Source organism: Mobula birostris, chromosome 2 (assembly GCF_030028105.1).
Source record: "Mobula birostris isolate sMobBir1 chromosome 2, sMobBir1.hap1, whole genome shotgun sequence".
Lineage (NCBI taxonomy): Eukaryota > Metazoa > Chordata > Chondrichthyes > Myliobatiformes > Myliobatidae > Mobula > Mobula birostris.
In genome coordinates, this window is record NC_092371.1 from 225,196,595 (window position 1) to 225,250,522 (window position 53,928).

The window sequence follows — 53,928 nt, forward strand, 5'->3', positions numbered from 1 at the left end:
TTCAGGACCATGGTGCTACATGAAACAATACAAAAACTACACTGAACTACATAAAACAATGCAAAAACTACACTAGATTACAGACCTACCCAGGACTGCATAAAGTGCACAAAACAGTGCAGGCATTACAATAAATAATAAACAAGACAATAGGCACAGTAGAAGGCAGTAGGTTGGTGTCAAGCCAGGCTCTGGGTATTGAGGAGTCTGATGGCTTGGGGGAAGAAACTGTTACATAGTCTGGTCGTGAGAGCCCGAATGCTTCGGTGCCTTTTGCCAGATGGCAGGGGGGAGAAGAGTTTGTATGAGGGGTGCGTAGGGTCCTTCATAATGCTGTTTGCTTTACGGATGCAGCATGTGGTGTAAATGTCTGTAATGGCGGGAAGAGAGACCCTGAAGATCTTCTCAGCTGACCTCACTATCCGCTACAGGGTCTTGTGATCCAAGATGGTGCAATTTCCGAACCAGGTAGTGATGCAGCTGCTCAGGATGCTCTCAGTACAACCTCTGCAGAATGTGGTGAGGATGGGGGTGGGAGATGGACTTTTCTCAGCCTTCGCTGAAAGTAGAGACGCTACTGGGCTTTCTTTGCTATGGAGCTGGTGTTGAGGGGCCAGGTGAGATTCTCCGCTAGGTGAACACCAAGAAATTTAGTGCTCTTAACGATCTCTACGGAGGAGTTGTCGATGTTCAGCGGAGGGTGGTCGCTCCGTGTCCTCCTGAATTCAACAACCATCTCTTTTGTTTAGTTCACATTCAGAGACAGGTTGTTAGCTCTGCCCCAGTCCGTTAGCCATTTGGTGTTACTAGAAAGTTTGCTAAAAATGAAACTTACATTTGAGTCCAAATTGTAAATACATGCCATGAAAAGTCAGGGAAATAGCACAGAGCCATTTTTAAGCCCTGCTCCACACACCTTCCCAATCACAAATTCACTAGTCCATATATTTTCCACCTTCTAAGATGTAATGTTGAGGTTTTATAATGCATTGGTGAGTCCATACTCAGAGTATTGTGAGCAGTTTTGGGCCTCTTATCTAAAAAGAGATGTGCTGACATTGGAGAAGATTCGGAGGAGGAGTTTCAGAAAAATGATTCCAGGAATTAAAGGTTTATTATATGAAGTGCGTTTGATGGCTCTAGGCCTGTACTCACTGGAATTTAGAAGAATGAGGGAGGATCTCATTGAAATCTATTGAAAGGCCTAGATAGAATGAATATAGTGAGGATGTTCCCTATAGTGAGGCAGTCTAGGACTAGAGGGCACGGCCTTAGAATAGAGAGATGTCCACTTAGAACCCAATGAGGAGGAATTTCTTTGGTCAGAGGGAGGTGAATCTGTGGAATTCATTGCCACAGGCAGCAGTGGAAGCCAGGTTATTAGGTGTATTTAAGTCAAAGGTTGATAGATTCTTGATAAGTCATAGCATGAAAGGTTATGGGGAGAAGGGTTGAGAGGGAAAATGGATCAGCCATGCTGAAATGGTGGCACAGACTTGATGAGCTGAATGGCCTAATTCTGCTCCTATGTTTTATGGCTTATAAATTTTAATCCAATTTCTAGTTAATTAAAATGGGATCAGCTGCAATCCAATTTTAAATTGTAATTTCTTGATTAATATGCTTTGTGGATTTTTGTCAAGTGCCTTGTTAAAATCCATGCCAGGCTACCTCAGACGTAACACCCTCATTTGCCCTTATTGTTATGCCACATTTCATGAAAGCTACAAAATAATTACTTGTAATTTGATCACATTTTAACTATGAGTTTATCTGATTGTACAATAGTGATTTAGTCATCAGTGTCAGACAAATTCCACCGGGTTTGTTTGCTATTCCATCAGTGGCGTATCTAAGGTATGGCAGGTATGGCATGTGCCCTGGGTGCCACTTGAAGGGGGGAGGGTGCCACTGAGCAGTTTCTATTAAAGTCAGACAAGCCATCCTCAGATAGTGAGAAAAGAATTTTCTTCAGATGTATGATCTGTCTTTGACTATCATGAGTGAGAAGCACTAGGATGGCCTTATTTCAGAGCATTGTGTAAGAAGACCATGAAACATTTCTTCACAAAGAAGAAAGAAAGTGGAACTGAAGTATGGAAGAGACGATAGTTGGAGGCGGAGGAAGCCAAGAAGTCGAACAAGTTCTTCATGCCCTTCTTTGAAAATCCTGGAACAAGTAGTTTGACACGTTCCATGGAGCCGCCTGCACCTGCTACAAGTTTGTTATAATGTAAAGGTGGATCAAGTACAAATGCGTCGCAAGCCAAGGAGGAAGTCAAGTCAGATAAATCGGAGTACGACGAGATTAAGAGTGAGGCTGAGAAGTTACATCATTTTAGATTGCTCATACCCTATTTACTTTATTGTCTCCTACCAGTTTTTTTAAACCTTATTATAATACTTTAATACTGCGCTACTATGGCTGGGAGAAAAAGCAAAAGCTTCTGCAAAAGAAAGGGAAACAGAAGATGAATTCCCAGTCACTTTGGATTCAGTCAGTGACTTCCTTAAACGGCAAAAATCAGAATTTTCTGAGGAGTTTCAACGACTTAATGGCAAATTGGATATAATCCAACAAACTTTAACTGAGCATGAGAACAGAATTCAGGAAAATACTGCAAAGCTGTTGACACTTGAAGAGGATGTTGAAGATACAAATAAACTCTGCAAAGAGTTATCTTTATCCAATGAGAAATTGATGAAAAAGATTATCAATCTAGAAAATAGTAACAGGTGAAACAATTTGTGAATTCTGGGTCTTAAGAATCAATTGAAGGCACTGACCCTATGAAGTTCTTTGCAAACTTTCTGAAGCAGCTATTCCCTGTTTTATTCACTTCTGAGCCGAAGTTTGATCGAGCATATCGCTCGCTGAATTTGAAGCCACTGCAGTCGGCAGCGAGACCTAGGTCGGTCATTCTAAGTTTTCATGGATTTTGTATTAAGGACCTTTTAATTCGCCATACCCGTCGACAGGGAATGATCGATTTCCATGGTTACAAGGTCAGATCTGTGGAGGACTATTTGCCTGAAGTTATGGCTGATCGTATGAAATATAAAGAAGTTATGTCGGAATTTCACAATAAAGGATTTAAATCCCTTGACTGCCATGTTCGGTATTGTTGAGGATAGTGCTACAATACTGAAGCCATCTAATTTGTGAGTATTGGCCTTTATGTCTCTTATGGCCAGGATGGCGATCTTGCTCAAGTGAAAGGGGGCCGCCCCGCCCACTCATGTTCAATGGCTATCTGATGTTATGTTGCGCCTTGATCTAGAGAAGATTCGTTATTCGATTTCTGATTCTAAACATGATTTTCTAATGTTATGGGGACCCTTTCTGAGTTATTTTCATAATCTTTGAACTGTTATTAAAGTATGGATCGGAGCCATTATTACTATAATATTATATGGTAAGGTTTTTTTTCTTCTTTTTCTTTTTTTTACCAACCAGCTCATTTTGGTAGTGGGGTAGATTTTTTTTAATAAAATAAAATTATTTTATTTTATTTCATTTCATAATTCAATTTTTTTCTACATGATTGATTTGGAATATGGGATACTGTGATCATATTACTGTGATTTAAATGTAATGTAATTTTTATGACTTGTATCCTTATGAATTTTGTATTTGTACTCATGCAATTTATATTAATATTAATAAAAAATATTGAAAGAGAGTGGGGCTGCCACAGAGAACGTGGACATGACAGGAGGGGAAGACAATGGTGGTGGTGGTGATGTTGAGTTTATTAATGAGATTTTACCTGACGAGATTGAACCTGACGACACTGAGCCTAGTGAACTGGGTGGTGTCAAAGACCCTCGAGCTATCATACTAGAAGTGATTGAACAGCATGACATTGGACTTTTGAAGTTTGACAAGGATACTGGAAAAGCAATTCTGCCTGACGTGTTGAGAACAGAAATAATAAAGCTGGGTTCGAAGTATTTCCAGAACAGTGAGGGGCCTTTCCTACCAACAAATAACCGCTCAATGAACAAAACTTGGTTCAAGAGGAAATTGGGAAATGGTCGTGGTGAGGAAGTGACTTGCTCATGGCTGGTCTATTCCCCTTCTAAAAAGTCTGCATTTTGTATCTGTTGTCTTCTCTATTTCCAGTCAGACCATCAATCCTCATTGGAGCAGGAAAGTGGATTCAACCAGTGGAAAGCACCTGAAAGGATCAGTGTTCATGAAAATGCCAAGAATCATTGGGAATGCTTCACACAGTGGAAAGCAATGGAAAGAAATTTAGCTGGAAACAGAGGCGTTATTGACGCCATATTTCAGTCCAGATTGAGAAGGAAAAGCAGAAGTGGCGTGATATCTTGATGAGAAACTTTCACTGCATAAAATTCCTTGCGACTCAGAACCTGGATTTGCGAGGACACAGGGAGTCACTTCAGCTAGACGATGATTCCAATACGGGAAATTTCCTTGGCTTACTGAAACTACTGACCATCTTTGACCCTGTCATAAAAGAACACCTCACTCATTTGGAAAGTCATCCTGGATCCACATCTTATCTTTCACCAGGTGTCTAGAATGAATTCATCCACATGATGGCATCCACTGTTCGCCAGAGTTTACTGAGAAGCATTCATAAAGCCAAGTACTATGGTCTCATGTTCGACTCAACTCCTGATCAGGCACAACATGAACAGATGTCAGAAGTAGTGAGGTATGTGGAAGTTGATCTTGAGAGGAAAGCAGTCCGTGTTAGAGAGTCCTTCCTTGGTTTTATCCAGATAAGCCAGAAGGATGCTGAGAGCTTGGTTGAAGACATCTTGAAACAGCTAGAGAAGGACGAAATGGAGCTACAAGATTGTTGGTCACAGTGCTATGACAATGCTGCTGTGATGGCTGGACACAGAAGTGGTGTTCATCAAAGAATAATTGAGAAAAACAACCTGGCGGTGTTTGTGAATTGCGACAATCACTCACTCAACTTGGTGGGTGTACATGCAGCCAAGCAGGATACAGTGATGGTCACATTTTTTGGAACCATCAAAGCTCTTTACGTGTTTTTCTCTCATTCAACACAGCGCTGGGAAAAACTCAAAAACGCCTTGCCTGTGGTTGTTAAGTCGGAGTCCAAAACCAGGTGGAGTGCAAGGACAGAAGCAGTGAAGTCCATCAACAAGTACCTTGAGGAGATACTTCAAGTTCTCCAGGACATGAAAATGAGACCAGTGAAACAAGAAATGACGCAAGGCAGCTGTACAACCGCATTTTGAGTTACGATTTTCTGATTTTGCTAGGATTTTGGAACAAAGCACTCATTCGCATTGACTGTGTTCAAAAGAGGCTGCAGGATCCTAACATGAACTTCCACGATGCTGCCCTGCATTAGAATGCCCTCTGAGATTTTTATGATGAAAGAGAAGTGTTGGTCAGTGAGACACTCTAAGAAGGAGTGGGTCTCTGCCAAGAATGGAATATTGAAGTTGAAAGACGTCAGAGACGATAGAAATGAATGGCTGATGAGAACTCGAGGGATGCTGGGTTAACAGCTAAGGAGGAAATGGAAAGAGTCATGAAGGGAGCACTCGACTGTCTTCACAGAGAAATGGACGAAAGGTTAGCTCGTTTGCACGACACTGATGCCAAGTTTGGGTTCCTTCTCGATGTCAAGGGCCAGTGTTATTGCGCCGACAGTAATGACCTAAAGAAGAAATGCAAAAATTTGGGCAAATTTTACAGCCCTGATGTTGATGGACAGCAGATATATGAAGAAATCTTGGATTGAAGAATGTTGCTATCAAGGCGGGTCAACATGAAAATATCAAGACCTGAAGAGCTCCTTGAATTTATTGTTCAGTGTGGAGATGAGAGTCCTCCCCAATCTTCACACTGCTTTTCAGATAATGTTAACCATCGCAGTTTCCATCGCCAGCTGTGAGAGATCATTCAGCAAGTTAAAACCAATACTTTCGTATTTGAGAGCCTCCATGGGTCAAGGCAGACTCTGTGATCTTGCTCTGCTGAGTGTAGAAAGAGAAGAAACTGAAAAAACTGACTTTGATCACATCATAGACCAATTTGCTCAGTGAAAGCAAGGAAGGTGCAGTTATAATTTTCATGTAGTGCCATAATTTGTTAATTAAAAGATTGACGAGCTTGAATTGTATTTTTGAGCTGATATTATGGTAAAGTTGTCGAAAAGATGGGTGTCAGATGTTTGGACAGGGGTGCAATTTCAGTGCTTGCCATAGGTGCTATTTTCCGTAGATACACCCCTGTGTTCCATTGGCAGCGATGAATCAAATTCCAAGCATGTCCACAAGGACGTGTGCATTCCATGTGAAATGAGCTTTATCAATCTCGGCCCAGTACAAAATCAAGCACAATTTAGCACCTAATCATTCTAGAGAACAGAGTAGTGGTGTTGCAGAAATAAATTTGTACCAATATTCTAACATGATCAAATTGCAGTTAAAGCATACCATCTCTGAGAGTGCTGAAAAATATTTTTAAGTGTTAATGATAATTCAGCCATGGCCTTTAATACGGCTGCTGAAATAGACCATGAGACATGGGAGCAGAATACAGCCATTTGGCCTATGGAGCCTGCTCTACCATTCAGTCATGGCTACAGTAAATATCTGTATCTCTGGTAAATATTCTGGCCCTTTGAGCCACGCCACCTAGCAACACACGATTTAATCCTAGCCTCATCAAGTTACAATGACCAATTAACCTGCCAACTGGTACATTTTTGGACCGTGGGAGCTCCCAGAAGAAACTCTTGCAGTCACGCGGAGAAGAACATACAAACTCCTTACAGACTGTGGCCAGATTTATGTTCCCTCTCAATGCCATTTTCCTGCCTTCTCCCCGTAAATGTTGACAAACTTACTAATCAAGGATGTTTCAACTTCCACTTTAACTTTACCCAGCTTCCATAGCCATCTGAGTCAAAGAAAATTTATTTTACCAAGCAAACATTAACAGTCAAAGTAAATATTTATTTAAGGACAAGGTTGGCAACTGTACGAGGAAAAGGGAATAGAGGACAATGGGGATAGGATAAACAGGAAAACGCATGATTGGAGCATGATGTGGACATGGATCAACTGAATAATCTGTCTCTGTGTTGTGTGTATTGATGTAATAGTGCATGCATTTGTCTGCAGACTGGAGCTGTTCACTGCAATCCTTATGTGAGAAGCACATGATTTTGTTCTTGCACCCTCTACAGGAGATCATGGAGCTTTGTAACTGTGGCTGAATCTGTTTTTCTTTCACCTACCGGGGCAGTAAATGTTGAAGCAGGGAGTCGGCGGAAGGACTTGGACAGGCTAGGAGAAAAGGGCAAATGAAGTAGCAGATGGAATATAGTGTAGGAAAGTCTATTGTCATGCACTTTGGTAGAAGGAATAAAAGTGTAGAGTATTTTCTAGATGGGGAGAAAATTCAAAAAATAGGAGTGCAAAAGGACTTGGGAGTCCTCGTGCAGGATTTCCCTAAAGGTTAATTTGCAGGTTCAGTCAGTGGTAAGGCAATGTTACCATTCATTTCAAGAGGAGTAGACCATAAAAGCAAGGATGTAATGCTGAGCTTTTATAAAGCATTGGTCAGACTGCACTTGGAGTATTGTGAAAAAGGTTGGATCCCTTATCTACGAAAAGATGTGCTGACATTGGAGAGGGTGCAGGAAAGGTTTAAAAGAATGATTCTGGGAGTGTACAGGTTTACGTATGAGGAGTGTTTGGTGCCTCTGGGCCTGTCTTCACTGGAGATTAGAATAACAAGGGGGGAATCTCATTGAAACCTATCAAATATTGAAAGGCTTAGATAGCGGGGATGTGGAGAGGATGTTCCTTATAGTGGGGGAGTCTAAGACCAGAGGATGTTGTCTTAGAACAGCGAAGAGGAGGAATTTCTTTAGCAAGGAATGCTAAAGAATTTCTTCAAAGAAGAAATTTTGAGAGTGCAGAGCTTGTAGCTTCCTGTCAGGAATAAAGGCAAAATGCATAGGAATAAGGAACCTTGGTTCTCAAGGGATATTGCAATTCTGATAAAGAAGAAGAGAGAGTTGTATGACATGTATAGGAAACAGGGAGTAAATAAGGTGCTTGAGGAGTGTAAAAGGTGCAAGAAAATACTTAAGAAGGAAATCAGGAGGGCTAAAAGAAGACATGAGGTTGCCTTGGCAGTCAAAGTGAAGGATAATCCAAAGAGCTTTTACAGGTATGTTAAGAGTAAAAGGATTGTAAGGGATAAAATTGGTCCTCTTGAAGATCAGAGTGGTTGGCTACGTGCGGAACCAAAAGAAATGGGGGAGATCTTAAATGGGTTTTTTTTGTCTGTATTTACTAAGGAAACTGGCATGAAGTCTATGGAATTAAGGGAAATAAGTAGTGAGATCATGGAAACAGCACAGATTGAAAAGGAGGAGGTGCTTGCTATCTTGAGGCAAATTAAAGTGGATAAATCCCCAGGACCTGACAGGCTGTTCCCTCGGACCTTGAAGGATACTAGTGTTGAAATTGCAGGGGCCCTGGCAGATATATTTAAAATGTCGGTGTCTATGGGTGAGGTGCCAGAGGATTGGAGAATGGCTCATGTTGTTCCATTGTTTAAAAAAGGATTGAAAAGTAATCCGGGAAATTATAGGCCAGTAAGTTTGACGTCGGTAGTGGGTAAGCTATTGGAGGGAGTACTAAGAGACAGAATCTACAAGCCTTTGGATAGACTGGGACTTATTAGGGAGAGTCAACATGGCTTTGTGCGTGGTAGGTCATGTTTGACCAATCTATTGGAGTTTTTCGAGGAGGTTACCAGGAAAGTGGATGAAGGGAAGGCAGTGGATGTTGTCTACATGGACTTCAGTAAGGCCTTTGACAAGGTCCTGCATGGGAGGTTAGTTAGGAAAATTCAGTCACTAGGTATACATGGAGAGGTAGTAAATTGAGTTAGACATTGGCTCAATGGAAGAAGCCAAAGAATGGTAGTAGAGGATTGCTTCTCTAAGTGGAGGCCTGTGACTAGTGGTGTGCCACAGGGATCAGTGCTGGGTCCATTGTTATTTGTCATCTATATCAATGATCTGGATGATAACGTGGTAAATTGGATCAGCAAATTTGCTGATGATACAAAGTTTGGAGGTATAGTGGACAGTGAGGAAGGTTTTCAAAGCTTGCAGGGGGATGTGGACCAGCTGGAAAAATGGCAGATGGCGTTTAATACAGACAAGTGTGAGGTATTGCACCTTGGAAGGACATTCCAAGGTAGAACATACAGGGTAAATGGTAAGGCACTGAGGAGTGCAGTAGAACAGAGGGATCTGGGAATACAGATACAAAATTCCCTAAAAATGGCGTCACAGGTAGATAGGGTCATAAAGAGAGCTTTTGGTACATTGGCCTTTATTAATCAAAGTATTGAGTATAAGAGCTGGAATGTTATGATGAGGTTGTATAAGGCATTGGTGAGGCCGATTCTGGAGTATTGTGTTCAGTTTTGGTCACCAAATTACAGGAAGGATATAAATAAGGTTGAAAGAGTGCAGAGAAGGTTTACAAGGATGTTGCCGGGACTTGAGAAACTCAGTTACAGAGAAAGGTTGAATAGGTTAGGACTTTATTCCCTGCAGCGTAGAAGAATGAGGGGAGATTTGATAGATAATATAAAATTATGATGGGTATAGATAGAGTGAATGCAAGCAGGCTTTTTCCACTGAGGCAAGGGGAGAAAAAACCCAGAGGACATGGGTTAGGGGTGAGGGGAGAAAGGTTTAAAGGGAACATTAGGGGGGGCTTCTTCGCGCAGAGAGTGGTGGGAGTATGGAATGAGCTGCCAGATGAGGTGGTAAATGCAGGTTCTTTTTTAACATTTAAGAATAAATTGGACAGATACATGGATGAGAGGTGTCTGGAGGGATATGGTCCGTGTGCAGGTCAATGGGACTAGGCAGAAAATGGTTCAGCACAGACGAGAAGGGCCAAAAGGCCTGTTTCTGCGTTGTAGTTTTTCTATGGTTTCTAAGTGTCACGTACCCCATGGTGGGTTAAAGAACCAGCAGAAATGGAAAACACTTTGGAGTCCAGTATTGCTATTAACTAATAATATTTATTAGTAACTACACCATAGAGTAATATAAGTGCAGATATATCAAACAGGTTAGCAATGATTATATATAAGTGTGGAAATATATGAAAACCAAGCCTCTTCAAGTCTGGGGGTAAACAAATAGTCTTACAAAGATGAGTAAAGTTCAGTTCAGTTCATGGTGTTGAGTTGAGTAGTGACAGAGAGAGAGAGAGGGAGAGATTTGAGTCTTCAGGTGAGCTGACGCCGTCGATCTTCCCGTTGTCCTCCGAAATCCTTTAGAAGTCACCGACTGTGACAACAACAAAGGGGACCATTCTTCTGTGGTGAAATTATCAACCCAGGCGTGGGTTGGACACACAAATAATCCCTACCAGTCACACCCTTTTCACACTGCGGGAGCCACTGAGCGATCCACCTGATCGATCCTCCAAAACCCACTTTATCTGTGGGCACAGCAAAGCTCATTCAGTGTCCAAAACCATGTGTCTGTAGGTCTAACAGCTGACCTTCCATTTATCTCACTGTGCTGAACACCAGCCGTCCATCAAGCAGCTCCTTCCTTTTCTCTCTGTAAGAACTTGGAGGCTGTTAGCGTCCTTGCAAAAGTGAAAACACACTGCCAAAAGACCATAACACTATCTCAAAGCAGCCTTTGCCCCTCTCTCTCTCTCTCTCTCTCTCTCTCTCTCTCTCTCTCTCTCTCTCTCTCTCTGTCTCTTTCCAGAAGCACAGTTCATAGGGGTAATTCAGGACCCCGTCACACCAGGGGGTTGTGAATCTGTGGAAGAAACAGCTGTGGAGGCCATATCATTGGGTATATTTAAGGTGGAGGTTGATAAGATCATGATTAGTAAAGGCATCAAAGAATATGGGGTAAAGGGAGGAGAATGGTGTTGAGAGCGAACTTAAATCAGGCATGATGGAATGACAGAGTGAGTTTGATGGACCGAACGGCCCAATCTGCTCCTACGTCTTACGGTTTAAATGCAGCAACTGAAAGTTGGGGAGAATTTACTCCAAGTGTTGTTACGGCAGCTTCCCAGATTACTATTTCAATGCTATCTACCTTTCAGGCTTTAATCGCACTGGCTTGTGCTGAGCTTTTATTTTGCTTCATTGTTTCCTCATGACATGTGAGGGTAGAAACAGGATGACCTGGCAGACAAATGTGTGGCTGAGAAACTGGTGCAGGGGGCAGGGCTTCAGGTTCTTGGATCACTGGGATCTCTTCTGGGGGAGGTATGGCTTGTTCAAACGTGACAGGTTGCACCTGAACCCAAGGGGGCCCAATATTCTCGTGGGCAGGTTTGCTCGAGCTGTTGGGGACGGTTTAAACTAATTTGGCAGGGAGTTGGGAACTGGAGTGAAGAGCTCAGGATAGGACAGATGGTAAAAGAGTAAAGGTAGCATGTAGTCAGACTGTCAGGAGGAACAGGCAGGTGATGGGACTTAGTTGCAGCCAACAGGCTGAGTATCAAATCATTAGGGATGCCAGAATCAGAAAGGATAGCAAATACGGTACTCAAGGTGTTGTATCTAAATGCATGTAGGATAAGAAATAAGGTGGATGATCCTGTTGCAGTATTAAGAATTGCCAGGTATGATGTTGTGGCAATCACTGAATCATGGCTGAAGGATGATTGTAGTTGGGAGCTGAATGTCCAAGGCTACACGTTGTATCAGAGGGATAGGAAGGTAGGTAGAGGGGGTGGTGAGACTCTACTGGTAAAGAATGGCATCAAATCGGTAGAAAGATGTGACGTAGGATCAGAAGATGTTGAATCCTTGTGGATTCAGTTAAGAAACTGCAAGGGTAAAAGGACGTTGATGGCAGTTATATACAGGCTTCCAAACAATGGCTAGAGAGGAGGACCACAGGTTACAACAGGAAATAGAAAAGGTGAGTCAAAAGGGCGATGTTATGATAGTCATAGGAGATTTTAACATGCAGGTTGATTGGGAAAATCAGGTTGGCAATGGATCTCAAGAGAGTGAGTTTGTTGAATGCCTGAGAGATAGCTTTTTAGAGCAGTTTCTCATTGAGCCTACTAGGGGATCAGCTATACTGGATTGGGTGTTATGTAATGAACCGGAGGCGATTAGGGAGCTTAAGGTAAAAGATCCCTTAGGAACCAGTGATCACAATATGATTGAGTTCAACTTGAGATCTGACAGGGAAAAAGTACAGTCTGGTGTAGCAGTATTTCAGTGGAGTAAGGGAAATTACAGTGGTATGAGAGAGGAGTTGGCCAAAGTAAATTGGAAGGAGTTGCTGGCAGGGATGCCAGCAGAGCAGCAATAGTGCACGTTTCTGGTAAAAAATGAGGAAGGTGCAGGACACGTGCACAAAAATGAAGAAATACTCAAATGGTAAAATAGTACGACTATGGCTGACAAGGGAAATCAAAGCCACTGTAAAAGCAAAAGAAAGCGCTTACAACAAAGCAAAAATCTGAAGATAGAAGATTGGGAAATTTAAAAAAAAACAGAGAGCAATTTTTAAAAAATCATTAGAAGGGAAAAGATGAAATATGAAAGCAAGCTAGCAAATATTATCAAAGTGGATAGTAAGTTTTTTCAAGTATGTTAAAAATAAAAGAGAAATGAGACTGGATATAGGACCACTAGAAAATGAGGCAGGAGAAATAATAACGGGGGACAAGGAGATGGCTTGAGACTAAATGAGTACTTTGCATCAGTCATCGCTGTGGAGGACACCAGCAGTGTGCCAGATGTTGTAGTGTGTGAAGGAAGAGAAGTGGGTGCAGTTGCTATTACAAGAGAGAAGGTGCCCAAGAAGCTGAAAGACCTAAAGGTACATACATCACCCAGACCAGATGAACTGCACCCTAGGGTTCTGAAAGAAGTAGCGTTAGAGATTGTGGTGGCCTTAGAAATGATCTTTCAGAACTCATCAGACTCTGGCATGGTGCCAGAGGACTGGAAAATTGTAAATGTCACTCCGCTCTCTAAGGAAGGAGGAAGGCAGCAGAAAGGAAATTATAGACCAGTTAGCCTGACCTCAGCGGTTGGGAAGATGTTGGAGTCAATTGTTAAGGATGAGGTGATGGAGTATTTGGTGACACATGACAAGATAATACAAAGTCAGCATGGTTTTCTTCAGGGAAAATCCTGCCTGACGAACCTGTTAGAATTCTTTGAGGAGATTACAAGTAGGATGGATAAGGGGATGCAGTGGATGTTGTATATTTGGACTTTCAGAAGGCCTTTGACCAGGTGCCACACATGAGGCTGCTTACCAAGTTAAGAACCCATGGTATTACAGGAAAGTTACTAACATGGTTAGAGCATTGGCTGATTGGTAGGAGGCAGCGAGTGGGAACAAAAGGATCCTTTTCTGATTGGCTGCCAGTGACTAGTGGTGTTCCGCAGGGATCGATGTTGGGACCACTTCTTTTTATGCTGTATTCAAATGATTTAGATGATGAAATAGATGTCTTTGTTGCCAAGTTTGCAGATGATACAAAGATTGGTGGAGGGGCGGGTAGTGTTGAGGAAACAGGTAGGATGCAGAAGGACTTAGACAGATTAGGAGAATGGGCAAGAAAATGGCAAAGGAAATACAATGTTGGGAAATGCATGGTCACGCACTTTGATAGTAGAAATAAATGTGTGGACTATTTTCTAAATGGGGAGAAAATCCAGGAATCTGAGATGCAGAGGGACTTGGGAGTCCTTGTGCAGAACACCCTGAAGGTTAACTTGCAGATTGAGTCAGTGGTGAGGAAGGCAAATGCCATGTTGGCATTGATTTCAAGAGGTCTAGAATACAAGAGCAGGGATGTGATGCTGAGGCTTTAGAAGGCACTGGTGAGGCCTCACCTTGAATATTGTGAACAATTTTGAACTCCTCATCTTAGAAAAGATGAGCTGGCACTGGGGAGGGTCCAGAAGAGGTTCACAGTGATTCCAGGAATGAAAGGGTTATCATATGAGGAACGCTTGATGGCTCTGAGTCTGTTCTCGCTGGAATTCAGAAGGATGAGGGGGATCTCACTGAAACCTTTCAAATGTTGAAAGGCCAAGACAGAGTAGATGTAGAAAGGAAGTTTCCCATGGTGGGAGAGTCTAGGACAAGAGAGCAGAGCCTCAGGATAGAGGGGTGTCCATTCCAAACAGAGATGTGGAGAAATTTCTTTAGCCAAAGGGTGGTGAATTTGTGGAATTTGTTGCCACAGGCAGCTGTGGAGGCCAGGTCGTTGGGTGTATTTAAGGCAGAGATTGATAGGTTCTTGTTTGGACATGGCATCAAAGGTTACGGGGAGAAGGCCGGGAAGTGGGGTTGAGGAGGAGATAGAGAAAAGAGTCAGCCATGATTGAATGGCGAAGCAAACTCGATGGGCCAGATGGCCTAATTCTGCTCCTATGTCTTAAGGTCTTATGATATCATTTGGGAATTCTATTTTAATTAAATTAAGAAGCAAGTTTGAATTTCATGCTCGACCTCGCAGGTTTCTTGTGATATAACTTTAACAAAAATAATTTCACATATTAGAATGAAACTCAGTTTTATTGTCTGTGATATTTTCAACTTCACAGAAGAATGTTGCAAAATGCTGACTGTACTATTTTAGAAACATTTAAATCTTTATTACAAGCTGCAGGTTTGCAAAAAAATCAGGCAGCAGAAGAATTAGCTATTAATTATAGTACAGTTACGATTCTTAATGTATTCCAGAAGAAGACTGCGTATCCCAGAGGAAGTGCGGTCAGGATCTACAACAATATTTTCCAACAGGTTCTGACCCTGTGCTCTCCCTTCTTCTGAGCACATGGTCCTCCTCCATACTCTCAATAACCAGCCACCTAGGTGTAAAAAGAATATACTCCTAGTATGAAACTCAGTTTTATTTAAATGAAGTAATTAAATGCGATAAAACACTGTTTACATAAATTAAGTTTGTTTACAGAGTAGAACAATTTCCTCTAAGATATGAGTAATTTAACTGCTATCAAAACTATATTTGATGTTACGTTGTGTTTCGATGCTACCCTTCATTTCATGATTGTTATAAAAGATTAGCTTTATTTGTCACATTTGCATCGAAGCATACAGTGAAATGTGCCGTTTTCATGTAGATTTACAGTCCACAAGTGTTGCCACATTTCCGCCAGCTTAGCTTTCCCACAATGTGCTAGCCTTAACTTGTATACTTTTAGATTGTGGGAGTAACCCGGAGCATCCGGAAGAAACTGGGAAAAATGTACAAACTTCTTCCAGGCAGCAGGTGGAATTGAACCCTCAATCTGACGCTGTAAAATGCTACACTGACAGTTTGCCTTTCTGGTTTAGAACACTTAGCTAACTATCACCTCAGCTTCTGGTTAAGTGAGGCAGAAACACAAAAGCACTCACAATTTAAATTAATGTGACAACAATAATGACTACATAGGTGTGGGTATGGGGCTGTACACCAATTCATATAGGGAGATGCTACTCCTCTCAAAGTTCGAAGAATTTATTATCAAAGTACGTAGCTGTCACCATACACAACCATGAGATTCATTTTCTATGGGCGTACTCAATAAAATCTATAGAACAGATTTACTGAGTATGCATAAATATGACTACTACTCAGTTAAAGTTAAAACATATCCCTCATTAGATAACTTACACTGGAGATAACATGAATTCCTCATATCTGGATATTTTGAATGTACTCAAAGGATTTAGCAAGAAGACACTTAAAGAATTAGCTGATATCCTTCAACACTAACAATAAATAAACTTCTAAACAAAGCAACTTTTGACTCGAGTTCTCTGGATTTCCCAGGTTTATAAAAGAGAAATGACAAAAAGTAATGAAATGACAATCAATACAAAGAGTATTTGAAACAAGAGAAAATCTGTAGATGCTGGAAAGACACACAAAATGCTGGAGGAACTTGGCCCAAAACGTTCACAGTTTATTCTTTTACATAGATTCTGCCTGACCTGCTGAGTTCCAATACAGAGCATTGTTCTCTGCACTTCTTCAAATAACCACTAAGGGGCGTTGCAACATCAGAATAAGTGATTTAATGTTACAGTATTTGTTATTTGATCATTTCAGCTAGAAGTATAGCAAACTAATTGGGAATATCCAAATTTCTATTCTTGTTCGTCAAGAAAAGAAATTACTCACACAGACCTTCCATTTATTAACTTTTGGAAAATGCTTGGCATTTCACAAAGCAAAGCACTTATCAAATTTATGCAGCATGTTAATTGTTCGTACTATGAATTGCCCAAACAAGATGCTTTTTAATGAAATGCTTTCAGATTGTGAATTGTTTAATACATACATCAGAATTGTTGCAATAATCTAGCAATGCACAAGTATATCAGATATCTAAGCCTCAAATAACTGTATTACTTTTTGCTGTAGTTTTTAATGCATGTCACGAAGAAGGGTCTTGGCCTGAAATATTGACTGTTTATTCATTTTCATAGATGCTGCCTGATCATTGAGTTCCTGCAGTATTTTGTGCGTGTTGCCTTGGATTTCCAGCATCTGAAGAACTTCTCATGTTTATGACAATGCATGATCTAATTGTGCTTTTCTTATAAAAGTCTTTCTAAATAACAATGTATCAAAACTGCCATACCTTCATCTTAAACAAAGCAATTAAATTTTAAATTCTGAATGATCAAAGCATAATATGTTCTATTGGATCAAGAAGAGAAAGCCAAGGAACACCTTCATTAACCTGTCAACCAATGGATTCATGATGAGCTTCTCCTCATGGTTAGGGATTTCCCTAGTCATCCCTCACACCCTACCCGCAGCACCCTCCCCCTGTACTACTTAAGGATTTACTTGTCTTCTCTCATTTCTGATTAGATCGTTGACCGGAAATAATAACTTTCTTTCTCTTTCCACAGATGCTGCTTGATCTGTGAGGGGTTTCCAGCATCAGCAGAATCTCTTATGTCCAGCATTTTTTTTTAGTTCCAGCGAGTAGCTGGCCAGTCTTTAGACACTGTTAGAGTGTAAAACTTTTAATTTTCCTGGTAGTTTAACCTTTCTGATGCATGCTTGTATTTTTATATAATCATCGATTTATGTGTTTGGGTGGTGGGGTGGAGATATGTCTCTATCAGAGGTGCTCCCTCCCTCCACTAGCCTGCAGGTCACCCTTGGGCAAGGTGTAGCACCTGCTTAGCTCCCCCCCAACCCAATCAGGGTCATATGAAGCTGTGGGAACACGTGACGGACGGTCGTATGAGCAGCTGGTGCAGATCACAAGTCCTGGTTACGCACCCACTGACGTCAGGCCGACAATCTCTGAAGAGCATTGATAATGGCTGGGGTCACCCATCTTGTAAAGACACTGCCCAGAAGAAAGCAATGGCAAACTACTTCTGTGGGAAATTTTGCCGTGAGCAATCATGGTCACCATGATCGCCCACGTCATATGACACTGCACATACTGATGATGATGATGATATGCGTGTATGTATATCAGTGAATTTTTCAATAATCGAGGTATAGCTGATTCTGTATTTTCTAGAAGTTTCTATGCAGCAGGTGTCACGCCACTGAATCTGACAATTTCATAGGTTATTGTTATCTCTACAATGTATTATTGTATGTCGAGTCTGAGCTAATTTTTAGCATAAGACAGTCGCAATTTCTTTGTCCTTTGTTTTTTCCCCTTGTTTGTCCTTTGTTCTTGTGACACTCAATAAGCAGCTGTAACCATCAAGTTTTATGCCCCATTCTTGACTTCCAAAGAACCTTTGGATCACAAAATGAGCAGGGTCCAACACCACCCACCTGTCAGTTTGTTTCCTTTGTTTAGAATGTCAAGAGCAACCAAAGCTCTGTTCTGCTCTTTACTCAGGTCAGGAATAGACGGTGCCTTATCTCCAGCTGACAGCATCCGTGGAGGCAGAAATGCCTGGAAGGTGTTGGTTTGATTGAAGTTTGTGGGAAAATGAGTTGCAGCAATAAACTCTACCGCATTGGCCCAGCTGACACCAAACTCTGCTTCAGGAGCTGAAATGTCCGCCAATCTGTCAAAGCAAATGAAAAGCAATAAAACATGCAAACCAAATGAGGTTTATTGAATTTCCACTGCTTTCTGTTATTGTTTTCTACTTGAAGTGATTGATTTTTTTCTCTAAGAAAAGGTAAAGAACAGGGAGCACAGTGGATAGAAATATTGATCGTCAGAAAATGTCTGGGGATGATCCGATGGAGGAGGAGACACAATACGTCGATCGTGTGTGTAGCAAATTCTAAAGCAATACGTACAAGATGCTGGAGGAACTCAGCAGGCCGGGCGGAATCTATGGAAGTGAATAAACAGTTGACGGTTCAGGATGGGAGTCCCGCGTGCCAGGAGGGCGTGGAAAATACGGTTGGTTTTATCACTGGGAGCAAGAGCAGATCAGCAAGCGCAATGAAAATGTATCAACTTTATGCAAGACCGAGTACACCGTGTAAGAGTGGAGAAACTCCATTGTGCTAATAGGAAAAAGGAAGTTGAATTATGACAATAAAATAGGGGATAGTTCAATCTACCTGTCGGAAAATTTTGGAAGTGCAGCTTCGATCGATGCTACATGAGCTATCCACAGGTGTTGCCAAATATCATCTTCTTCTGGTAACAGCTTGATCTGGGAAAACTCCTTTGATTTTTTCAGTAGCTGTTCATTAAATAAACAAAGAAATAAATAAATACCAGGTTTTTATAGTTTCATTTTTGCAAAATTAATTCACAGAGTTAATCCATTTGCTGATGAGATTTGGAATGAATTGGCACTTTTTAGGCCAACACACAGGATAGTTAAGGGTTAGTTAGGGGTTACATGCAGCCCATACTTGGTAAAAATGACAAGTTTCTTTCTTTGAATGACTTTTTAAAATGATTATCAAGAGTTTCAATGGGATCTCATTGTATTGAGGCCATAAGACCATAAGATATAGGAGCAGAATTAGGCCATTCAGCCCATCGAGACTGCTGCACCATTCAGGGCTGATTCATAGTCTCTCTCGCCCTCTTTCTCCTGCCTTCTCCAAGTAACTTTTGACACTTTTACTAATCAATAACCTATCAACCTCCGCTTTACAACACCCTATGATTTGGCCTCCACAGCCATCTGCGGCAATCAATTCCACAGATTCGCCACCCCGTGCATAAAGAAAGTCCTCCTCCTCTCTGTCGTAAAGGTACATCATTCTATTCTGAGTCTGTCCCCTCTGGTCCTCGGCTCCCCTTCGACACCTTCTCCACATCCTATCTATCTAGGCCTTTCAATATACAATAGGTTTCAATGAGACTGCCCTTCATTCTTCTAATCTCCTTCAAGTACAGGCCCAGAGCCATCAAACGCTCCTCATATGTTTACTCTCAGAATAATTCTTGTGAACCTCCTCTACATCCTCTCCAATGCCAGCACATCCTTTCTTGTACAAGGGGCCCAAAACAGCTCACAATAGGGTTAAATTACAATCTACTTGTTGAAAGGCACAATTAAGTTTCTGTAGTCTTTTTTAGGGACGCCTGTCAGTCTTTAAAGGGAAAGCAGCGGGCGTAACTTCCATGTGATATGGAGAAGTCTGGGAGCATTAGCTCCCAGATCGCCCGACACAATTAGATTAGGCAGTCTCTGTTGTGTGTTGTGAGGAACCCTGGGGGGCTGTAGTGCTCCCAAGTACACAAAGAACGTGAGGAGAACGATCTAATGATGTGTCTCTATGGAGTATTTTGGCATAAGAATCCGGCCCTTCATTTCTTTTATACCTGCACCAGCTGCAGACCATGACACATAGAACTCTTGATCCACTTCCCCTCACTCTCCTGCAGTCATTGCATTAGACTTCAATCCAACTCCTTCCCTACAAAGTCACATACTTCACCCTCAGCACTAATGAATCCTTAATGGTTCTCACGTCCTATATGAACTGGCTCAGACCATGGTCGCTGAAAGCCACCCAAAAGTGATTCAAGTCGGTCAGTTGTCCTCTGGCCATTAACAATACTAGCAACTGCACATTCCATTTATTCTAAGAGGAAAAGTTTGGAAACTATGTTAAGGGAACAGCTATAAGGGCCAAGTGCATCCTCTGACAAAGGGAGAGGGTTATTCAAGAGATTCTGCCAGTGCTGGAAATCTTGAGCAACAGACACAAAATGCTGAAGGAACTCCGTGGGTCGGGTAGCATCTAACGTTTCGGGATGAGACACTTCAGGACTGGGAAGGAAGGGGGCAGAAGCCGGGATAGGAAGCTGGAGGGAGGATGAGGAGTACACGCCAGCAGGTAATAGGTGAGACCAGGTGAGGGGGAATGAGGATAGAAATGAGGATGTAATAGGTGGAAGAAATAAAGGACTGAAAAGGGACTCCACTAGGAGTAGACAGCTGACCATGGAAGAAAGGGAAGGAGGAGAACCAGACGGTTAGTTATTGCCAAAGGGAGTAGGGGGAGACAGGGAAGACACTGGCAGTATGCCAGATATTTGAGAGTGTCAGAAGGCAGAATTGAGTGTAGTTGCTATTACTAAAGAAGCTGAAAAGTCTGAAGGTAGTTAAGTCACCTGGACCAGATGGGCTACACTCTGTAGTTCTGAAAGAGATGGCTGAAGAGATTGTGGAGACACAAGAAATTCTGCAGATGCTGGAAATCCAAAGCAGTATGCACAAAATGCTGGAGGAACTGAGCGGGTAAGGCAGCATGCATTGAAATGAACAAATAACCTGCATTTTGGGCCGAGGCACTTTTTCAAGAATGTGGAGGCATTCGTAATAATCTTTCAAGAATCACTAGATTCTAGAATGGTTAGGGTTATAGAGTCATAAAACACTACAGCACAGAAACAGGCCCTTTGGCCCATCAAGTCCATGCCAAACCATTGATCTGCCTCGTGCCATCAGCCTGCACCCGAACCATAGCCCTCCATTACTCTCCCATCCATGCACCTATCCAAATTTCTCTTAAACATTGAAAGTTCTTCTGAAGTTCAACACCTCACGCTTATCTGCTTTAAATTCCATCTGCCATTTTTCAGTCCACTTCACCAGCTGGTCCAGATCCCACTGCAAGCTTTGATAGTCTTCTTTGCTGTCCACTACACCCTAATCTTGGTGTCATCCACAAAATTGGTGATCCAGTTTGCCACATTATCATCCAGATTGTTGATTATTGGAAAACAAGAACATTAGGAAAGCTGCAGGCCTTGTTGGTGTCTCACTAGCACCCTAGGGCACTGCAATCATCAGCTATCACCTGTCTTCACTGAGATCTTTCACACCTCCCTGTTATTATGCAGAGGTCTGGACAGCGTTACAGCTGCTATAATCGTTCCAGTTCCCAGAAGACTAGATCACTGGATTATAGGCCAGTCGCTCTGACTTCAGTAGTCATGAAAACCTTTGAACATCTGATGTTGCCCTAGCTTAAGGCCATTACTGATCCTCTTCTTGACCCACTAGAGCAAATCACTCAGCTGAGGATGCAGTTAATTGTGCCTTCATTACATTCTTCAGCATTTGGACTCCCCCAACACCCAAGTGAGGATCTTGTTTGTGGATTTTAGCTCTGCCATCAACACTATATTCTGGAGTTTCTCCACAGCAAGCTAACCCAGCTAACAGTATCCTATAGTATCTATCAGTGGATTATGAACCTCCTGACAGGAAGGAAGCAGTATGTAAGGCTGGGCTACTACTTGTCCAATCCAATCTCTATAAGCAAAGGCTCTCCACAGGGCTGTATCCTTTCACCCCTCCTATTCTCACTTTATACAAATGTCCATACTATCACAGACAAATCCATTAAAATCCTAAAGTTTGCTGATGACGTGACTGGAGCTGGTCTCATTTTTAATATGATGTGACCAGCTATCAAAGAGAGGTAGTCCGTCTTTCAGCATGGAGTACTCATAACAACTTGGAGCTTAATGCTATCAAGACAGTGGAAATGAGGAGTGACTTCCACCAACAACCCCCTACCTGGTCCCCCTTGGAAATTAACAGTCAGGCTGAGTCTGTGGTTGAGTCATTCAGATTCCTGGGGACGACCATTACCAATGCATTGAAGTGGGACAAGCGAGTTATACTCATCACTAAGGAAGCCCAGTAGAGATTGTTCTTCCTACTCCAGCGTAGGAAACTTATCTTGGGAAATATCCTGATGAGTTTTTATTCAGTGTTGTGACCACCTCTGTCACTGTTTGGCTTCCTGCCACCTCCTCCCAAGTCCAAGTTCAGGTTGCAGCAAATGGCTCCCTCAGAAGAAAAGACCATTATTTGTCAGCTACCAACATTGTCAGCATGAAGAGAAGAGCTGGGAAAATTACTGCTGACTCCACCAATCGCAGCAGTCAGCTATTTACCAAATTGTCATCAGGGAGATGCTGCAAGTCCATCATCACCAGGACTACACATTGTCTCTGAAGCTTCTTTCCTGTAGCTATCTGGCTTCTCAACAGAACTCACTCCGCTGTAATACCCTCACTGTCCTTGTACAACATCTGTTAAATGGTCTTTCCCGCTCTCCTTGTTCTGTCAATAATTATTTAGTTTGTTCATATGTTCACACTTACTTAAATTTGATTATTGATGTTTGCGCTAATTGTTGATTGCCCATGGCAGTTTCCACTATTGTCTTGTAAATTGTTGGATGCTATTGTTGGACCCCTACTCTTCATGATTTTTATAAATGACCTGGATGAGGAAGTGGAGGGATGGGGTAGTAAATATGCTGATGACACAAAGGTTGGCGGTGTTGTGGATAGTGTGGAGGGCTGTCAGAGGTTAAAGCGGGACATCGATAGGATGCAAAACTAGACTGAGAAGTGGCAGATGGAGTTCAACCCAGATAAGTGTGAGGTGGTTCATACAGTTCTTTCTACTTTCATTAACTATGCAAAAACTATTTCGGACCCGGAGAGTCTCCACAAGGATTCAGGAGGATTACGCACAACATTCCTACAGAATGGTACAAGGTGAAGGAAATTATTCGGGGCCCTTAAATGGGAAAACCAGTAAGCCTCACGACAAGGAGGAACCTGTCACTACTGCTTGTCTTCCCTATACTTCCATTGTTTCTGGAAGGATCACCAGGATCCTGAAGAAATATCGGATTAATACTATCCACAAAGCCATCAGGAAGCTCAAGTCACAGCTTATGTGGGTCAAAGATGACCTGGCATTTACAGGATTCCCTGTGAATGCAGAGCGGCGTATATCGGCCAGACGGGATTGACGGTGGAAACCTGCATCAAGGGGCACAGGAGATGCATCCGTTTGAGTGACCCACAGAAATCAGTGGTAGCAGAACATTGCATTCACAATGGCCATAGGATTGACTTCAATGGCACAAAACCACTGTGCCATGCCAATGGCTTTTGGGACTGGCTGGTGAAGGAAGCCATTGAATAAAACTAGAGGACAAGAATTATAACAAAGATGAAGATCTCGCTCTAGGTAAGAACTGGAATTCGATTGTAAACAAGCAGGGAGAGCGGAAATCTGATTGGATGAGGACTAACCAATCAGGAGGGACAGTCTGAAGGGTTATACATACCACCAGAATGGACGTGTGCAGGCATTATCTCTGATGAAAATGAGAGAGATTATCATCAAAATATTGGTTAAAATTGATACCTGTACCCAGCTGGAAGCCTGAGAAGAGTTTATTTATTCACCAGTCCTCCGGCACCTCACCCATGGCAAAAGATGTTTTAAATATCTCTGCTAAGGCCCCTGCAATTCTTGCCCTAGCCTCCCAGGGTCCAAGGGAAAACATTGTCAGGCCCTAGGAATTTATCTACCTTAATTTTCCTCAGGACAGTGAGCACCTCCTCCTCTGTAATCTGTATAGGGTTCATGATCTCTCTGTGGCATTGCAGACTCTGCGTCCGTGTCCCAAATAATGATGTAAGAAATGTAAGACCGATGTAAGAAATCCATTTAAGACTTTCCCCATCTCTTTTGGCTCCATGCATTGATTACCACTCTGATCTTCCTGACAACCAATTTTGTCCCTTAATGTCCTTTTGCTCTTAATATATCTGTAGAAGCCCTTATAATTTTCCTTCACCTTGCCTGCCATGTTCCTCCTTTTCCTTAATCAGAGCCTCAATATCTCTTGAAAACAAAGGTACCCTGAACCTGTTAACCTTGCCTTTTATTCAGACAGGAACATACAAACTCCGTACGCTCAAAACTTCACTTTTGAAGGTTTCCCACTTACCAAGTACACCTTTGCCAGAAAACAACCTGTCCCAGTCCGCACTTGCCAGATGCTTTCTGTTACCTTCAAAATTGGTCTTTCTCCAATTTAGAATCTCAACCCAAAGACCAGACCTGTCCTTTTCCATAATTACCTTGAAACTAATGACATTATGACCACTAGAATCAGAATCAGATTTAATATCGCCGGCTTATGTCGTCAAATTTGTTAACTTTACAGCAGCAGTACAATGAAATACATGATAAACAAATATAGAGAAAAAAAACAAAATTACAGTACATATATAAAATAGTTCAGTTAAAATAAGTTGTGGAAACAAAGTGGTGAGGTAGTGCTCATGGGTTCAGTGTCCCTTCAGAAATCGGATGGCAGAGGGAAAGAAGCTGTTCCTGAATCGCTGAGTGTGTGCTTTCAGGCTTCTGTACCTCCTTCCTGACATTAACAATGAGAAGAGGGCATGCCCTGGGTGGTGGGGGTCCTTAAAGATGGACTCCGCCTACCTAAGGCACCGCTCCCTGAAAATGTCTTGGATACTATGGAGACAAGCACCTATGCTGGAGCTAATTAATCTTCCAAGTTTCTGCAACTTACTTCAATCTTGTGTAGTTCTTTGCATTCAATGCAAAGTGTTCCCCTGCACAAACTTCTGTCACCTGCCCTGTCTCAATCCATAACAGGAGATATAGGATCATACTCTCTGTAGTTGAGACTTCTATGGACTGATTAAGGAAACTTCCCTAAACATATTTGATAAACTCTTTCCCATCCAGTCTGTTTACACTATTGAAACCCCAGACAATATGTGGAAAATTAAAATCACCTACTATCACAACCTTATGTTTCTCACAACAATCTCCAATGTCTCTGTAAAATCTGCTCCTCTAAATCCTGCAGGCTGTTGGGTGCTCTATAATATAATCCCATTAACATGGTCATAGCTTCCTTATTCCTTAGTTCTATCCATAAATCCTCATTAGACGAATTCTCCAGTCTGTCCTGACTGTGCACTGCTGTGACATTTTCCCTGACCTGTAACACCACCCTCTCCCCTTTAAATCCTCCCTCTATCACCTCCAAAATAACAGAACTGCAGAACAATGAGCTGCCAGGCGGTCCTGCAACTAAAGTCTCACTATTGGCTATAATGAATGTCATAATTCTATGTACTGATCCATGCTCTAAGCTCATCCACCTTTCCTATAATAGTCCTTGCATTGAAATATACACAGCTCAGAATATTAGTTCCACCATGTTCAATCTTTCAAGTTCTGACTTTGTATGTAGACTTAGCATCTTTCGCCACAACCACTCCACTATCTGTTCTAGCGCTCTGATTCTGGAGGACTGGGAATTTACAAATGTCAATCACACTTTAAGAAGGGTGGGAGGGAGAAGAAAGGAAAGTATAGGGCAGTTAGCCTGACTTTAGTGGTTGGGAAGATGTTGGAATCCAGTATTGTGGCTGAGGTTTCTGTGTACTTGGAGGCCAAAGGTAACTTAGTTTCCTTAAAGGGAAAACTTGCCTGACAAATCTATTGCCCTTTGAAAAGGTGCTGCACATGAGGCAACCTAACAAGAGTCCATGGCGTTACAGGAAAAATATTAGCAGAGATAGAAGGAGGCAAGAAGTCAGAATAAAGGGGGGCCTATTCTGGTTGGCTCCCAGTGACAAGTGATATTCTGAAGGGGTCGGTATAGGGACCGCATCTTTTCACATTACATATCAATGATTAGAATGACAGAAGTTATGTCTCTGCGGTCAAGTTTGCAGGTGGTACAAAGGTAGGTAGGGGGCAGGTAGTGTTAAGAAAGCAGGAGATCAGCAGAAGGACTTGGACAGATTGGAACAATGGGCAAAGAAATGGAATAAAGTCATAGACTATTTTCTAAATGGTCAGAAAACTCAAAAATCAGAGTGCAAAGGGACCTGGGAGTCCTTGTGCAGGATTCCCTAAAGGCTAACGTAGGTTGAGTTAGTGGTAAGGAAGGCAAATGCAATGTTAGCATTCATTTCAAGAAGACTAGAATATCAGAGCGAATATGTGATACTGAGGCTTTACAAGGCATTGATCAGTCAGCACTTGGAGTATTGTGATCAGTTTTGGGCCCCTTATCTAGGAAAGAATGTGCTAGCAATGGAGATGGTCCAGAGGAGATTCACGAGAACAATTCCGGAAATGAAAGGTGTCAACATATGAGGATCATTTTGTGACACTGGGCTATCTTCACTGGAGTCCAGAAAAATGAGGTGGGATCTCATTGAAACTTTTTGAATATTGAAAGGCCTGGATATAGTGGATGTCAAAAGGATAGTTCCTATAGTTGACACGTCCAAAACCAAAGGGCGCAGGCATCTGAGATGTTCATTTAGAACAGAGGTGAGGAGAAATTTCTTTAGCTAGAGCACGATGAATCTGTGGAATTCATTGCCATGGATGACTGTGGAGGCAAAGTCATTGACTATATTTAAGGCAGAGTTTGATAGGTTCTGTGTTAGTCAGGACATCACAGGTTGTGTGGAGAAGGCAAGAGAATGGGGTTGAGAGGAATAGTAAATCAGCCACGATGGAATTACGGAGCAGACTCGATAGGGATGATTGGCCTAATTCTGCTCCTATGTATTATGATCTTATGGAGTAGAAGTCCTTAAAACTGATCTTTTTTTCCCCTTTTCATTTATATCTCACAATTCATATGTAGTAAGACAAATACCTGCTGCTTTCAACTGCCTGTGGTGAACCCAAAAACGGTGCTCATCTGGAATGGAAAGCCTTTATTTCTAACTGGTGTGCAAGGAACAAGAAGATTTTCATGTGGAGAAGATAAGCCCATGGAATGCTGGCTGATCATTTGGGTTACAACTTGCTGGGTGAGTTTATCATCAGTGAATTTAACAGCTAGGCAAATCAATTTCACTCAATGACCTTAAAACTAGCACCAACTCATTTTTTAATATTATAATGAGGGATTTGACTACCTCTGGTATGTTCCTTGTGTGTATATGAATAACCAATCTAATATGGAACTAAGGACAGGTAATAGAAAGCTCTCTACTGTTAGTAATTATTCTGGAGTTATGAAATTATTGATAGCATAAATTAAAATGAGAACGTGTCTTTAGGAAAGAAAACCTGTTTCCAATTTAACTTCTACCGATGCTAAAAGAACATTGAAATCAATCATTGGGGCGTGGGACAATCTAATTTAATACAAATATAATTTCAACACAATTGAAATTATGCCAGGGAAGACAATAGATGAATGTTCATGTTAATCAGTTCTGATTATTAATTATTAAGTGACCTATATTAACACATTATTAAAGGCGTATCTCTGCCACTTAATGTGCAGTTCGTAAGACCATAAGACATAGGAACAGAATTAGGCCATTTGGCCTATCGGGTCTGCTCTATCATTTCATTATGGCTGATCCAATTTTCCTCTCAGCCCCAAACTCCTGCCTTCTCCTCGTATCTCTTCATGCCTTCACCAATCAAGTATCTATCAACCTCTGCCTTAAATATGCACAAAGACTTGGCCTCCATAGCTGCCTGTGGCAAAGAATACCACAGATTCACCGCTCTCTGACTAAAGAAGTTCCTCTTCGTCTCTGTTCTAAAAGGACGTCCCTCTATTCTGAGGCTGTGTCCTCTGGTCTTAGAATCTCCCAGCATAGGAAACCCACTCTATCAAGGCCTTTCACCATTCGATAGGTTTCAATGAGGTCACCCCTCATTCTTCTGAATTCCAGTGAATGCAAGTCCAGGGCCATCAAACGCTCTTCATATGACAAGCTATTCAATCGCAGAGTCATTCTTGTGAACCTCCTTTGAACACTCTCCAGTTTCAACAAATCCGTTCTAAGCTAAGGGGCCCAAAATTACTCAGAATACTCCAACAGAGGCCTTACTAGTGCTTTATAAAGTTTCAACATTACATCCTTGCTTTAATATTCTAGTCCTCTTGAAATGAATGTTAACATCACATATACCTTCCTCACCACAGGCTCAAACTGTAAATTAACCTCTAGGGAATTCTGCACAAGAAATCCCAAGTCCCTTTGTGCCTCAGTGTTTCGTATGTTCTCTCCATTTAGAAAATAGTCAACCCTTTCATTTCTTCTCCCAAAGTGCATGACCATACATTCCTGATATTGTATTCCATCTGCCACTTCTTTGCCCATTTTCGTAATCTGTCCAAGTCCTTCTGTAGCCTCTCTACTTCCTCAAAACTACCCGCCCCTCCACCTACCTTTATATCATCTGCAAACTTTGCAACAAAGCCATCAATCCCACCATCCAAATCCTTGATAGATAACGTAAAAAGAATCAACGCCAGTACAGTCCCCTGTGGAACAACACGTCACCGGCAACCAAACAGAAAAGTCTCCTTTTATTCCTAGTCTTTGCATCCCACCAATCAGCCACTGCTTTATCCACGCTAGAATCTTTCACACATTACCATGTCAAGTAGCCTCATGTATGGCACCTTCTCAAAGGCCTTCTGAAAATCCAAGTGCACAACACTAACTGATTCCCCTTTGTCTATCCTGTTTGTTATTTCTTTAAAGATTTCTAACAGATTTGTCAGGCAAGATTTTCCCTTGAGGAAACCATGCTGACTACGGCCTATTTTATCATGTGCCTCCAACTACTTCAAAACCTCATTCTTAACAATCGACTCCAATATCTTCCAAACCACTGAGGTCATACTAACTGGCCTATCATTTCCTTTCTCCTGCCTCTCCCCCTTCTTGAAGAGTGGAGTGACATTTGCAATTTTCCTGTCTTCTGGAACTGTTCCAGAATCTGGTGATTCTTGAAAGATTATTACTAATGCATCCACAATCTCTTCAGCCACCTCTTTCAGAATCTTCGGGTGTACACCATGTGGTCCAGGTGACTTATTTACCTCCAGATCTTTCAGTTTCCCAAGATCCTTCTCTCTAGTAGTAGTAACTTCACACACCTCATGACCACTGACACCTGGAACTTTCACCGTACTGCTAATGACTTCCACAGTGGAGACTGATGCAAAATACTTGTTCAGTTTGTCCGCCACTTCATGTCTCCCATTACTACTTCGCCAGCATTGTTTTCTAGTGGTACCTGAAGAAACTTTTGGTATCTTCTTTAATAGTATTGACTAGTTTATTTTTGTATTCCAATTTTACATTCTTAAATGACTTCTTTATTTCCCTTCTGTTGGTTTTTAAATGCTTCCCAATCTTCTAACTTCCCACTATTTTTTGCTCTATTATATGCCCTCTTTTTGGCTTTTATGTTGGCTTTGACTTAACTTGTTAGCCACAGTTGTGTCATCTTGCCTTTAGAACAGCTCAGAACAGGTCTGTTTTGTCATTTAATATTCTGGCTAGTTGTATATTCAGGGAGACATCCCTCAACACTGTACCAAAAGGTATATACTCTATTTTGGGTGCCTGATTGTGGAGACAGCCATCAATATTGAATATTCAAAGAGGCTCTTGAGTTGAGATGTGGTCCCGTTGTAAATATGTAATTCTGCAAAATTGCCTGTCGACATTAATTATAGCTATTGAAATGGTAATTAATTGTTTATTATTGTCTTTGTGTTCAAAATGTATAAAACATCGTGTGAGGAGCGTTAATGAAACTATCGCCAAAGGATCTGCTGTGTTAAAGAAATAAAATTATATCTCCCAGTTTCAGCTTCTGTGTGGCTCAGTTTGGTTCCTGATCCAAGGCAGTGCATGTCCGAGACACATAATCAGATACAATTGCCAGGGCGTGTTCTTTCTGCCCTGCATGAAAGGTTATCAAGTTTCTGTCTGTCCTGTATCTTATAGATACCACAGTAAGTATATCAGTATGTGCAAAATTTCAATACATTGAAAGTTAGCATACCTGAAATAACGTTGTCCATTTAGACATCATTTCAGGGTTCTGTGCGTGGCAGCCAGCTGCGGTGTAGCAAAACTTATCCATATATTCTTCAGGTGGCAATATTTTTATTTCAAATGGCCAGTCCTCAAAGAAGCCTGCTTCAACTGCTCCCAGAAAGGGTATTGTAGCCAGATAGTAATTCATACCTAATACAAAAGTAGGCAGCAAATTCTATAAATCTCCTCATATCATTGTTGTTCATTAAGTATGGGAAAAAAAACATTCATATTAGTGGTTAGTACCTCAAAACCCAGGTTCAATCAGATCCCAAATTTCAAAGTCAAATTTACATTTTGAATTTCAAAGTAAGTTTATTACGAAAGTGTGTATATGCTACTGTATACCGCCTTGTGATTATTTTCTTAAAAGCATTTACAGGGGAAAAAAGAATGGGCAGCACGGTAGTGTAGTGGTTAGCACAACACTTTACAGTTTAGGCAACCCAGGTTCAATTCCTGCTGCTGCTTGTAAGGAGTTTGTACGTTCTCACCCTGAATGTATGGGTTTCCTCCAGGTGCTCCTGTTTCCTCCCACAGTCCAAAGACATACGGTTGGTCGGTTAATTGGTCATTGTAAATTGCCCCATGACTAGGCTAGGATTAAACTGGGAGATTGCAGGGTGGCGCAGCTCAAAGGGCCAGAAAGCCTTTTTACTTCAATAAAAAAAATTCTAGAGAACCAACAAAAAAAACCATTAGATTATGAAGACACGCAGTCCTCTTTTATTGTCATTTAGTAATGCATGCATTATGAAATGATACAATATTTCCTCCGGTGTGATATCACAAAACACAAGACAGACCAAGACTGAAAAAACTAACAAAAACCACGTAACTATAACATATAGTTACAACAGTGCAACAATACCATAACTTGATGAAGGACAGTCCATGAGCACAGTAAAAAGTTCAAAGTTTCTCAAATGTCCCACATCTCACGCAGACGGGAGAAGGAAGGAAAACTCTCCCTGCCATGCCCGACCACAGTCCGACTCTGAGTCGTCTGAACACTTCGAGCCTCCGATCAGCTCTTCGACACCGAGTACCGAGCACCATCTCTATCAGAACGATTCAACCTCAACCTCAGTCGCCAACAGCAGGCAAAGCCGGGGATTTTGAGGTCCGGAAGATTTCTCGATCGCGCAGTAAATACAGCAGCGAACCAGCATTTCAGAAATTTCTCCAGATGTTCCTCTGTGCTTTCACATCTGTCTCCATACTGTACATAAACAACGACTGGCAAACAATCAATGACCTCTTTTCAGAAGCTACCTGCACCGAGTCTCTTCTCTTTCCTTTCAATTTCCCTTCACAGTTGTGAGATGATTTCCCCCTCCCGTCACTTTACTAAGGTATTTCACATCCAATATCTTGGAGACATCCTCCCAGTTATTTGACATAGATACTCTTTGTTCAAAGGTCAAAGTATGTGTAATGTATGGATCTGTTTCTTTTAGAGCAATAACACCCCCCGCCCTTCGCACTGCGTATTGATCTGGTGTCAGCTCATGATGTGTTATCTCTCCATGTGCACTGTTCTCTCTCTCTCACACTGCAATGTGAATACACCAGTTAAAGCCATCTCCCATGAGTGTACTTTAATTTAATATATATATTAAATTGTACATGGAGCTTAGAAAAATAGTGGGCTATGGGTATTGCTAGGTAATTTCTAATGTAAGGACATGTTCAGTGCAGCTTTGTGGGCCGAAGGGCCTGTGTTGTGCTGTAGGTTTTCTATGTTTCTAGTATAGTTGTACATTGACACAACAAATTGGCAATGATTACGTACTTGAATGTCAGAAAATATTACGAACTGCACCAACAGTTACGGGACTATACAGTGAGAACCAACCAGCATGAGAAAGCTGAAGGATCCCGAGTAATAGTGCTCCCATTGTAAATATGTAACTCTGCAAAATTATTTAGCACACTAAGTTTAAAATGAAAATAATGCGGCAATGACTTCAGTCGGGAAAGCTGACAAACTTGATTGTGCTAATGAAGGCTGGGAGTCATATATTGACAGGGTTGAACTGTATTGTAACTAAAATGATGTGGAGGAGCAAAAGAAAGCCCCTACACTTCTTATTTTAATGGGCCTGAGAATATACAGTCTCTTATGCAACTTTGTAACCCCTTAAAGGCCTGCAAACAAGACATTTGACAAAATTGTTACAATCTTTACAAAATCACTTGAGCCCTAAACCACTGGTAATAGCTGAGAGATTTAGATTTTACAAAAGGAACCAGTCAAAAGGTGAAAGCCTTTCTGAATATATTTCAGAACTGCGCAAACTTCCCCAGTACTGTGACTTTAGAGATGGACTTTCTGATGCATTAGGGGACAAGCGTGTATATGGCATGCATAGTCAATGCACTCAAATGAGGCCACTGGCAGAAAGATACCTAACCATAAAACAGGCATTGATCATTACAATATCATTAGAAACTGCAGCAGAACTACACAAGAGGAGGTTAGAATGTAAAATGCACAAAATGTCCCTGAATGGTGCAAAAAGCCAAAGATGTTATCAATGTGGCAAATTCTCCCATGATTCAAATGACTGTTGCTCAAAGAAAAAATTTGCAGAAAGGGTCACAGACAATGTCACATAGAGAGAATATGCAAGGCTGACAAAAAGCCCAACTGCATGAAAAGTCTCAAACACAAAACTAAGCAAATGTATAAAATTACCAAATGTAAAACAGAATCAGACAACATAGAGTCTGACAAAGGTGAACTGTTATACCTAGAACTGCATAGTATGTCTGAAAAAGATCGCAAAATCATCTGGATCACAATAGATGTGTCCGGTGTAAAATTGAAAATGGAATTGGATACGGTGTCAGCTTTGTCCATATTTCCAGAGGCTGACTACAACAGAGTGTTTTTTTATTAAGGCAAAAAGTGTCTCCCAAAGGCAGATTGAAAGTAAATGTGATATATGGAGGCTAAACACAACAGCTAGAGCTTTATGTATTGAAAAGTGGAGGGCCAGCACTTTTCAGACGTAAATGGTTGAGAAAAACCCAAATAGACTGGAACGCAATCAAAGCTGTGAGTGTCACATCAACAGACAATTGCAGCCCAAATGGTAGCACTAACCAGATACTGGCACAGCTGCTTAATGCTAATGAAAAGGTGTTTGAGAAGGGAATAGATAAAAAGTTCGAAGACTTGACCAAAAGCTGTTCGGGATGCCAAAAAGTTCAAAATGCACGCCCACAAGCACTGTTACACCTGTGAGGGTGGCTGTCTTCACTGTGGCAAAGAATACATTTTGGCAAGAGTGCAGCAGCTCTTATTAAATCAGCTCCTCCTAATTTCAGTTTTATCAGTGAGATCAGGATAAAGAAACGAGGGGAAGGAATAACCGTTCTGTTCAATAATCCTTTTATCAGCGTAAGCAGATATCATACGGAGCATTTGTATCTTTTGAACATCTTGCTCTTCAGTTGAAATCCTCCCATTGTGCCATTGTGCTTTATGTTTTAACCACATAAAGGCACCAAAATATTGTACAACCTTTTTTGGTGACTTCGCTGAACTACGGTCTATTGTTTGCATTGACTTTGACTGGGTAGTCACTGTTGGTGATTTTAATATTCGTGTGGATAACCTCAAGGACAGTAGTGCTAATGAACTGTTCTGTATCCCAGATAATTATAGACTGACACAGGATGTGACAGGATGCTGACACAGCAAGGGCCACACCCTTGACTTAGTCATTTCCAAAAGTCTTTACACTTCTGAGGTCGTGGTAACTCATGTTGCTCTTTCTGATCTTTTCTGTGCTTTCTTTAAATTACCATGTTGCTATTCACAAGCGCTCAAACTGATGTTATCACAGAATGGTTTATCACTAAAAACACCAAGGTATTTTTCACACAGACCTTTTCTCCCACACCTGCCTTCTCTCTGGCCTCTGTCAATGATCTTGAAGACCATCTCAACTCTAAAGTTACATACGTCATTGATGTAATCACCCCCCACAAGAGTAAAAGTAGTTTCTGGGGAGGGAAAAACACCTCGCTGGTTAAACTCCAAAAAAAAAGAGTGTTGAAGAGCTGGACGCAGGTGCTGGACTACTGCACAGAGTCTTGTCATCTTCAGAAGTTTTCGGATGACTCTGCCTTAGATGGATGCATCAGCAAGGGAGATGAGGTTGAGTACAGGGCTACTGTAGGAAGCTTTGTCACATGGTGTGAGCAGAATTATCTGAAGCTTAATGTGAAAAAGCCTAAGGAGCTGGTGGTAGACCTGAGGAGAGCTAAGGTACCGGTGACCCCTGTTTCCATCCAGGGGGTCAGAGTGGACATGGTGGAGGATTACAAATACCTGGGGATACGAACTGACAATAAACTGGACTGGTCAAAGAACACTGAGGCTGTCTACAGAGCCATCTCTACTTCCTGAGGAGACTGAGGTCCTTTAACATCTGCCGGACAATGCTGAGGATGTTCTACGAGTCTGTGGTGGCCAGTGCTATCATGTTTGCTGTTGTGTGCTGGGGCAGCAGGCTGAGGGTAGCAGACACCAACAGAATCAACAAAGTTATTTGTAAGGCCAGTGATGTTGTGGGGATGGAACTGGACTCTCTCACGGTGGTGTCTGAAAAGAGGATGCTGTCTAAGTTGTATGCCATCTTGGTCAATGTCTCCCATCCACTACATAATGTACTGGGTGGGCACAGGAGTACATTCAGCCAGAGACTCGTTCCACCGAGATGCAACACAGAGCGACATAGGAAGTCATTCCTGCCTGTGGCCATCAAACTTTACAACTCCTCCCTTGGAGGGTCAGACACCTTGAGCCAATAGGCTGGTCCTCGACTTATTTCATAATTTACTGGCATAATTTACATATTACTATTTAACTATTTATGGTTCTATGACTATTTATTATTTATGGTGCAACTATAACGAAAACCAATTTCCCCCGGGATCAATAAAGTATGACTATGACTATGACTATGACTATGAAAACAAAACTCCAGGTCCATTACGACATTTATAAAGAAACTCTTCCCATCTATAACTTAGAGTTGAGATATGCAAGGCAGTCTGTACCATACAGCCTACAGTATAATAAGGGACTACTTTATGTTTTAGTAACACGTCGTTGCATGCGCTATTAGGCGCGTATTGATCTGTACGTGTGTGCCGAGTTCGGATTATGCCGGTAAAGAACCATGAAACTTAGCTCCCGTCTCAAGCGTTTTTATTAATAGCATTGTCGTGTAACCAAGCCACATGCACAACACAGTCCTTCTTCCCTGATATTATAAACAAAAACAGCAATAATACATGTGTCTTATTTGCTACAGTTGACAGGCTCACACATCCTCCTATATCAGTAGCACCTGAACTTCTATCCACAAAGTCACATAGTGACCGTGCATTCTTTTTTATTGCCAATATTCAGAAGATTAGACATGCTGTCAGTGTCTCTGCATCAGGTCAGAAGCCAGTGTTTCACTCACTGAGAACTCATTTAGTTAAGATGACACAGTTCAAACCTATTGCCTATAAAATCCGAGAAGAAATTGAGCTACTCCTGAAATCCTCCGGTTTTTAAATTTGTTTTTAATTGCATGGCACCAGACATTCTGCAAATAATCAACTCTTCTCGTCTATCAGGCTGTTCCCCAAAAGCCCTGAAAACTGCAGTTATTGAGCCTCTTTTAAAAAAAACAACCTGGATCCCTCAGTAATTATTAACTACAGGCCTATATCAAACTTACCATGTTTAAGTAAAATCATTGAAAATGTTGTTTACAAGCAACTTATCAAATTTTTGGCACCAAGCAAATGGTCGTTTTCCAGTTGGGACTTCGACAGCACCATAACACTGAGACTGTTCTGGTCGAGGTTTTAGATGACATCCACTTAAACCATGATGATGGTAAAATTTCACTTTTGTTTCTGCTGGTTCTCAGAGCTGCTTTTGACACAGTTGACCATGGCATATTACCGGACAGACTGGAGAACCGGATGGGACTTTCTGGTTTTGTCCTAAAATGGTTTAAATCATATTTACAGGACGGAGACTATTTTGTATTATTGGTAGCTGCATATCTGTCCGAACAAAAATGAAATGCAGAGTGTCTCGGGGGTCCATAGTAGTACCTCTTTGTTTAACTCTAGCTCAAATCATGGTAAGCAACAAAATATCTTATCTTAACTATGCGGGTGACACTCGGATTTATATAACAGTGTCGTCAAGTAATTATGGTACCACACAATCACTAAAAAACTGTATTGAAGAAACCTCTGATTGGATGAGCCAAAATTTCCTCCGGTTAAACACAGAGAAAACTGAAATAATTGTTTTTAGTGCCAGAAGAGAATGATTAAAAGCCAGTGCTCACCTAGAATCCCTGTCTTTACAAACCACAAACCAAGCCAGAAATCTTGGTGTTGTGATTGTCTTCTTAAATTTTAACTGCCACATAAAGACAATTACAAAGTCAGCCTACAACCATCTTAAATATACAGTGAGAGTTAAAGGGCTTACGTCTCAGCAAGATCTAGAAACACCCATCCATGCATTTAGTTTTAGTAGGCTAGCCTACTGTAATGGTGTTTTCAGAGGTCTCTAAAAAAAAATCCTTCAGACAGCTGCAGCTCATTCAGAATACTGCTGCTAGAGTCCTCACTAAGATCAAGAAAGTAGAACACATCACTCCAGTTCTCAGATCACCACACTGGCTTCCTGTCCATGAGAGGATTGACTTTAAAATATTACTACTGGTTTATAAAGCACTGAATAGTCTAAGGCCTAAATACATTTCCGATCTCCTGCTGCATTATGAACCTTCCTGAGTTCTCAGGTCGTCTGGGGTGGGTCTGCTTACCGTCCCCAGGGTCAAAACTAAACATGGTGAAGCAGCATTTAGTTACTATGCTCCACATATCTGGAATAACCTTCCAGAGGATCTGAAGTCTGCCCCAACTTTAAGCTCTTTTAAATCGAGGCTTGAATCTTTTCTTTTTGCTGTAGCTTTTAATTTGAATCTCCTTGCTCTATAAGTTCTCGTTGTCATATTTATTTTGTGTGATTTTATTCTCTTATATATTCAGAAATTTGATATTTGATTTTTTATATCTTGTTGTATGTAAAGCACTTGGAACTGCCTTGTGTTTGGAAAGTGCTATACAAATGAACTTGCTTGCTTGCTTTGCTGGGCCATTCATGAATGTTTCTGAGTCCTGTGGATGCTCATTCAAAGTGGCCGGAGGTTATACCAATGAAGTCAACTACTTCAGCAAAGACTATCTCTGCTCTGAGGACCATCTTTGCCAGAAACTGCTTACCAGAACAAATTGTGAGTGTAAATGGGCCACAATACACATCAGAAGAATTCCGACTGTTCATGAAGAAAAATGGCACCAGGCATTTCAAGTCAGCTCCTCACCACCCAGCAACAAATGGGTTAGAAACAGAAACACAGAAAACCTACAGTACAATACAGGCCCTTCGGCCCACAAAGTTGTGCCGAACATGTCCCTACCTTAGAAATTACTAGGCTTACCCAGAGCCCGCAAACACGAGGAAATCTGCAGATGCTGGACATTCAAGCAAAAGTACACACAAAAAATGCTGGTGAAACGCAGCAGGCCAGGCAGCACCTATAGGAAGAAGTACAGTCGATGTTTCGGGCCAGGACCCTTCGTCAGGACTAACTGAAAGAAGAGAAAGTAAGAGATTTGAAAGTAGGAGGGAGAGGGGGAGATCCGAAATGATAGGAGAAGACAGGAGGGGAGGGGTGGATCTAAGAGCTGGAAAGTTGATTGGCAAAAGGGATACAAGGCTGGAGATGGGAGAGATCATGGGACGGGAAGCCTGGGGAGAGAGAGAAGGGGGGAGGGGAGCCCAGAGGGTGGAGAGCAGACAAGGAGTTATAGTGACAGGGACAGAGGGAGAAAAAAGAGAGAGAGAAAAAAAGGGGGGGGGGGTTAAAAAAAATATTAAATAAATAAATAAGGGATGGGGTGTGAAGGAGAGGAGGGGCAATAACTGAAGTTAGAGAAGTCAATATTCATGCCATCAGGTTGGAGGCTACCCAGACAGAATATAAGGTGTTGTTCCTCCAACCTGAGTGTGGCTTCATCTTGACAGTAGAGGAGGCTGTGGATAGACATATCAGAATGGGAATGGGATGTGGAATTAAAATGTGTGGCCACTGGGAGATCTTGCTTTCTCTGGCGGACAGAGATAAGGCGTTCAGCGAAATGGTCTCCCAGCCTGCGCCCCTCCTCCCCTTCATACCCCATCCCTTATTTATTTATTTGTTTGTTTGTTTGTTTGTTTGTTTGTTTATTTATTTATTTATTGCCTTTTTTTCTCTCTCTCTTTTTTCTCCCTCTGTCCCTCTCACTATAACTCCTTGCCTGCTGTCCACCCTCCGGGCTCCCCTCCCCGCTTCTCTCTTTCCCCAGGCTTCCCGTCCCATGATCCTCTCCCTTCTCCAGTCTGGTCCCTTTTGCCAATCAACTTTCCAGCTCTTGGATCCACCCCCTCCTGTCTTCTCCTATTATTTCAGATCTCCTCTTCCTACTTTCAAATCTCTTATTATCTCTTCTTTCAGTTAGTCTTGACGAAGGGTTCCAGCCCAAAACGTCAACTGTACCTCTTCCTATAGATGCTGCCTGGCCTGCTGCATTCACCAGCATTTTCTGTGTGTGTTACCCATAGCTCTATATTTTTCTAAGCTCCATGTACCTATCCAAAAGTCTCTCAAAAGACCCTATCGTATCCGCCTCCACCACCCTTGCCAGCAGCCCATTCCACGCACTCACCACTCTCTGAGTAAAAAACTTAACCCTGACATCTCCTCTGTACCTACACCCCAGCACCTTAATCCTGTGCCCTCTTGTGGCAACCATGTCAGCCCTAGGAAAAAGCCTCTGACTATCCACATGATCAATGCCTCTCGTCATCTTATACACCTCTATCAGGTCACCTCTCATCCTCCCTCGCTCTAAGGCGAAAAGGCCGAGTTCACTCAAGTTAGCTGAAAGGTTTATGCAAACATTCAAGAAGTCCATTAAAAAGATGGATAAGTAGGACATTTTTTTATGTAACGCGCTGTAAGGATTCACCGCTAATGAAACGGCTTCTCGGTAATGTTTCACTGCTGAGGTAACAGTAGGGTCAATTACGATAGGGTAGCAGCAATGTTTGGGTTATGGCTGGAGATAACAGGACTGTGGTCTGCATGTTAGCCAGAGACTGTTGCTCTGTCTTGTGAATCTGGAAGGAGATTTTTTGCGGTCTTTGGTTGAGGAGAGTTGAAGAGGGAAGACACGTGTGGAGACAGCTGTAGACCACTGGACGGAGTGGACTGGGATCTGAGGATCTGAAGGTTGGCAACGCTCGGAGTTGATCGATGGTGGAAGAATGGTGACTGAGTGAGCTCCAACGTGCACTTTTGACTTTTCCTTGAAATGGGCCCTTTTTTATTTTCATTACTAACCCTATATTCAGATTAAGATTCATAAAGTTCAATCATTTAATCGCATATGGTGTACCGTCTGATATTTTGCGTTGTGGGTTTGTAACTGGGCGGTACATTACACAGCATCCACACAAACGTAATTTCTCAGTTTAGTGGGGCCAGAGGTGGTTTTCCCCTAGATGAACACGAGCCGGCCAAGCCTGAGGGTTACATTTACAGCACAAGCTGGTTGACTTCCTTTTTGTTCGTATATTGGAACTTTGTTCATGCGATGACAAATCATGAGCAGGAATCTGAGATCTCCCATAGACCTCCTGAAACCAGATCTACGGAGGGAAGTGTAGAATAAACAGTTCAGCCTGTTGCCAAGTGAAGCAGCAAGGGGCTTCGAGATTGGACGGATTCACCTCCTTACAGGCAGCCAGAAAACAAAGAGATCCGATAAAACTCATTTAAAAAAGACCATCGTACACCCAATGTGCAGAAAACATCATACAGACAATAGGAGGAAGCAAATAGCATTCAGAATTGAAATTCTCAGAACTGAGTCCACTGCCACAAAACTAGTCATCGTTGTAGCCAATCCAGGAGCCATTTACTTGCAGGCTGCAGCCTCAGTTTGGCGTGGAGATGAGTAAATCTTGTGGAGCAGTGAGCTGAACTCTGGCCTGCCACTCGCCTCCAGCCCTGACAGCCTGACCTTTTCAATCTGCCCCGGTGCTAAATCGGCCTAACAGTGGGTCGATCCTCACTCTCGGACCTGGGCCCTTCCACTTAGCTATGCTTTCGGGCCTGGAGCTCGCTGACTCTATTCGGCCCATACCCGACTTTCTCAATTTGGCCCCGTGTTCAATTCGGCCAAAACTCTGCTTGTTCCTCACTCTTGGGCCTGAATTCTGCCACTTTGACTCTGCCTCGCCTCAGTTCTGCCACTTCAAATCACCTCTACGCCTGCTCCAGCAGCCAAGCATGTAATTAATAAAGTAGTACAGTAGTGCAATCTCTCGCGTCAAGTATGATGTTCTCCTAAGAGATTGTCTATTGGTGGGTCCTCAGGTGTCTGTAGAGGCTGATCCAGGATTCACCTATCCTGGTGCAGTGTGGGCAAGAGTAAGAGGTGGCTGTGGTAAGTGGCTGGGTCTTTTGTTTGCTCAGTCTCTCCTTTTGTTGTTATCTTTGAAGTGTTTCCTTTCCCCAGCACGGGCTCGCTGGCCCTCCTTCAAGTGGGAGTAAAGGATCTGTTTTTTGGAGATGTGAGTTAGACATCTAGATGACATCGGATTTGGTGTTCCTGGTGGACATGCTGCTCAGGTTGAGCCAGTGCCTAATGTTGCTTCAATCCTTTTATAGTCTATATCATGTGGGTGCCAACTCCATATCTGCTATAAGATCATACATTCCAGTTTTCAGTCTGCAGCTGTCCCCTGTGAAATCGCACAGTGGGAAGTATTTACAACTGTGGCCACTAAGTGGGTATTCACTGCAGTGCAGTGGGTGGTAACTGGATTGTATGTGGAGCAAGGTGCATTTCAACCACCTCTGAAGCCAATGTATCTGTGTGAGTAACCGGTTCAGTTTCCAATCAACGGTAACCTGCAGGGTGCTAATGGCGAGGAAGGTGGCAGGCAGAAAGGTGTTAAATTTCAAGTGGAGTCGGTTATATAATTTTACACGTTGTGTACACTCTAATTACAAGTAATTAACTTGAACCCTTTTGCATGTAGAGTCGGCCCTCCTTATCCGCGAGTTCCGCATGCACAAATTCAACCATCCGCGAATCGGAGAAACCCGGAAGTTCCCTCTCCAGCACTCGTTGTTTGGGCATTGTTCACCTCATGTCTTGTTCATTCACTACTTTGCTTCTGTGGAAAAATGGCTCCTAAAAAGCAATTAAGTGGTCAAAGCAATTCCTCAAAGGCTAAGAGGGAGCTTAAAGTGCTCTCATACAATAAAGCAGAAACAAACTGAAATTTGTGGAAGTGTTAGTGCCAGGGATGGTTGGCTGGCTATGTAAAGCGCTATAGCCTCAAGAACTTAAAGATCACGGGAGAATCGGCATTGGCTGATGCCAAGGCAGCATCAGTGTTCCCAGAAGAGCTACGATGGTTGCGTCTGTACTGAACATGTACAGACTTTTTTTTTGTCATTATTCCCTAAACAATACAGTGTAACAACTATTTACACAGCATTTACGTTGTATTAGGTATTATAAGTCAACGGGACAGAAATACTGCAGGCGACGGGTCCTGTGCTGCCCTGGGTCCTAAAGTCCACCCGCACTGAGACCGGTTAAATAAGGGACTTGAGCATCCGCATTTTTTGGTATCTGCGGGGGGTCTCGGAATCAATCCCTCGCGGATAAAGAGGGCCAACTGTATTTAGCACTTCTGTCTGAAAATGGTTGCATGCAGTTATAATGGGCTGGGCTCCACTGAGGGTGTTAATGTAACCATGCTTGATTAGTAGGTAATTAGTTTAATTATCCACTCTCATTTACAAGTGGATGTGGAAGATATGCAGAGTTTTGATCCGGTCATTTGCTTGCACACTTCCAGTCTATAGACCTGATGAAATCTCTATGCCCAAAACATCGACTGTTTATTCCTCTCCATAGCTGCTGCCTGACCTGCTGAGTTCCTCCAGCATTTTGTGTGCGTTGCTCTCCATTTCCAGCATCTTCAAGATCTCTTGTGCCCGGTCTATAGGATGCTGCTTCTGACATTTAACACACCCATTGTCCTCCAATCGGAGCTTCAAAAAGGTCCCCACCACATACTTAACTGCATTGCCATTGGTCCTGGCCATTTTTATTACATTCATAATTTAGCCAGTGTTGGTCTTTGACTTGACTAGTGAGGGAAATGCCACAAGATTACAGATTGTGTTAAAATACAAATCCCCTGCTCCTGACAACCCACAATCCATCTCACTCACCAAAGTAGTTACGTCATCCAACACAATTGACAATTCCCCTTTGTATGAATATAGTCTGTATAGGAACCATTCCTACCAATGGAGTTGTGGACAGCAATTAGATCTGGTGTGTTGGTCAAGAGAAGGATTTGCAGGATCAGTGGTTTCCTCACTGACCAGCCACAGACCCAAACTGTGAGCTGCATCCTTTAGGACTTGGGCAGTCTACCCACTAATAACGCTACTGAAACCACACTGGGCACATTCTGTGGCTTTGCTGATATTAATGCTTCTTCCGAGTGATGCTCAACATGGATGAGTACTGATTCGTCAGCCGAACAAAGGTAGTAGGAGGTACCTGTTCACCAGGAGGTCTCCTTACCTTTGAACTTATGCCATGAAACTTCCTGGCATTCCAATAACCTTATTGAGAATGCCCAGAGTAAATCTTTTCCACTCTGCCCAACAGTTTGTTTCTATCAGTGGATGATAGTGATGCAAGATTCAAGCATAGGCTGAAAGTATAACCTTGAGCTGTGGGATGACAGACATCCCACCCTGCAAAAACTCATTTCAGGGAGGTAGCACCATCAATTTGCGGGAGACTCCTGGAACTTCTGGGAGAGGTGGGATGTCTGCAATAGAGTAGCTCCTTAGCAGCTAGCCAGCTAATTTAAATAAAGTTAGCTATGCTAATGAACGAATGACACCTGTTAAACTCACCGCAACATGTCTTTTACAGTCTTAACCCACCACGGGCAATAGAAAAGTCACTGTTGCAAACAGTGCAGTGAGCAACACTGTCATTATTTTTGACCACTATTAGGCAAGGGTACACTTTACGGTAGTCTGGGGTGACGTACGTTTTATATTTTCTTTTTTTTGGAACACTCTGCCATGGCGCCCTCTCTCTCGCGCACTGTCTCGCTTGCTTTCTCTCTCGCAAGCTCTCCCTCTCTCGCTCGTGCGCTCTCTCGCTCGTGCACTCTCTCGCTCCCTCGCTCACAAAAAATTGATTTCCGTGATATTGTATATAATTTGCGGGCATCAGGGAGCCATTATTAATATGTGGGAGACTCCTGGAACTTCCGGGAGAGGTGAGATGTCTGGGATGACTCTCTCATTCAGCATAGATATCCAAAGATTACTGAGAATATAGTTCCTTAAGGTTGTTATAACCAGACAGTGGTAATGGGGACAAGCTCCCTCTACCTATTAAATGCTCCAAATGGCCTGCACCTCAAATAGCCTCTACTAAGCCTGGGGGAGCCATTTCCACTGACAGGAGAAGGGGCAAAGGCCGGTTACTGTCACCTTAAAACCAGTCGCTTCGGGCAGCTGGGGCTCGTTAGCCATGGTTGACAGCTAATCTAGGAGAAGGAAAACTCTGTTCTCAAAGCTCCGCTGCATTGTGGCTATACTTTCTCATGGGGAAGGCTTCGGGAGTAAACCCTGACGGAAAAATCTGGAGCTGGAATCCCTAAGGCAGCCCTACATTGAGTTCAATGTTGACCGGCAACTCCTGCGATGCTTCTGGTACCAAACCGTATCGGTCTCTGCCGTTCCTTTGGGTTCATCGGATGATTGGAGAGGGGGAGCTTGCTACATGGGCTACAGTTTGCTCTCCATATCGTGCTGCCCAGGCTTGTATATCTAGATAGCTGGGATACAATATCCATGGTCAACTTTGACCGACAGAGGCCCTCACATCATTTGAATACTGAGACAGCAGGTTGTGTTATCGTTCTCATACGGTCCACTCTCCTCTATCAGATTCCTTCCTCTCCAGCCCATTATCTTTCTCACCCACCTGGCTTCACCTATCACCTTCTAGCTATCCCCCTTCCCATCCCCTTACCTTTTCATTCATCTCCAGTCCTGAAGAAGGTCTCGGCCTGAAAACGTTGAATGCTTATTCATTTCCATAGATGCTGCCTGGCTCCAGCATTTTGTGTGTGTTGCTGTGGAGTTCCAGCCTTTGCTGACTTTCTCATGTTTATGTGTTATCATCGTGCCTGAATTCAACATCTGGGGCTGAGGTTAATGCCATGACATTGACTTGGTTTTAATCATTATAGAGTATGTGCTGCCCTTCGGGAGCACAATAATGCAGTATTAATTTTCCCCTGTACACTGACAATTCCACGCTTTGCCTCAGCTTGTCTTTGGGTTTCAGTGGATCCAAACTGTTTGGGAGTCTATCCAACAAATATTGGACCAATCAGAATTATCCTGAATCAACAACTCTGCACAGTTTAAAAGTGACATATTGTCTAAGGGTCACAGAATCAAGTCGCACATTTTGAATTAATCCTTGCAATGCAGCGACTCAGAATCATCATGTTTTAATATGAGATCATCCAATGACTGTGTAAGCATCATAGGATATTTGATTCTTCCATGCACATTTGCCAAAGCAGTCAACAAAAATATGTTACTTACAAGACCACCAACTTCTTGTAGAGATGCACAGTGAGTCACCAAACTTTTCGCCGCAGGATGAGACGTTGGATGGGTCTGCTAACCTACCTAGTATAATATGACAGATATTCAACAGTAAATAAGCTTTAAAATAACTGAACAGTCGTACAAATGATTTGTTCATTGAAGATTATAACAATAAAGCAAACGCATTTTTGAGACTTGGATTTAAATAACTAAACTGCTTCCTTGCCCAGAGCCCTGTGCAAAAGGTTCGGAAAGGTGGCCAGATAAACTCTACCTCGTAATTCTGATTAGTGATACCCAAGGAGGTGCTAAAGCAGAGCATGGATAAACTCATGTAGGCCACTGGCTGTGGTCCTCCCTGTTAGAGGGGTTAGCACATGTAGCAAATAACTTCAGCAACTGACTTCAGCCACCAGTCTTCAGATGCGAATATGAACTGTAAATTAAATCTAAAATGCAGCCCTAAATAATGGGTTCCTAAGAACCATGAACCACAGTTAATTGAAAGACAGCGCAGTTAATTAGAAGATCAGACAATGCTGATTAAATTCATTATTTGGGTGTCTCTCATGTGGATGCAAAGAGAGGGGTGTGAGGGTGGTATGTACTTAGACCATAAGACCGTAAGATATAGGAGCAGAAGTAGGCGATTCGGCCCATCAAGTCTGCTCCGCCATTCAATCATGGGCTGATCCAATTCTTCCAGTCATCTCCACTCCCCTACCTTCACCCCATGCCCTTTGATGCCCTGGCTAATCAAGAACCTATCTATCTCTGCCTTAAATACACCCAATAACTTGGCCTCCACAGTTGCAAGTGGCAACAAATTCCACAGATTCACCTCCCTCTGACTACAGTAATTTCTCCGCATCTCAGTTCTAAAAGGACGTCCTTCAATCCTGAAGTTGTGCCCTCTTGTCCTAGAATCCCCTACCATGGGAAATAACTTTGCCATATGTAATCTGTTCGGGCCTTTTAACACAGGGAATGTTGCTATGAGATCTCCCCCTCATTCTCCTGAACTCCAGGGAATACAGCCCAAGAGCTGACAGACATTCCTCATAAGGTAACCCTTTCTTTCCCGAAATCATTCTCGTGAATCTTCTCTGAACCCTCTCCAATATTAGTGTACCTTTTCTAAAATATGGAGCCCACAACTGCACTCAATACTCCAAGTGTGGTCTCACTAGTACCCTATAGAGCCTCAACATCACATACCTGCTCTTACATTCTATACCTTAAGAAATGAAAGCAAACATTGCATTCGTCTTCTTCACAACCAACTCACCTGGAGGTTAACCTTTAAGGTATCTTGCACAAGGACTCCCAAGTCCTTTTGCACCTCTGCATTTTGAATTCTCCCCACATCTAAATAATAGTCTGACATTTATTTCTTCCACCAAAGTGCATGACCATACACTTTCCAACATTGTATTTCTAAGGGAGTATTGTAAATATGGAATTGCTCTTTGATCTTTAGCCTGACTTGTCCTTCGATCTTTAGCATATAAAATATCATGCAATGTTGGGTCAAGCAAACCTCCTTCTTCTGGAAAAGTCTTCATATGATTCCTGCTGTATCTCATTTTGTTGAATAAGAGAATGCTTCACATCCATCAGTATTCACCTTGGTGACTTCGTTCATGCATCAAGACTCCCCACTGATCTTCCTCCTGGCACCTATCCCTGCAAGTGAGACAAGTGCACTACTTGCCCCTACACCTCATCCCTCACTGTCATTCGGGGCTTCAAGCAGTCCTTTGAGTTGAGGCAATGCAACTGCAAGTCTGTCAGGGTCCACTAACACCTCCGGAGCTCCCGGTGCAGCCTCATCTACATCGATGAGACCCAACATTGATTAGGGGACCACTTCATCAAGCCCTTTTTCTCCATCCAACCATCCAATCACACAAAAAAAAGAGATTTCTCCTTCCCTCCTCACCTGGTTTCACCTATCACCTGCCTGTTTGTTCTCCTCTCCCCCCCCCACCCCCACTTTCTTATTCTGGCTTGTTCCCTCTTCCTTTCCAGTCCTGATGAAGGACTGTTTATTCCTCTCCATGGATGCTGCCTGACCTGCCGAGTTCCTCCAGCATTTTAAATTCTACCTTGTAATCTTTCATTACAAAGTGTACAGGAATTCCCTATGTATTTTCCTCCTCCCTGTCATGATCCCTTTTGACTATGTGAAGAATTCTAGGCATATTTTCATCCAACATCTATGTATAGTGACATTTCAATTTGTCATGCTTTACAATAGAAATTCTTACTTTACTGGCACTTTAATGTTGCTGCTCTGTCCCTGTAGCTGTGCTAGGATTAATTGGCTTAGTTTAACAAAAGTGCTGCATATTATAGGAAATGAAATAAATGTTCATGGAGTTGATTGAAAATATTTAGCAATCTGTTGTTTTACACAATTAGAGAAATTACAATAAAACATGAATTTGGCACAAGTGCACGTGCAATTAATCTCATACCTGTAATGAACTGCCAGCCATGTTGCAGAGGCAGCCCCCATAACACATTTCCAGTGTTGCTGGGTCCAAAATTACTCATGTACTTAGCGGTGACACTCAGTAGTATTTTATACATCCCCATTCGTTCGAGGTAATTCCAAGGATTGACCACAGTTTTGTTACGGATGCTGACGAAACCAGCCAGTGAATCAGGGACATCGTCCCAAAGTGGTGGGTAATTACTATTTCCTCGTTCTCTCTCCTGTCTATGCGCAGCAAGATTATTTGTCAGTAGTGAAGTAAGAAGCACAAAGGCAAATGTTTCACAAGCTAAAGTAAATCGAGCCATTTTGGGTGTCTTCGCACAGTGGTCTGAAATCCGTTTATGTATGCTCCAAGGTCTCGTCTGCTGACGTGGACATCGAGTTATCAGAAAACCAAGCTAGTTCACAAGTGTTTCATTTCCCAGCAATGGGAAAAGGTTTCAGCCTAACTCATCTGAGAGCTTAATAATCAACAAATCAACCTAAGACATCGTCCTAAACAGACTTTGTAAGGTCAGTGCAAAACTAGGAAATCCATCTGAAGGAGAGTAAACATGCACCAGTTTACATTGGGGGATTGGCTGTAGAAAGAGTCAGTAGCTTTAAATTCCTAAGCTTCAACATATTGAATGACCTTCCTGGGCCATAGGGAATGTGCACCAGTATCTTTACTTTCTTAGGATGCTAAGGAGGTTTGACTAATCACTGAACTCTTCAACAAACTTTTGCAGATGCAGTGTTGAAACTATTCTGATTGGTTGCCTCATGGTTTGATGCTGTAATTTAAATAAACAAGAACGTAAGAAGCTGCTGAAAGCAATGAAATCAGTTCAATACATCAAAGGCACATCCCCCCCCCCCCCACCATCAGTAGTATCTAGAGGTGGTCTCAAGCAGACAATATGCATCATCAAAGATCCCCACCATCTGAGCCAAGCTATCTTCTTGTAGCTATAATCAGACAGGAAGTGCAGAAGACTGAGATCCCAAACCACCAGGTTCAAGAAAAGCTGTTTCCCTTCATCTGTTCATTTCTTGAACCAAACAGCACAATTCTAACCACTAGAGTTTAGCAACACTATGACCGTTTTGCACTAAAATTGACTTATTTTTTTCTAATTGTGTTCTTTCTTGTAAAAATTGTGTTTCATTCCTGCTTTTCCTGTGAATGCTGCTTATATTGATTGGCTGCATTATGGCCTGGTATGGAAACACCAATGCCTTTGGACAGAAAATCCTACAAAGGGTAGTGGATTTGGCCCGGTACATTACGGGTAAAGCCCTCCAAACCATTGAGCACATCTACATGAAATGTTGCCATAGAAAAGCAGCATCTATCATCGGAGATTCCCACCACCCAGGCTGTGCACATTTTTCGCTGCTGCCATCAGGTAGAAGGTACAAGTGCCTCAGGACTCGCACCAGTTGGTTCAAGAACAGTTGCTACCCGCTCAACCATCAGGCTCTTGAACAAAAGGGGTGCCCCCCCCCCCAACCATCTAGTGTTCCTATAACCGATGCTCTCACTTTAGGAGCTCTTTACCTTGTTATTTCATGCTCGTTATTTATAGTGTGCCTCCAGATACCTCTAAAATTGTCTGTCTTCTAAAGGGTACATCTAGTGACTTCTGAAATTATTTTAGAAACTTATTTGAAATGAAAGAGATTGGCAGCTGGGTTGGCTGCTTGTTTGTAGGGTTGCTCTCTGAGCCTGGAGGTTAGGCTGTAAATGTTTCATCACAAGTCGAGTTGACATCATTAGTGCATGTGCCGACTGCTCACGTTTCTATTGGTCTGACTTGTTGTTCTGACTGGTTGGCTGTCACACTGGCTGCTAGCCTCCGCTGGGTCCCGGCCAAATGGACAGCTGAATGATCTCCATATCCCTGATTATATGTCATTGATTTCTTGGGTGTCCGCATCTCACCCCTCGGCCCCGATCTCCCAGATGTACAGGTTCATAAACTGTGTCCAGTTCAAAAAATATGAACTTATTTTTGAAAAAGATGCTACCAAATTCCCCATAAAGTGGAGGAGTATAAAACAATATAAAAAATAACAAAAATAATGCATTCCTGACCTTGCAAATATCCTTTTTTTCTTTCCACATTGTAGCCTTTTCTACTTCATTATGTTCTTTTTATTTCCCTATAAATGACCTTCATCTCTCCTGCTCTGATCCAACTGTTGGTTAACTTTATCTTCCTTTTCTGTAACAGGCAGGTACAGATTAAGGTCAGTGAAATTAAGCAGCTGCTATGTTCCCAACCTATACTCAATATTGAGTTTATAGTCTTTGACAGACACGTTCTGCAAATTAAAAATCTACCTCTACATTTTAAATTTATGGATCAATGAATGTTAACTGAACTTAGCACTTCAATTCCCAACAAATACAAATTCATAACCTTTAACATGTTTGTTTTAATTAACTCATAAATGAAATCACATAAATTAGTTTAAATTATGAATTAGTTTTGCTTGGCATGCATCTATAAATTAGTTTTGCTTAGATAGTCTTAGATTAATATAGCACAAAAAGTTATCATCATGCCCATTCTAACTTATTGAGAAATGTCTCCAATCAGTCTTAATTCTACACTCTACTCAAGAGCTTCAAATGCATTTTCATTTCCATTAGCTATCCATTTCTCTGCTTCCATCATTCCTTCTGTGAATCCAATGGAAAATATAGAGGAAAATGGAAATCTGAAATTAAAAACAGAAAATTATGGAAATGTTCAGGCAACATACAGTTAGTGATGAGACAGTCAGCCTCACCTCAACATCTCAAGTTGATCTTTCATTAGAACCTTACAACAAATATATTCTGTATCATGCAAATCCGGTGTTCCCACAGCCGATGGTCTCACTTTAAGGACTAGTTACCTTGTAATTTCATACTCATTATTTATTGCTATTTATTGATATCTGCATTCACACAGTTTGTTGTCCATTGATCCTGTTTACAGTTGCTATTCTATAGATTTGCTAAGTATGCCTGCAGAAAAAATAATCTCAGGGTTGTATGTGGTGACATGTATGTAAACCGATAATAAATTTTGGACTTTGAATTCATGTATTTATACATATAACTTGTAATGAATTATTTAAATGAACATTAATGCTTTATCAACCAATATACTGTATATACAAGATTACTCATATATTACTTAAATATTGAGTAAGACTACCTGTCATCCAAAACCTCCATTCTGACCAACAAGAGTAGCTGAATTGTGTGTCATCTCCCAGCTACACAGAAGTTAATATCAATTTCCCCTTCCTGTAAAAAAACCCTTCCCCCTCCCCTCGTCTTCTACTCCCTACTCTGGCCTCTTGCTTCTTTTCACCTGACTACCACCTCCTCCTGGGTCCCTTGGGTCCCTTCCTCCTTCCTTTCTCCAATGGTCAACTCTCTTCTATCAAATTCCTTCCTCTCCAGCCCTTTATCTTTCCCATCCACCTGGATTCACCTGTCACTTTCGAGATATCTTCCTTCCCCTCCCCCCCACCTTTTTATTCTGGCGTCTTCCCCTCTTCCTTTCCAGTCCTGAGGAATAGTGTCAGCTTAAAACATCAACTGTTTATTCATCTCCAAAGATGTTGCCTGGTCTGCTGAGTTCCTCCAGCATTTTGTGTGTGTTGATTCAAAAACTTCTTATCCAGGCTACTCTAACAGCACCTCATGAAGTACATCACAACATTGTTTTGGGCAAACAACAGGAATTCTGCAGATGCTGGAAATTCAAGCAACACACATCAAAGTTGCTGGTGAACGCAGCAGGCCAGGCAGCATCTCTAGGAAGAGGTGCAGTCGACGTTTCAGGCCGAGACCCTTCGTCAGGACTAACTGAAAGAAGATTGTTTTGGGCAACTCACTTTATTTGTTCTGCTTAATAACACTTGGATGGTGCAGGGGCAGGAATGGCTACTTCAAGTGCCAGGTTTTAGATGTTTCAGAAAGGACAGGGAGGGAGGCAGAAGAGGTGGGGGCGTGGCACTGTTGATCAGTGATAGTGTCACAGCTGCAGAAAAGGAGGAAGTCATGGAGGGGTTGACTACGGAGTCTCTGCGGGTGGAAAGTAGGAATTGGAAGGGGTCAATAACTCTATTGGGTATTTTTTATAGACCACCCAATAGTAACAGGGACATTGAGGAGCAGATAGGGAGACAGATTCTGCAAAGGAGTAATAATAACGGGGTTGTTGTGGTGGGAGATTTTAATTTCCCAAATATTGATTGGCATCTCCCTAGAGTGAGGGGTTCAGATAGGGTGGAGTTTGTTAGGTGTGTTCAGGAAGGTTTCTTGACACAATATGTAGATAAGCCTACAAGAGGGGAGGCTGTACTTGATCTGATATTGGGACATGAACCAGGTCAGATGTCAGGTCTCTCAGTGGGAGAGCATTTTGGAGACAGTGATCACATTTCTATCTCCTTTACCGTAGCATTGGAGAGGGATAGGAACAGGCAAGTTAGGGAAACGTTTAATTGGAGTAAGGGAAAATATGAGGCTTTCAGGCAGGAACTTGGAAGCATAAATTGGAAACAGACGTTCTCAGGGAAACGTACAAAAGAAATGTGGCAAATGTTCAGGGGATATTTGTGTGGAGTTCTGCATAGGTTTGTCCCAATGAGACATGGAAGGGCTGGTAGGGTACAAGATCCATGGTGTACAAAGGCTGTTGTAAATTTAGTCAAGGAGAAAAGAAGAGCTTACAAAAGGTTCAAAAAACTAGGGAATGATAGAGATCTAGAACATTATAAGGCTAGTAGGAAGGAACTTAAGAAAGAAATTAGGAGAGTCAGAAGGGGCCATGAGAAGGCCTTAGAGGACAGGATTAAGGAAGACCCCAAGGCATTCTACTACAAGTATGTGAAGAGAAAAAGGATAAGATGTGAGAGAATAGGACCAATCAGGTGTGACAGTGGAAAAGTGTGTATGGAACCGGAGGAGATAGCAGAGGTACTTAATGAATACTTTACTTCAGTATTCACTATGGAAAAAGATCTTGGTGACTGCAGGGATGACTTACAGCAGACTGAAAAGCTTGAGCATGTAGATATTAAGGAAAAGCATCAAGTTGGATAAGTCACTCGGATTGGATGGGATGTACCCCAGGCTACTGTGGGAAGCGAGCAAAGGCAGGTCGTGCCTTATGAGCCTGATTGAATTTTTTGAGGATGTGACTAAACACATTGATGAAGGTAGAGCCATAGATGTAGTGTATATGGATTTCAGCAAGGCATTTGACAAGGTACCCCATGCAAAGCTTATTGAAAAAGTAAGGAGGAATGGGATCCAAGGAGACCTTGCTTTGTGGATTGAGAACCGGTTTGCTCACAGACGGAATAGAGTGGTTGTAGATGGATCATATTCTGCATGGAGGTTGGCGACCAGTGGTGTTCTAGGACCCCTTCTTCATGATTTTTATAAATGACCTGGATGAGGAAGTGGAGGGATGTGTTAGTAAATTTGCTGATGGCACAATGGTTGGGGTGTTGTGGATAGTGTGGAGGGCTGTCAGAGATTACAGCGAGACATAGATAGGATGCAAAACTGGGCTGGTGAGTGGCAGATGGAGTTCAACCCAGATAAGTGTGAAGTGGTTCATTTTGGTAGGTCAAATATGATGGCAGAATATAGTATTAATGGTAAGACTCCTGGCAACGTGGAGGATCAGAGGGATCTTGGGGTCTGAGTCCATAGGACACTCAAAGCTGCTACGAAGGTTGACTCTATGGTTAAGAAAGCATACGGTGCATTGGCCTTCATCAATCGTGGGATTGAGTTTAAGAGCAGAGAGGTAGGGTTGCAGCTATATAGGACCCTGGTCAGACCCCACTTGGAGTGCTGTGCTCAGTTCTGATCACCTCACTACAGGAAGGATGTGGAAACCATAGAAAGAGTGCAGAGGAGATTTACAAGGATGTTGCCTGGATTGAGGAGCATGCCTTATGTGAATAGGTTGAGTGAACTCAGCCTTTTCTCCTTTGAGTGACGGAGGATGAGCGATGAACTGATAGAGGTGTATAAGATGATGAGAGGCATTGATCATGTGGATAGTCAGAGGCTTTTTCCCAGGGCTGAAATGGCTAGCACGAGGGAGCATAGTTTTAAGGTGTTTGGAGGTAGGTACAGAGGAGATGTCAGGGGTAAGTTTTTTACGCAGAGAGTGGTGAGTGAGTGGAATGGACTGCCAGCGGTAGTGGTGGAGGCAGAAATGATAGATTCTTTTAAGAGACTCCTGGATGGGTACATGGAGCTTAGAAAAATATAGGGCTATGGGTAAGCCTAGGTAGTTCTAAGGTAAGGACATGTTTGGCACTGCTTTGTGGGCCGAAGGGCCTGTATTGTGCTGTGGGTTTTCTACGTTTCTATGTTTCTATGTTTCTTAATAGTG

The 53,928-nt window shown here is 42.2% G+C and overlaps 1 protein-coding gene across 1 annotated transcript; it reads right to left on the reverse strand.

Annotated features, from left to right (window-relative positions):
- Window positions 1-5,877: 5,877 nt before the first annotated feature.
- On the reverse strand, window positions 5,878-47,826 carry LOC140211171 (protein LEG1 homolog). Its single transcript, XM_072280721.1, has 6 exons — window positions 47,499-47,826; window positions 45,013-45,099; window positions 30,156-30,340; window positions 18,595-18,719; window positions 17,845-18,083; window positions 5,878-5,903 (listed from the first exon to the last, which is right to left on the reverse strand). Exons 1-6 carry the CDS (start codon window positions 47,824-47,826, stop codon window positions 5,878-5,880), a joined length of 990 nt encoding a protein of 329 aa, XP_072136822.1.
- Between the last annotated feature and the right edge of the window lie 6,102 nt (window positions 47,827-53,928).

Coding starts and splice junctions, on each gene's coding strand:
- LOC140211171 (XM_072280721.1), bottom strand. CDS start 47,826: ATGGCTCGATTTACTTTAGCTTGTGAAACATTTGCCTTTGTGCTTCTT. Junction 30,341..45,012: donor TACAAGAAGTTGGTGGTCTT/GTAAGTAACATA, acceptor CTTTTGTATTAG/GTATGAATTACTATCTGGCT. Junction 18,720..30,155: donor AATGGACAACGTTATTTCAG/GTATGCTAACTT, acceptor TTTAATGAACAG/CTACTGAAAAAATCAAAGGA.